Here is a 71,707-nt window from a genome sequence, read left to right as displayed (position 1 = left end):
AGAAGGGGTGAAATAGGTTAGAGAGATTAAGAGGTACAAATTTTCAGGTGTAAAATAAATAAGCTACAGGGATGTACTATGCAGCAGAAGGAATAGGGTCGGTAATATTGTAATAACTTTACAAGGGGACAGATGGCTAGACTTATGATGATCACTTCAAGATGAATGTAAATGTGAAATCACTGTGTAGCACATTTGAAACTAACATAATATTGTATATCAACTATGTTTAGTAAAAACCATTTTTCAGTATATCTGGGTTTATAGAAAGCGAGGGAAATCTCCAAACTCTCAATCACTCCCACACACGTCTGATGTATAAGTAACTTCCTGGTATAGCTAGGATTTGAGCTACACTGAGACCTGACTTTAGTCGTTTGCCTGAAAACAATGAGGGGTGAAGGAGACAATTTGGGAGGAGGACAATAATTATCTCATGAGACACTGAGTCAGATACAGTCTTTGTGTATTCTCTATGCAAGGGTAGATTGTCCTCTGTAAGGAGGGAGATACTACCTCTACACATGTGTACTTACAGAGAAATTTAGGTGGTCAAGGTTTTCAGGTTTGTCTGCCCATTATTTTCAGCTAGAAAATGTCCAATTTTGCGAATAGGTCTGGGACTTATTTTCAGCACGGTCTACAATAGATGAAGAGTTTCTAAAATGTTGCCATTAATATCTGTTAGGTTTCACAAAGTGTCTTGAGATATTTGGCTCCTCCGAGCCTATTACTTTCTTTGATAAATTCCTAGGGTGGTTAATCAGCACACTCTACATTTCTTACCTTCCTTCGCATACTGTTGAAATGTCGCAGGCACCTGATAATCCAGCACCTCACCATCCATCTTCATCTTTTCATAATCAGCCCCAGATGAGAGTCTTAGTAACTGTAATGCCACTACACACCAAGCACAAGTTATCTTAATTTAGCATTCCTAGAAAGCAGAGCCTGAGACAAAAGTTTAAGGGTAACCTAGGGGGCTGGATTGAGAGACAAGAAGACCCAGTCAGGGAAAGTAGGAGGGATAATACACAGATGAACTCTCAACTGGACAAAGATAAGTGTTGCTTAATATGGGACTGTCTGAGGGGCTACTGGAAATATTTCTTAGAAACATCCTTCTGAAGAAAGAAAGGGAGGTGTGTTTATTCACCCATTCCTCGCACATTGGTAAAATATTTGCCCCACAAACAATTAGTCTTCTCAACTCTAGGTTGTATGTGCATGAATTCTAAGCGAGTTCCATAGCAGAGCTGGATGGAACAGCAACAGAAAAGGGGAAAAACGCTAGAGAAGGAAGCTAGAAACGTGCTTCACAGGCCCAGCAGGAACCACCGTTATAATGGTTTAGCACCTGCACAGAGCCAGCCACCACTATTGTGGTGGAATAACAAAGATGAAGCCAGGGAAGAATCTGAAGAGTTTCTGATAATCTCTGTGACTCAGCAATTGTACTCTGTGGTATCCAGTCAGCAGAAATGCCTATGTGTGTGCCACACTATTTATCAGTTCAGTTCAGTCACTCAGTTGTGTCCGACTCTGTGACCCCATGAATTGCAGCACGCCAGGCCTCTCTGTCCATCACCAGCTCCCGGAGTTTACCCAAACCCATGTCCATCGAGTCAGTGATGCCATCCAACCATCTCATCCTCTGTCGTCCCCTTCTCCTCCTGCCCCCAATCCTACCCAGCATTAGGGTCTTTTCCAATGAGTCAACTCTTCGCATGAGGTGGCCAAAGTATTGGAATTTCAGCTTCAACATCAGTCCTTCCAATGAACATCCAGGACTGATCTCCTTTAGGATGGATTGATCGGATCTCCTTGCAGCCCAAGGGACTCTCAAGAGTCTTCTCCAACACCACAGTTCAAAAGCGTCAATTCTGCGGCGCTCAGCTTTCTTCACCGTCCAACTCTCACATCCATACATGACCACTGGAAAAACCATAGCCTTGACTAGACGGACTTTTGTTGGCAAAGTAATGTCTCTGCTTTTAAATATGCTATCTAGGTTGGCCATAACCTTCCTTCCAAGGAGTAAGCGTCTTTTAATTTCATGGCTACAATCACCATTAGCAGTGATTTTGGAGCCCCAAGAAATAAAGTCTGACACTGTTTCCACTGTTTCCCCATCTATTTGCCATGAAGTGATGGGACCAGATGCCATGATCTTAGTTTTCTGAACATTGAGCTTTAAGCCAACTTTTTCACTCTCCTCTTTCACTTTCATCAAGAGGCTCTTTAGTTCTTCTTCACTTTCTGCCATAAGGGTGGTGTCATCTGCATATCTGAGGTTATTGATATTTCTCCCGGCAATCTTGATTCTTAAGAAGAGGTGGCAAGAATACACAGAAGAACTGTACAAAAAAGATCTTCACCACCCAGATAATCACGATGGTGTGATCACTCACCTAGAGCCAGACATCCTGGAATGTGAAGTCAAGTGGGCCTTAGAAGGCATCACTACAAACAAAGCTAGTGGAGGTGATGGAATTCCAGTTGAGCTATTTCAAATCCTGAAAGATGATGCTAGGAAAGTGCTGCACTCGATATGCCAGCAAATTTGTAAAACTCAGCAGTGGCCACAGGACTGGAAAAGGTCAGTTTTCATTCCAATCCCAAGGAAAGGCAATGCCAAAGAATGCTCAAACTACCGCACAATTGCACTCATCTCACATGCTAGTAAAGTAATACTCAAAATTCTCCAAGCCAGGCTTCAGCAATACGTGAACTGTGAACTTCCAGATGTTCAAGCTGGTTTTAGAAAAGGCAGAGGAACCAGAGATCAAATTGCCAATATCAGCTGGATCATCGAAAAAGCAAGAGAGTTCCAGAAAAATATCTATTTCTGCTTTATTGACTATGCCAAAGCCTTTGGCTGTGTGGATCACAATCAACTGTGGAAAATTCTGAAAGAGATGGGAATACCAGACCATCTGACCTGTCTCTTGAGAAACCTGTATGCAGGTCAGGAAGCAACAGTTAGAACTGGACATGGAACAACAGACTGGTTCCAAATAGGAAAAGGAATATGTCAAGGCTGTATATTGTCACCCTGCTTATTTTACTTATATGCAGAGTACATCATGAGAAACGCTGGGCTGGAAGAAACACTATTTATAAAAGCCCCCAAATGGGTTCAGCAGTAAAACATGCACCTGCCGATGCAGGAGATATGGGTTGGGCAGATCCCCTGGAGAAGTAAGAACTACACACTCCGGTATTTTCGCCTGGGAAATCTCACAGACAGAAGAGCCTGGTGAGCTGCAGTCCATGGGGTTGCACAGAGTCAGATATGACTTAGTGACTGAACAACAACAAATGGTAACAACCCAAAGTCAGTGGGGAAAGTGCAGAGCGATAATGTTCAACACAATAAGGCAGATAGAAAATAATACACGTTGAATCAATTTAGTTAAAAATCTGAGTTTAATCTAAGGTCTTAGCAGTTGGTGGCATAGTGGCTTCTCTGGGGGACAGAGAGTGTGTCAAGGCTGCTGTTGGCACTGTCCCCTGCTCCCTGTTGGCGCCCTGCTGGATGCTGCAAGGGGCAGCTGCTGCAGCGCCCAGTCGTCCTGTTACCTCGCCGAATGAGAGCGTCTTAACTGGGAGCTACATCTGTTTCCCCAAAGCAGGCCTCAACTGAGAACGGTTGACACTGGGATGCAAAAGGCTAGTTCCTTCGCCTCAAGGTAGGACTAACTGTAGTTCAGTTTTTGCTCCAGAGTTCCTTGCCCGTGAGATCAAAGCAAGCTCTGTCTGAGACCGTGTTCTTCAGCCTTCTGTAGCTTTTTCCTGCTCTGAACTGTTTTTTTTCCACTCCTCCTGAGAGCACTCCTCCCCCACTGGAGGCACCTAGAATCCCTGTTTCAGGCTTTTATTCCAAGGAATGAGCTAAGAAAGAACTGAGGTGTGATAGGATTGTGTGAGGGATACATACTGTCTTGTGAGATGCCTCCTGCATCTTTGGTTAAGACATAAAAAACACTTATTGGTTTGACTCACTATTTGAAATTAATATAAGATCCTACTCATCAATGGCCAAATGATGAATCCTTTAAATTGGCACTATTTGAAAGGAAGATTTCTTTGCGAGTCCTCATCATAAACAGCTGTCATAACGGCACTTAGGGAGGATCAAATTGAAAGCAGGTGCCACCCCTGCAGCTAGAGATGGAAAGACATCCTTATTACCAGACACAGGACACGCAGGACTTCAAAGTCTGTATAAACAATCCTTGCGACTTCAGTTCACTGCTCCAAACCAAACTCTCCTTAGATTCTTCACTAATTTTGTCTTCACGATTCCTCACAAATTTATTGTTTCTTTATCTAAAGAAGCTGCCTGCTTGAGGTCTCATTTCTATGACACCTCCTTGTGCATGCATTAAGTTAAACTTCTTTTTCTTCTGTTAATCTGTCTCGTGTCAATTTTATTATTAGTGTTGCCACAAGGGCTTAAGAGGGGTAACGGAGACATTCCCCCTCCTTGACACAAGTCATGTTTTATTTCTTGAGCTGGGTGAGGGTTCCATGGGGTTGTTAACTTTGTGATAACACATTGATGGAGATATTTACATGTGCAGTTTTCTGCAATTATGCTATATTTTAATATGAGAGGGACTTGGTCAAAGGGAAGGTTATACTGCTGACCAAATTGTTGACTTAACTACCTGCCTCAGAATCATGAATATCTCAAAGTATTTCCAAGATTCTCTGCTATTTGGAAGTCTGTAAACATTCTGGAATTCCCCTATGCCTCAGCAGTAAAGAATCCACCTGAAGTGCAGAGATGCAGAAGGCGTGGGTTCAATCCCTGGGTTGGGAAGATCCCCTGAAGGAGAAAATGACAACCTACTCCAGAATTCTTGTCTGGAAAATCCCCGGGACAGAGAAGTCTGGTGGGTTACAGTCCATAGGGTTGCAAAGGGTGGGACACGATGGAAGGAGTGAGCATGTATACACTGAGCACCCTCTGAGGTGTGCCTGAAGCTCACAGAGCTCAGAGGCTACCTACAGAATGCCTATCTCCATTAACATCCTCCCAACTCAGGCATGATAAACTAGACAGTGTTCATCTGGGAGAACTAGGTTGTGCAGCTTTAACAATATCTAAAATCTTGGTAGCTTAGCACAGTGAACGTTTATTTCTTAAGCAAAATCTACTGAGGTTTTGGGTGACTGTTCAGAGCATTGGCCCAAGAATTCAGGCTTATTCCACCTTGTGGAAATTCTCTCAAACTGTGCTTCCACAGGGGCTTTCCCAGTGGCTTGGCAATAAAGAATCCTCTTGCAATGCAGGAGGTGCAGGAGACACAGGCTCGATGTCTGGGTTGGGAAGATCCCCTGGAGGAGGGCATGGCAACCCACTCCAGTATTCTTGCCTGGAGAATCCCCATGGACAGAGAGGAGCCTGGTGGGCTGCAGTCCATGGGGTCTCAAAGAGTCAGACTGAGCAAATGAGCATGCATGCTTCTGCAACCCCCACAGCGCTGGAGAAGTTTGCACCAGCATCCAGGGCTTCCATTTGGAAGTGATAGTGGTCACTTCTGGGCACAATCCGCTGGCCACGACTATCCAGATGCCACTTCCCACCCCTCTCTTCCACATCTGCAGGAAACTGAACTGTGGAAAATATAACCCTTCAGTGCACTCAGAAGGAGAGTAAAGGACAGGCCCTTAGAAAGCACTGCCATGCTGTCACTGAGCTTACCTAAAACCAGTTTTGGAATCCTTATAAGGGCATGGAAAATAGATTCTACCCCTTTCTGTATGATGTAAATTCCATGAGAATGGAGAATATCTGAACTTTTCATCTATTCTCATTTCACACATGAATATATTGCATAGTTGTCTAATTCTTATTTCAAATTCGAAAACCTCTGTGTGACTTTAAAATCAGAAATAATAATAAAACAAAGATAATAACAAGTTTAAGAAACAGTAGAGACAAGGATGGCTTTATTTCAAACATAAAACACTGTATAACAAAGTTGTCCCTTGCATATCAGGATGGTAGTAGTGGTTGCTCATACATTCTTAACTGTTTTTCTTCTGGTGAAGGCTCGTATCTCGTCTCTCGTCTCTTTCTCTCTTGAGAGAAGACATCACTGAAAGTGTTTCCCGCTATTGATGTCAGAGTCTTACATTTTGCGGAAGAGTTTCTCTTATTGTAAAACTGGCTCATATGAATCCATAAGCTATAAACCTGACCTTACTTAGGCCTCATTTGTGGAACTAAATTACAGCAGTGTGTATAAAAATTACATTCTAAATCATAAAAAACGTGCTGAATGAGGTATAAATAAGATTATACTTAATAACTTTATTTTATTTAAATATATGGCTCTTCAGGAAACACCTCCCCTAGACTTGTAAAACATATTTTTCTGTTTAACCTTATAAACATTGGTCAATTTTTTCTGCAATTGAACCAGCTATTAGATTTTAGGAGAGTCAAAATTCTCTTAGTTTTGGGATCAAATTTGTATTGCCTTGTTCCACGGAAGAAATAGAAAAATCCTAGAAGGAAAACAAAGGAGACATTATATTATACAAACAATTTCTAGGTTTAACCTGAATTATTAAAAAAATCCAAGTCATTTGTAAGAATAAATATTTTTGGTATTTTCTGTTCTAAATAACAATACTGATGCTATTCTGTGGCAACAAAATAGAGGAACATATAAACTCACTTACCATCTTTCTGGAAAACAGCATCAACTTTGTTGCCAATTCCAGGAAAGTCTTCTGCTATCATTTTGGGATAACCTGCATCCATGGATTGTTTATATTCATCATACCTGGTCAACAAATAATTGGAATGTCAGAACTACTTGTTAAAGATGTAGCCTTCTCAAAACCATTATAAGGAATTCATCACCAAGAACGTAATAAAAACTTTTTCATAAATTATGTATAAAATAGGAGGTGAGATAAGGTGCATAGGATGCTGGGTGGACTAGAAAATTTATAAGGTCCCTCTGAACTCTAACATCTAACTCTAACTTCTCCAGTAGGTGCCATTAATGTCAAATGCAGTGAAAGATAAGTTCCTGGTGGCTGCAGCAGTCCTATGAAGGTGAATGCCCTTCTCTTCACATTATCTTTCTCAATTCAGGCCCACGCTCTTCCTGGATATCTAGGACATATGATCACTGTTGGTCAATAGACTTTGTAACTAGACAAGCTACTGCCATTCACAGCAAAGGCAGCCAGCCAAGGCAGTATGAGACTCATGTCTTAAATGATTCAATCTAGTAACTTCTATGTAGAAAGAACAGGTATCCTCCCATTTGCCGCACCCAGTCTTCACCTCCAGCATTTGTTGGCAACAAAGAAGTATGTTTTCCCAGTATCTTCCTCAGAAACGGCAGCATCAATGCTCTTCACCGTTCTCGGAAAGCCAAAGGATCTGTAGATGTCCCTGGGGTATCCGTGGAGCACATCTTGCCCCTTAACAGCCCAGTACTTGTTACCTGCCAATCAAGAAACCAGGATGAAAACCCTTGCCAAGGGCACCAGTAGGCAGGAAGCAGATCTCCAGCTAAATGCTTCTTCTCATGTGCGAGGGCAGTGTCCCCGCTGCACATCAGAATCATTTAGGGAGATTTTTGGGTTTTTTCTAAATACTGATGCTGATATCCTACCCCAGACCAATTAAATTAGTATATTTAAGTTGTTTTTTTCTAGATGATTCTAATCTGTAGACAGCTTTGGGAATGACTGGTTTATGGAGCTGGGGGCCTCTTTCCAAAGCCAGAGGTTCAAATGACTAAAGAGTTCATCATGCCACCACAGGGATAGAAATCTTTTCTTCTCCAGGTTGTTCACAGGCTGCAGAAGTTCACCCCGAGGTATCCTAAAGGCCAGAGGGTTGTAATGACTCACAATCTGTAATGACTTGCCACCCTGGGTAGAAATCATTACATCTAACTAGAAGACGGTTCCAAATCCTTAAATTTGGACTGTGTCCAGATTCTGCACATTTATACTTAGTAAGTGAAGTGAAAGCTGCTCAGTCGGGTCTGACTCTTTGTGACCCCACGGACTATACAGTCCGTGGAATTCTCCAGGCCAGAACATGGGAGTGGGTAGCCTTTTCCTTCTCCAATACTTAGTAAACCGTAAGTCAAATAAAACTGGTCTTACATCTTGAAGCCAGCATTGTTCTTATTGCACAAGTATTCTTATTTATCTCTCGGGAAAAAGATTCTGCATGTTTATACACAGCAAACCCCAAGTCAAATAAAACTGGTCTTACATCCTGAAGCCAGCATTGTTCTTATTGCACAAGCATTCTTATTAATCCTTTGTGGGGGGGGGGGGACCAGTTTGAAACTTTGTGTATCTAAAATCCTGTTTATTTTAATTATAAAAGAGCTAGAAAGCCCATTCCAAAGTTTATTGCCCATCTGAATTGTTTTCAGTTCTTTGCCTTGAGAGTATTACTGGGTTGGGTGTCTTAATGTTTGTCTATACTCTGCCAAACATATATTTGCAGAAAAACTGGTATTTGGCATAGTGTTATCAAAGTAAGGAGCGGATCATTGGATTGGGATTTATTCTGATGGAATCAAAAAGTTTTCCTCATTCAATTCATGGTAATTAAGGACTTTTCACACTTTAAAGTACATATGAATTGCCCAGGAATCTTGGTAACATTCAAGAAGGTCTGGAGTAGGATCTGACGACATAGATGGACTTTGTGGACCTTATGCTAAGGGAGATTCTGTGATTCTCACAGGCCTGGGACAGTGTCCACGCAGCTGGTCTGCGAAGCCTACTCTGATGGCAAGGCTGCAGCGCCCCCATCTGGCTGTCGTGTGGCAGCTTCTCCTCTCAGGAAAGCAACTTGAAAACAAGCTCTAGGAAACCAAGCAACTCAAATGTTCCTCTCAATTTTATTCCTCGACACCCCAGGGAGGTGGAGAGGATTTAAAATACATAGTTTGCACAGAAAATCCTTTCATAAGTCCAGATTCACAAACAGGCCAGAAAATCTGTGTCTCAAATTTTTTCCCTTAGAAATGCACTCTGCGATTCTTAGCTAGGGTGATGGACTCCCACTGATACGGTAGACTGCTCATTTTGTCAAAGTCCATGGAAAGAATCTCATACATACATGTAATCTCATACATGAGCCCCAAAGCAGAGGAAATCTTAGCTGGTAAAAAGTGAAAGTGAAGCTTCTCAGTCGTGTCTGACTCTTTGTGACCTCGTGGACTGTGGCCCACCAGGCTCCTCTGTCCTTGGGATTCTCCAGGCAAGAATACTGGAGTGGGCTGCCATTCCCTTCTCCAGGGGATCTTCCCACCCAGGGATCGAACCTCGGTCTCCCGCATTGCAGGCAGACGCTTTACCCTCTGAGCCACCAGGCAAGCCCCAATTGGTAAAAACCGAAAGCTAATTGGACAGAGGAGCCTGGCAGACTACAATCCACGGGGTCGCAAAAAGAGTCAGATGTGACTTAGTGACTAAAAAACAACAAAAATTGGAAGTATTACCTTTGAAAAAGCGGACCTCATCCCTGTCGGCAACCTCATAAGCAGCATGAAGTCCATTTGGAAGACGCGGCCAGAAAACAGAAATGAAATTGAGCTCCACTGGGTAGAAGGGGTTTGTGCGCATGTAGAACCTAATTTGAAAAAAATAAAAGTAACAGGTTTTGATCAAATCCGTAGCAAATTCTGGTGTCATCCAGGCCCTCCTATGGCTGCGCTGGGGGCCTGTGGGTAAGTGTTTAACATGTGGCTTTCCAAAGTGGAGGTGGAGAGGAGTTCTGGTCTGCAGCCTTTGCTTTCTTTCTTGGTGGAAATACTCCAACCACTGCAGATTTCAAGCGATTTGAAATGGTACCTCACTGTATAGTATTTCCCCCATACAGGCACAAGCCATCTCAGTAATATAAATAAATAGAAAAATATAGCAAAATAATTGCAAAGGGATACAAAGGGATGGGGGCTTCCCTGGTGGCTCAGATGGTAAAGAATCTATCTGCAATGGAGGAGACCTGAGTTTGATCCCTAGGTTGGAAAGATCCCCTAGAGAAGGGAATGGCAACCCACTCCAGTATTCTTGCCTTGAGAATTCCATGGATAGAGGAGCCTGGCAGGCTAGGGCTACAGTTCATGGGGTCCCAGAGTTGGACATGACTGAGTGACTAACACACACACACACACACACACACACACACAAAGAGATGAGTTATGATTATTTTTAGTACCTTTGGTTGAAATGTAATTTTAAATTTATATAATTAAACTTTTAATAATGCTGTTTAACAACCAGCTTGCAAAATTCTCCAATGGCACTGGCTAGAACACAGCACTAACCTTCTGCATTTCGTACACACTCTACCGACTTCATGCCCTACGTCACAGAATCCTGTAAGAGATTACTTCCATCTCACAGATTAGAAATTGAGGTCAGGAGGGCAGAGGGAAGTGTCCAAGGCCATGCGACTGATAAAAGGCAAAGGGTAGTTTAAAACTTAGCCACTCCCTATGTGCTCCTTTGACCGGCAGTTCACAAAGTTGGTTCTGCAGTCCCACGTATGCTAAGTCACTTCAGTCATATCCTATTATTTGTTAATGACAAAACTGACTCTACAGTCCACAGGGACTTGGGTAAAGACAAAGCATAAACCGTCATGTGGATCCGCAGAAAAGTTTTCCTGATTCCAAGCCACAGGGCAGACTCTGGCCTTCTTGATCCAGTCCTGCCTCTGCCTGACTGTGAGACCTGGGGCAAGTCAGTCACCGTCACTGTTTCTAGCCTTCATGTCTCCGCGACTTGGTGACATCTAAATGACCTCAGGTCTTGCGGATCTTAGGCTCTGCCCTGTTCTTTGGGGTCGTCCCTCAAGTACTTGCTTTGATGAGCACGTCCTGCTGTACGGAGCGCTTTCCTTGAAAGCCATACATTTCCTAGCACTCCCCAGCATTGAGCCTCCCCCTGCATATATCTGTCCTTATCTCTTAAACTCGAGATAGTAAAGCACAGGCTGGGAAACAGTGGGAGCTGACTCCATGCCTTCTGGAGTAGCTGTGACTGTGACTCAGTAGAACAGCACTCCAAGAGGAGAGCGAGGAGAAGCCAGCCTCTTAAAGCTCCCCTACTTTCTAAGCGTGCTGGACTGCACGGTTCAGAAAAAGACTATTACTATTCTCCTGGTCCTTTGGGAATCAGAACTGTAACAGAGCAACCCTGCCCCTGCACCCAAGGGGAACTTAGACGTCTCGAGGTCTCATGCTGCCTAGGGAACTCTGGGACCCTCCTCTGAGGACGGAAACTCACTGTGACCATCCACTCCCCATCCCCGGCCGGGACCTCATGAGCTTTTGGGGGTTCTCCCTGCAATGGCCTCTACCCTTCTTTGTCCCCTCCCAGGGTTGGGGGCACAGAGACCTGTTATGACCACAGGCTTTGGAAAGGCTGTCTTTTCCAAGATGATACTTAAAAGGGGTCTACAAACCCTCATCAGCATGATAGTGCGGTGAAAAGGACTGATTTCTCCTAACAAAATACTGATGTACTTAACCATCCCAAAGAGGGAGAAAACGGGAAGAGGCCTGAACCAGAGGTCAGAAGACTGATTACTGCTCTGCTGCCAGTGAACTCAGTACCCTGGGGATCTCTTTCCTTCTCTCTGCTTTACTTTACCAATCTGTAAAATGGGATTATATTTACTGATTTGCTACTTCAGTGGTTAATTTTTCTGAGAATCAAGTGACAGAATACATGATGGGAAAATAGTTGTTAAAAATTCATTATATTGTGCAAGAGCAAGCTATTATTTACACTTAATTATAATTATAACTATAATTATGTGTATAAACAAATGTAATAAATAATGTGTGAAGCATAGCAGTGGCCCATATAGCCCCATAATAGTGAGTCCTATTATTATTACAAATACAAAATACACAGAAGAACTGATGTCTTACCGGTCTTTGAAGAACATCACTTCTCCCCGAATTGTAGTTACAGCATCAAAAGTTAGCTTGCTATCACACGCTTCTGGGGTTTTTGGGCCAGTTGGCTGAACGGGATTTTGGGAAGCTCCTAAAGGAACAAGAGATCTGAAGTTACTTCTGCCTGGCTTTGGAAAACTACATAACCAATGAAAGCGTCTTAAAAGGTACAGACAATGGATGTTTTAAGGACCCCTTGTCTGTACTGTTTTTCTTTATACCCACCATAGATGGCCTGGATCCCATCAATGTCATCCTTAGCTAGCTGAACATCACCACTGAAGATGTAATTGGGGTACATCAGAGCCCCAATGTCAGTAGAATGGGAAAGTCCAAGGGAATGGCCAAATTCATGAGCTGCCACGCGATACAAGTTATAATCTAAAAGGGACAATAAACCCATTTGCAATTATTTGAAACGTTTTCAGTTTTGAGACATTTAATTGAGAAGAAATCTACAACTGTACAAGGATTAATGTTCTTATTTTATCAGTAGCTTTTTGAAATACACAAATTTTTTTTCTGAAAGGTGAGAAGGATGCATTCATTAATAGTGAAGAGATTACATGCTCAGGCATGTCTGACTCTTTGCATCCCCATGGACTGTAGCTTGCTAGGCTCCTCTGTCCATGGGATTTCCCAGGCAAGAATACTGGAGTGGGTTGCCATTTCCTTCTCCAGGGATCTCCATGACCCAAGGATCAAACCCAAGTCTCCTGTATTTGGCAGGCGGGTTCTTTACCACTGAGCTATCTGGGAAGCCAGTGAAGAGATTGGTTAAAACTTGAATTCTATGATTACAATTAAAGAGCAAATTCAGCCAACCAAGGCTCTAGCATAGACTAGTCAATTTTGTCAGTGGTTATATGGCATATATTATTTCACTGAGAAGCAATATTCTTCTATAAACACATTTTTTATTCCTATTTATAGATTGATAGATGCTTAATGCTGGAAATTTTAGAAAATATATATAGTATCTTCTCTGTTAATTTCTAGATATCTTACTAACATTGTTACACTTTGGTGTGTTTCCAGTAAAAAAGATTCCGTGTAGATGCCCACAAGGAAAGCATTAAGATTTTCAACCCTTTCTCAACAGAAATTTCAGAGTAGCCCATTTGTAACCAGTAAGATGGTCTTACTAACCATCTTAGTAATTCTCTTACATTTTCTAAATGTATTGTTAATTTTCTAAGTGGTAGCACAAAAGTCCATATTTCTATTAACGCATTCTATCAGTTAAATCAAGCAATATTACAATGAACCGAGAAGGTGGGAGGAGGGGCAGTGTTGAGAGAGGCAAGACAAGCTGACTTACTTTGGAAATCGTTGGTCCACCTTTCATCATCATCAAAATGAGCGTCTCCTCCAATTCCTGCACCTGGTTGAAAAGCATGAGCAAGGTTTCCACCAGGTCCATCAAAGGGAGAATTGTCACGATGATCTGCAAGAAACAGAATTCATCAGATGTTTCTCTAGATTCTTAGTCTAACCCAGGAGAGTAAGCATTAACTTTGTTAAGAGGCCAACAAATTTGCAGCAAATGAGATCTTGTTTCCTTCTTAAATCCGTAAAATCAACACTCTTTTTTAAACAAGGAAACCTATCTGCAAAGCTGAAGTGATTCAAAGGCAAGAGGAAGTTAAGGTAAGAATACTTTCGTGCTACAAAAAGAGCTCACCTCCCCTGACAAAGGATATCATTATGTCCGCTTGACCCTCAGAGACCTTGGTGAAGGTCAAGGGTGTGACATTGCTCCAGAGTTGAAAGGCTTTCTCAATGGCTTGGTCCACATCTGCTCTTGACAGATCTGGGGTGTAATTTTCAATCCTTTAAGTGAAATAAAACACAGACACGTCAGAGTTCATTTCTCCGGCTCTGATGGGAAAGAGCGTTCCCACTGTGGCGCTCAGTCTGCTTACCTGTAAGTCAGGCTTGTGTTCTCCCAACGAGGATTTCCTGGGGTGAGAACAAACTCAGCCACGTCGGGCACCCCACATCTGGGCTGCTTCATCACTTCCAGGGTTTCAGCATCTGGTTTCCCGGTCACTCTCAGCCCAAAGAATTTTTGCATTTGCTTTAGCTTTTCAGTTACGAGGCCACCGTTTCTCTGCCTTTCAACTTTCTTCCCATCACTGTTCAGGTTGTAGTAGTTTTCCAGGTATTTCTGATGAAAGATAAAATTATTGAAACAGTGAATGGGAAATCCTCTAATTTTACTAAATACTGACTGTTTATCCTGTCATAGCTGATACAAAGAACTACTTTTAAAGGCTGCATTTAGGTTGCATGGTCCTTATTATCCTTATTGTTGGTGGAAACTCATTTTGGAGTAGAACTCTTCTTACCACTATTTACTATGAAGTCAGAATTACAATTTTATAGAGACATATTTGTATATTATTCCTTTAGTTCCCTATCACTTTTAAGTGGAAAATGAGTCTATGCACAGCTAGATATATTTGGGGGGAGAATACCCTTTCTGACAAAAATCTCTCTTTGTGGGAAATCCATCCTTAAATAAATTCTATTATACTAATACTGGGGGCTTCCCTCATAGCTCAGACAGTAAAGAATCCACCTGCAATGCAGGAATCTGCCCACAATGCAGGAGTCCCCCTGCAGTGCAGGAGACCTGGGTTCGATTCCTGGGTCAGGAATATCGCCTGGGGAAGAGAATGGCAACCCATGTCAGTATTCTCACTGGGGGAAGCCCATGGACAGAGGAGCTTGGTGGGCTCCAGTCCATGGGGTCACAAAGAGTTGGACACAACTTAGTCACTAAATCACCACCAGAACTGCATACGGATACTATCCTGTTGTATTGTGGAAAAACACAGATAAGGCTTTTGCGTCTTGGGCATGTGAAATTCAGCATTTACCTGCACCGTCTCCACATCTTGTTCTTGTGTTTCTGAAGTCGCTGCTGGGAAGCTGTGAGACCCCGCGCCCCAGAGTAGCAGCAGCAGCAGAGGCAGGCTGGCCATGCTGGTCTCTGTCTTCCTGCTCAGTTTAAGGAATCTGATAGCTCCTACCTCTCGGCTGCTCCAGTGTCTCAACTAGGAAGCTCCCTCTTTATATACAGGTTCTGGAACTTCCAGGAAGCCGGCGGCTGTCTGACTCACATTTCATAACATCCTTTGATTAGCTATGTGATTAATCATCACAAATGGTGACTCCAAGCAGAATATCTGGGGTCGTTTGGTGTTGCAATCTTCATTACTATCAAACAGGACGTGGGCAAAGGAGACATATCCACCATGTAAATAACTGTTTTCTCCAATTCATTTCTATCCTGTTTGAGAAAGACCTTTCTTTATACACAGATCACAGAGTACTGCACAGACTTAAAAATAAATAAATAAATAGCAGGCTTTGCTACTTGATTCTGCTGGTCATAAAGTGCTCTCGGTACACACACACCTTGCTTCCCAAGCAAAGGGCAAAACTCCTGACATGAATGTCCTTTCAGCACCTGTACAGACAGGCACTTATTTGTGGGTGGCTCTCCTGGGTTCCCTGGTGGCCCAGATGGTAAAGAGTGTGATGCAGGAGACCTGGATTCTATCTCTGGGTCAGGAAGATTCCTTGGAGAAGAGAATGACTACCCACTCCAGTACTCTTGCCTGGAGAATCTCATGTACAAAGGAACCTGGCAGGCTCCATGGCGTCACAGTCGGACATGAATAACACTCACTTTTTTTCCTGGATTCAGCAGGGTTTCTTTCCACCTTTGCTATACTGCCTTAAACACTATTTTCATAGCACCATAGTTTCCCTTAATCTTCATTCAGGCCCAGAATTTGAGAATCTGGGCTGAGAAGACCCCCATCCACAGGGCGGGTATGTGGTAACTCCCTACCCTGTGTAGACACTGCCCAGAAGCATCACAGGATGAGTAGAATCCTTCTCTGAAAACTGTCAGGTCCATCAGGTGAGCCAGAGACTAGCAGAAGATCAAGTGTGAGTCTGAGATCTTATTTTTAATCATCCTCATTCTCCCCAATGTGAGCATGTGCCTGCTCCTTGGGGACAGGAAGCAATTATTTCTTCTTTATGCATGCACTCATTCTAGTATTTATGTATTCATCCATTTCAAAGACCTTATTTAGCATCTTCTGTGCACCAATCATGGTGGGATGAGGGTAGTTAATAAAGAAACAGGACCTTCCCTAGAGGCCCAGTGGTTAGGAATCTGCCTTACAACGCAGGGACACAGGATCAGTCCTTGGCGGGGGAACCAAGATCCCACAAGCCTTGGAACAACTCAGCCCATGTGCCACGCTAGAGAGTCCCTAAAGGGAAAGGGTTCGTCATTCAGTCGTGTCTGACGCTATGGGACCATGGACTGTAGCCCACCAGCCTCCTCTGTCCTTGAGATTCTCCAGGCAAGAATGCTGGAGTGGGTTGCCATGCCCTTCTCCAGGGGATCTTCCTAAACTGCAACAAAAGATTTCATCTGCACGCCACAACTAAGACCTGATGCAAAAAAATAAAGAAGTAAATAAACATTTTTAAAAGAAACACATTTAAAAAAATAAAAACAAGCAAACATCTTATGGGACACCTTACCATGGCTTTAGGAGAAGTCTGTACACAGTTTCACAGATTAGCTTTACCAGAAATGCTGGGATAGGAGAGAACCTGGACATGGTCTAGCCCTAAGTTTTCTGATCTCCATTAATCTTTCTACCTCTGTCATGAGTTTTGCCAAATATTAGTGACACCTCTTATATTATTTTTGTACTTTTCTTTAAATTTACTCTAAAAGTTTTGCCTCAGTATAGTCTGTCATATCCATAAAAGCATAGCTTAATGGGTTGTTATTTCTGTGTGCAAATTAAAATAAATAACTGGCTATATAATGAAAAACGTATATGCATGATTCATGTTCCACAGAAGTGTCTTGGGGCCATAGTAATATCTGTTACACTCTTGGTGAGGCAACCTGGCCTGAATCTGCAGCTTCCTTTCCTCAGCGCCCCACCCCTCTTCTTTGAAAGAGGTTAAATACAGCGTAAAGTTGAGAAACACTAGCGCGTGTTCCCGTGGGCGCTTGATGGGGTCGCCCGCCTTCCCCACCGTGTCAGCTTTGTTTTCTCAGGACTTTTCTCACTGTACCAATTTGCTTTCCTTGTCATGCTAAGAAACACGTCTCATGCGTAAATCTTGCTTCAGTATTTGCTGAATCGATTTGAAAGGGCTTATTTCCTCTCTAATCCTTGAACCACAAGTTCCTCGGGCACGTGAAGGAACGTGTGAGTGAGCGGCGGTGAGAGGGAGTGGAAGGCGCTCTCGCGGAGATGAACCCTCCTCCTCACAGCGTGGTTTGGGGGGCGAGGGCCGGGGAGAACTGACAATGCAGGCGCTCCAGCACAGCCCGGGACATGCCGGAAGGGCTCTCCCTGTTGGAGGGTGAACCCAGACTGCGTGTCCAGTCAGCAGGCGGCAGGCACACACCTTGGCCGTCGGGGAGCCCGGTCAGTGTGACGTTGTCCCCGACTCTGCCGGAGCCTGGGGAACAGGGCTCAGTAGGTTGACTCAAGAGAGCAGCATTGTAACCATCTGGGACGGGGCAAGGAATGACAGAAACATCTCCCTGGAGAGTCTCATAAACTGTTCAATCTGGCAACAGTCTCCATCCTATGATCTAGAAGTTGTCAAACTTTGTAAACCACTTCAAACAAAATCAGGCTTCCCTGATCGCTCAGTTCGTAAAGAATCCGCCTGCAATGCCGGAGACCCCGGTTCGACCCCTGGGTTGGGAAGGCCCCCTGGAGAAGGGAAAGGCTACCCACTCCAGTATTCTGGCCTGGAGAATCCCACCGACTGTGTAGTCCATGGGGTTGCAAACTGTCGGACACGACTGAGAGACTTTCACTTCACTTAAACAAAATCTCTTTCTTAAAATTGGTTCACTTGGCTGAGTCGGGTCTTCATTGAGGCATGTGGGCTTCTCTCTACTGGTGGTGCGTGGCTTTAGTTGCCCGTGGCATCTGAGATCTCAGATCCCTGAAAGGAATCGAATCGGCATCCCTTGAGTTGCAAGGCACATTCTTAACCACTGGACCCCCAGAGAAGTCCCAAATGAAATCTTTTGGGGAAGACTAATTTGTGAACTGGATGTTAACGGAAGTGCTCTAATGAAAGGGAAAACGTGCCGGAAGTCCCACCTACTTCACTCCCACTTTGCCCCCATCCCCCCCTTGCTTTAGCAAAGCCGCCATTTTCTAGGAAACAATGAGTATCCAGCGCAGTGAAGCTCAAAAACCGTTGATCTAGTCCAGGACCCTGATTTTTCAATTGCAAACTAGAGGGCTGAGTAGTTGCCTACAGGCCTGAGGTCACACCTCTGCAGGAGGACAAGCATGAGGGGAAAGGGAAGACAGATCCTGGATTTACACCTTTTTCTCCTGGTCTGAGTCCAGAGTTCCTCACTTAAAAGCTCTTAAGTGTTTTGTTATAACTTCAGGCATATTGACATGGATTGGGAACTGGATACCTAAAATAACTTTTTCTTAAATTTCTTGTTAAACTAGCAACGAATTTTATGTAAGTTTTGCTTAAGCAACAAACCTCAAAGATTCACATGGTCTTGAATCTTGAAATTTCCAGTTAGTTATTTGTACCAGAACATGTAACTTCCGGGCTTGTGCTAGTGAGTTATCTATTTGTGAGTGAAAAATAAAACACAAAAATCTAGAACAAAGATCTGGTGATTAAATCCTACCAAAATCCTAGCAATGCTTGCACTCAGCATAGTTTCTAAGAAACTCAAAACATGTTAAAATTGTATTGCTCTTCACATCCAAGTGTTTTTTCTCTGGGAGCTGCTTCTTTCCCCATAATCCCTTTTTGCATATAAAAATTTGTGCAAATTATCCTGCTATCCTTTTTCCCCTGGGAGAATGACAGGCACAGAGGGCTTGCAGAGGTGTGGCCGTGTCAAATGAGTCCAGTTTCAAAACAGGCCAGTTGTTTCCACTCTGGCTGTTCTGCGGAAAGTCTCAAATGTGTTTGTAGTTTTCCATAGTAAAGTCAGTCTTGGAATTTCAATTGTACTTCACATTACTTATGCTTGGAAATTCAGCCTTTTTAATTTTATAATTCAAATTGAGTGTCAGTTGTTTTTGCTTTTCTTTTTTTGGTCCTCAAGTCTTGAAATGGCCTTTAGCCTGAAACCTTCAATATGTAATGCTGTTTTGTTTTGGGAGTAACATGAGAGAAAGATTTATCCCACCCTATATGTTCTCCCTTCATATTCCATCCTATATATTCTCCCCTCAAACGCTTGTAGTGGCCTTATGGATGACCGCTGTGTGCCAGACACTCAGACACTTTGCATCTCTGGTCCTTCAGTCCTCATGGTTACCCTCCAGGTAGAAATAATTGACACACCAGCCCTAAGTCACTTACTGACATGTGTCTGTGGAACTCCACTCCACATGGTGGACTACAGTCTATATGGTGCTGTTGTCAACCAACATGATACACACCCTCTGGATGTAGAAACTTTGCCTCCCTAACAGAGAGATAATGTTCTGAGATGCTGGGCTGTCTAATGTAATGTCACATCTGCAATAATGTCTCCATGCCACTACCCTGTCCCTCAGGGTTGAAACAACATTCCCCTTAATGCTACCACTCAATAACCCTTATTTCCTTTAACAAAATTAATAAAATTGCAGCTTATATTTACTATCTCAACTCAGTTCAGTTCAGTTCAGTCACTCAGTCGTGTCCAACTCTTTGCGACCCCATGAACTGCAGCACGCCAGACTTCCCTGTCCATCACCAACTCCCGGAGTTCACCCAAACTCATGTCCATTGAGTCGGTGATGCCATCCAGCCATCTCATCCTCTGCCGTCCCCTTCTCCTCCCACCTTCAATCTTTCCCATCATCAGGGTCTTTTCAAATGAGTCAGCTCTTCGCATCAGTTGGTCAAAGTACTGGAGTTTCAGCTTTAGCATCAGTCCTTCCAATGAATATTCAGAACTGATTTCCTTTAGAATGGACTGGTTGGATCTCCTTACAGTCCAAGGGACTCTCAAGAATCTTCTCCAAAACCACAGTTCAAAAGCACCAATTCTTCAGTGCTCAGCTTTCTTTATAGTCCAACTCTCACATCCATACATGACTACTGGAAAAACCATAGCCTTGACTAGACGTACCTTTGTTGGCAAAGTAATGTCTCTACTCTTTAATATGCTGTCTAGGTTGGTCATCGGAGAAGGCAATGGCACCCCACTCCAGTACTCTTGCCTGGAAAATCCCGTGGACAGAGGAGCCTGGTAGGCTGCAGTCCACGGGGTCGCTAAGAGTCGGACACGACTGAGCGACTTCACTCTCACTTTTCACTCTCATGCATTGGAGAAGGAAATGGCAACCCACTCCAGTGTTCTTGCCTGGAGAATCCCAGGGACGGCAGAGCCTGGTGGGCTGCCGTCTATGGGGTCGCACAGAGTCGGACACGACTGAAGCGACTTAGCAGCAGCAGCAGCAGCAGGTTGGTCATAACTTTTCTTCCAAGGAGCAAGTGTCTTTTAATTTCATGGCTGCAATCACCATCTGCAGTGATTTTGGAGCCCCCCAAAATAGTCAGCCATTGTTTCCGCATCTATTTCCCATGAAGTGATGGGACCAGATGCCATGATCTTAGTTTTCTGAATGTTGAGTTTTAAGCCGGCTTTTTCACTTTCCTACTTCACTTTCATCAAAAGGCTATTTAGTTACTCACTTTCTGCCATAAGGGTGGTGTCATCTGCATATCTGAGGTTATTGATGTTTCTCCTGGCAATCTTGATTCCAGCTTGTGCTTCATCCAGCCCAGCATTTCTCATGATGTACTCTGCATATAAGTTAAATAAGCAGGGTGACAATATACAGCCTTGACGGACTCCTTTTCCTATTTGGAACCAGTCTGTTGTTCCATGTCCAGTTCTAACTGTTGCTTCTTGACCTGCACACAGATTTCTCAAAAGGAAAGTCAGGTGTTCTGGTATTCCCATCTCTTTCAGAATTTTCCACAGTTTGTTGTGATCCACACAGTCAAAGGCTTTGGCATAGTCAATAAAGCAGAAATAGATGCTTTTCTGAAACTCTCTTGCTGTTTCTATGATCCAACAGATGCTGGCAATTTGATCTCTGGTTCCTCTGCCTTTTCTAAATCCAGCTTGAACATCTGGAAGTTCATGGTTCACGTGCTGTTGAAGCCTGGCCTGGAGAATTTTGAGCATTACTTTAGTAGCGTGTGAGATGAGTGCAATTGTGCAGTAGTGTGAATATTCTTTGGCATTGTCTTTGTTTGGGATTGGAATGAAAACTGACATTTTCCAGTCCTGTGGCCACTGCTGACTTTTCCAAATTTGCTGGCATATTGAGTGCAGTACTTTCACAGCATCATCTTTCAGGATTTGAAATGTTCATCTGGAATTCCATCACCTCCACTAGCCTTGTTTGTATTGATACCACGTAGTTCTTAGTTTGTTCGTAGTTCATACCTCAACTCAGTAGGTGTTTAAAAATGATTATCAAATGACCTAGTAAGTGAATAAAAGAATGAATAAATACTGCGTGTGTGTTCAGTTGCTCAGCTGTGTCTGACTCTTTACCACCTCATGAACTGTAGCCCGGTTAGGCTCCTCTGTCCCTGGGATTTCCCAGGCAAGAATATTCAAGTGGGTTGCTATTTCCTTCTCCAGGGGATCTTTCTGACCCAAGATCTGACCTGAGTGTCTTGCATCTCCACTGTGCCACTGGGGAAGCCCAAATAAATACTAAATGACACAAATAAAAGGGCTTGTTTTGTGTTAGGGTTTTTTTTTGGCTAAATTGTCTGCTAAAAGTCTCATATCCATGGTTGGATTTTTATTTATTCCACTCTCCTAAGGTTAAAATTATTTAAGACATCATAGGCAAAAGCCAGACATATCCATTGAATGGAGATTTTGAATAAACCACTGCACATTTAGTTTTGGTGACTTGCATGTCATGCTATAATTGTTTATTCACTGATTATTTTGAGCATTTTAGTTTGTTTTCCAGTAGTACTTCTCCATCTAAATATTTTGTTAGGCACTCTGGAAAATGCCTATCATGAGCATATCCTTGAGAGTAGCCTACAGATTTGTGCAGCTGTAGTTCTCCTCTGATGAAGCTCAAACCAAGGGCCCTGCAGGGAATCCGTGTTGCGTGTCCCATGGCTCAGCCCAGCCGCTGGGCACCGTTCTCTCCCAGCCCTCTGGCCTGTGACATCTGGGGCATGTGAGGGAGATGCGGACATCCCTAGGAGATTTTGATGAAGAGGCAATGCCCAGACTTGCTTGCTTGTTTGGGAGTCTCTGAGGAATGTATTCTGTTGCCTTCAGAACTTTTTTCCTTTTTCTTTTTTTTTTTTTGGAAGTACAGCGTTCACTAAACCCACTAGCCTTTATCCAGCTCTTTTTCATTTCTCTCAACTACGCAGGCACCACTATAATTCATTCCAGTGACAGCTGGTTTTCAGAGTCAGTCAACACTTACAAGCGCTGAGCAAAAGAAACAGCACTTAATGTTCAGTGAGCCCTCAGTAGCTTTAACATACACGACTCTTTTATCTTCACAATAATCCTGTGGAATAATTAGGACAGATACGATTATTTCTACCTCATAGATTAAGAAACTATGGCAACTTTCATGGCAAGTCTCTAGTTCAGGTTGTCCCATTAGCGAGTGATAGAGACAGATTCTTTGTGTTTTTGTGTTTTTTTTTTTTAAATTGAAGTATAGCTAATTTACAATGTTGTGTTAGTTTCTGGCATACAGCAAAGTGATTCAGTCGTGCATATATATGTGTGAATTCTTTTTCACAGTTTTTTCTAAGTTATTATAATGTATTGAATATAGTTCCCTGTGCTATACTGTTGGTCCTTGTTGTTTATCTATTTTATATTCAATAGTTTGTATCTGCTAATTCCAAGCTCCTGGTTTATCCTCCCTGACTCTTTCCCCTTTCATAACCATAAGTTTGTTCTCTATGTCTGTGGGTTTGTTTCTGGTTTTTCAAAAAGTTCATTTGTATCATATTTTACATTCCACATATAAATGATATCACATGGTATTTGTCTTTCTCTTTCAGACTTAACGTCACTCAGTACGATAATCTCCAGGTCTGTACGTGTTGCAAATAGCATTATTTTGTTCTTGTTACAGCTGAGTAATACTCCACTGTGTGTATATGCCGTGTTGTATGCGCTCATCTGCTGATGAACGTTTACGTGGCTGCCGTGTCTTGTTTTTTGTAATAATGTTGCTACGAACGTTTAGGTGCGTGTATCTTTTCAATTTAGTGTTTTCTCTGAATTTATCCCCAGGAGCAGGATTGCTAGATCATATGGCAATTCTATTTCTAGTTTTTTAAGGAGCCTCCGTACTGTTTTCCATAGAGGCTGCACTAGTTTACACTCCCACCGGCAGTGTAAGAAAGTTCCCTTTTCTGCATACCCTCTCCGGTGTTTAATATAGTGTATATTGTAGATGTTTTAATGATGGCTGTTCTGACCAGTGTGAGGTGATACCTCACTGTAGTTTTAATTTGCATTTCTCTAGGAATTAACACATTGAACATCTTTTCATGTGTCTATTGGCCATTTGTATGTCTTCTTTGGGAAATGTCTATTTACATCTGGCCATTTTTGATTGAGTTGTTTTTTGTTATTGAGTTGTATGAGCTGTTTGTGTAATTGCGAAATGAAGTCCTTGTCAATTGCATCATTTGCAAATATTTCTCCCAGTCCATAAGTTGTCTTTTCATTTGGTTTTATGCTTTCTTTTGCTGTGCAAAAGCTTACAAATTTGATTAGGTCTCACTTGTTTACTTTTGCTTTTATCAATTTTTCTACTGTCTTGGGAGACTGACATAAGAAAACATTGCTATGATTTTTGTCAGCAAATGTTTCACCTATGTTCTCTTCTAGGAATTTTATGTTGTCTTGTCTTAAAGACTTACGTCATTTTGAGTTTATTTTTGTGTATAATGTGAAGGAGTGTTTTAACGTCATTGATTTACATGTGGCTGTCCAACTTTCCTTAACACCACTTGCAGAAGAGACTGTCTTTTCTCCATTGGCTCCTTTGTTCAAGATGAATTGATCATACGTATGTGGGTTTATTTCTAGGCTCTCTATTCTGTTCCGTTGATCCATATGTCTGGTTTTGTGTCAGTACCACGCTTTTTTGATTACTATAGCTCTGTAATAATTACCTGAAGCCCGGGAGGGTAGTCTCCAGCTTTGCTCTTTTTCCTCAGGATTTCCTGGCAGTTCTGGAGATAGAATCTTGAAAGTAGGTCTTTGGTTACAAAACAAACTGATGCATTTCTTAAGCCACACAGACACCTTTATATACTTGACTTTGGGATACATTTTTCGGTTCTACAATTTTTTTGAAACAGCCAATGAGACATCACAGTCCATTTTTTGCTTAAGCTGACATCTCCACCCTTGTGAGTTCAGTCATTCTCTCTTCCACATGTGTGTTTCCTTTGGCACAGATCATCTTCCTCATCCTGTGAACAAGTCTGTCCTGAAACGGATCGATGACCATGGTGATACTATTATTTCAGCGCATTACGCCTCTCTTTACCATCAGTCTCATCACTAAGTTTAACCTTGACTTTAACCTCTGGCACTGTACTCTCAATGGTTACTAACTCCCACCACCAAGCCAAATGACTTTTTCTCAGTTCATTCTCACTGATCCTTTTTGATATTTGATGCTCAGTTTTGGAAATCTTTCTTTCTCTGGCTTGGGAGCTTCTGCACTTTGCTTTTTTTCCTTGTATTACTACTTTTCCGATTACTTCCTCTCCTTTGCTGGCATCTCTTCCTTTCCCTTCCTCCTGAGTCTAGTCATTCACCAAGATCCTACTCTGAGTTCTTATCTTTAATCTCTGGCCACTTTCCCCCCAACACTGTCTCATCTACTTCTATAACTTCACCCAACATCTTCACCCACCCTAAACTCTGGCCCTACTATTTTTCTTGAACTTCTATCTTAAGTTTCAACCACCACCAAGGCCTCCCCATTTGGACATATCTGGTGTCATTTTCTACTAACCAAGACTCCTAATCCTCACTTTCCTACCTCTTACATAGCACAGAGCTTCCTCAACCACAGACTCGGGTTCAAATACCTGCTTGGCCGACTAATAGCTAAATGATCTGTTATTCAATCTTTTTATATCTTTATTTTTTTCATCTTAAAAATAGAAATAATAACAGCACATCCTTAGATAGTATTTCCAAGGCTGAAATAAGGTAATCGATGTACAATAACTGGATTGTTATGGTATAATAACTGGAATATAGTGAGCATGCAATTGGTGTGTAATTAATTTTATGAATAAAAGCCTTCAGTGACTGATATAATCTACCAAAGCAAATACAAACCAGTTGTAGTACTGAAGACCTCCCATGTTTAAAAATGACTTCCAAGCTTCATTTCCCAGTCTTCCAAACAAATTACATTATTTCCCAAATGTACCTTGTACTTTGTTCCCCTACACTGTCATACACTTTATTCCCCTCTCTCTCTACTTAATATCATTCTATCTATTCTTCAAAGTCCAGTCTAAGTGTTATTTTATTCACAAAGTTTTCTCTTTCCTTCCTCTGTGAGATAGTTCTGCTCTGAAGTTCCACAGAACATTATACTTGCTTAAATCACGTTTCACGTTATCCTCACCTTGACTTCACTCTGGTGAAGTGCTGGTGTTTTACCTGTGTTTATGTCCCTGATCGTTTTCCAGGAATATTGCATTTGTACAAATTTGCTTGATATGGAACATCTTAGGTTAAATTCTGAAGAATAGGAAATGTGGCATGTTAACACTTTCTAAAGTGTTTCTTCTTTCAAAAGGCATTCTTTCAGTTGGCAAGCCTAAAAGGAATCAGAATCACTAAGAGGACTGAGTTACTTAAGCCCAAGGAATCATAGTGAACTCTCCAAAATTATCAGTATAATTATCATGTTGCTATTGTATACATGGACAAGTACACGTTAGTTAACTATTTCCCTGAACTTTGTATAAAAAATTGAATGCATATGGAAAACTTACTCCATTTACTTCAGTTCAGTTCAGTTCAGTCCCTTAGTCGTGTCCGACTCTTTGCGACCCCTTGCACTGCAGCATGCCAGGCCTCCCTGTCCATCACCAACTCTTGGAGTTTACTCAAACTCCATTACTTAATAGGTGTGATATACAAAGCATGATTTTAGTTATTTGAATGTTGAGTTTTAGCCCAGATTTTTCACTCTCGTCTTTCACTTTCGTCAACAGGCTCCTCAGTTCCTCTTCACTTTCTGCAATAAGGGTGGTGTCATCTGCATATCTGCTGCTGCTGCTGCTGCTAAGTCACTTCAGTCGTGTCCAACTCTATGCGACCCCATAGACAGTAGCCCAACAGGCTCCACCGTCCCTGGGATTCTCCAGACAAGAACACTGGAGTGGGTTGCCATTTCCTTCTCCAATGCATGAGAGTGAAAAGTGAAAATGAAGTCACTCAGTCATGTCCAACTCTTCGCGACCCCATGGACTACAGCCTGTTAGGCTCCTCCATCCATGGGATTTTCGAGGCAAGATTACTGGAATGGGTTGCCATTGCCTTCTCCGCTGCATATCTGAGGTTATTGGTATTTCTCCCAGCAATCTTGATTCCAGCTTGTATTTCATCCAGCCTGGCATTTTGCATGATACACTCTGCACATAAGTTAAATAAGCAGGGTGACAATATACAGCCTTGACATACTCCTTTCTCAATTGCAAACGGTCTGTTGTTCCATGTCTGGTTCTAACTGTTGCTTCTAGACCTGCATACAGATTACTCAGGAGGCAGATCAGGTGGTCTGGTATTCCCATCTCCTCAAGAATTTTCTACAGTTTTTTGTAATCCACACAGTCAAATGCCTTGGCATAGTCAATAAAGCAGAAGTAGATGTTTTTCTGGAACTCTCTTGCTTTTTCAATGATCCGACAGATGTTGGCAATTTGATCTCTGGTTCCTCTGCCTTTCCTAAATCCAGCTTGAACATCTGGAAGTTCTTGGTTCATGTACTGTTGACGTCTCACTTGGAGAATTTTGAGCATTACTTTGCTAGCATGGGAGATGAGTGCAATTATGCAATAGTTTGAACATTCTTTGGGATTGAAATGAAAACTGACCTTTTCCAGTCCTGTGGACACTGCTGAGCTTTCCAAATTTGCTGGCATATTGAGTGCAGCAATTTAGCAGCAGCATCTTTCAGGACTTGAAATAGCTCAACTGGAATTCCATCACCTCTACTAGCTTTGTTTGTAGTGATGCTTCCTAAGGCCCACTTGACTTCACACTCCAGGATGTATGGTTCTGGGTGAGTGATCACACCATTGTGGTTATCTGGGTCAGGAAGATCTTTTTTGTATAGTTCTTCTGTATATTTACTCCAGCTTTTCGTAATATCTTCTGCTTCTGTTAGGTCCATACTGTTTCTGTCCTTTATTGTGCCCATCTTTGCATGAAATGTTCCCTTGGTATCTCTAATTTTCTTGAAGAGAACTCTAGTCTTTCCCATTCTATTGTCTCCCTCTATTTCTTTGCACTGATCACTGAGGAAGGCTTTCTTATCTCTCCTTGCTATTCTTTGGAACTCTGAATTCAGATGGATGTATCTTTCCTTTTCTCCTTTGCCTTCAGCTTCTCTTCTCTTCTCAGCTATTTGTAAGGCCTCCTCAGACAACCATTTTGCCTTTTTGAGTTTCTTTCTCTTGGGGATGGTCTTGACCACTGCCTCCTGTACAGTGTCACAAACCTCCATCCATAGTTCTTCAGGCACTCTGTCTATCAGATCTAATCCCTTGAATCTGTTGCACTTCCACTATATAATCACAGGGGATTTGATTTAGGTCATACCTGAATGGTCTAGTGGTTTTCCCTACTTTATTCAGTTTAAGTCTGAATTTTGCAATAAAGAGTTTATGATCTGAGCCACAGTCCGCTCCCGTTCTTGTTTTTGCTGACTGTATAGAGCTTCTCCATCTTTGGCTGCAAAGAATCTAATCAATCTGATTTCAATATTGACCATCTGGAGATGTCCATGTGCAGAGTCGCCTCTTGTGTTGTTTCAGTGTTAGCTCTGGCCAGCGTGTTCTCTTGGAAGAACTCTTTTAGCCTTTGCCCTGCTTCACTTTGTACTCCAGAAAAAATAAGATTCAAAATACAAGTGTGTACTTTCCAGTCAATTTATCCAGAAATCTATTGATGCCTGAAACAAATTAAATCAGTCTCCTTTTGCTTCTCACGTAAGTGTGCCTCTTTTAGCTTCAGTACTTTTTAGTACCGGCAACAGATGTTGTCATGTTGGCATTAGGAAATTCTGTTGGCTTTGTTGGAGAGGTAAGTGGAGAGGGATTTAAGGGAGCTGTGTGGTTGGACAGTTGGCTGGAGTATCTTTAGTAAGCCCTCCTTGGAGAGTCTTCTGCTGGGCTCTGGGAGCTGACAGAAGTGAAGGGCTCTCAAGCCATTTGTACGCCAAAATTCACGTATGTGTTAGTTATGATTCTTTTTCTTTATTTCTCCCTTTGTTTTTTCCTTCCTTTTTTTCTTTCTCTCTTCCTTAATCTACTAAATAAATCACATACAGCTAGAATATTTTCTGGCACAGAAAATGCTAAGAAAGAGTTAGCTTTATTGTTTTTATTATTATTTGTCTTCTCCCAATTAAATTCAACATAAAGTATTTGTGTTTCTCTTTCTGACTTACTTCACCCTCTATAATAGGCTCCAGTTTCATCCACCTTTTTAGAACTGACTCAAATGCATCCCTTTTTCTAGCTGAGTAATATTCCATTGTGCATATGTTCCACAACTTCCTTATCCATTCATCTGCCCTTGGACATCTAGGTTGCTTCCATGTCCTAGCTATTGTAAATAGTGCTGCAATGAACATTCGGGTACTTGTATAAAGTAAAGTACAGAGATAGGCACAGCCATAGCCTGTCAATTCCAATCAGATTCTGTGGGATTCCTGGGCCTGGCACAACCCACTGGAGTGGGTTACCATTTCCTCCTCCAGAAGATCTTCCTGACCCAGGGATTGAACCCTCATCCGTTACGTCCCCTGCATTGGCAGGTGGGATCTTTACCACTAGCACCGCCTGGGAAGCCCCCATAGTACAATACATAATAAACAAATATACTTAACACAGTCCCTACAAAAGAATACGAACATATATTTCTATAGACAGCGTATGTCATAAGATAGTATATTGAGATGTAAAATTTCATTTTCTGTTCTATAGTTTCCCCTGGTCTTGCCAAGGATTCTGTGTTCCCTAATCTTAGATGTACCTTCAGGACTACAATCAAACATTCAAGTAGTATTGAGGGCAGTACCTCTTTCTAAACTTGGGAAAACCTAAGATCATTTGAGAAGGCTATGTCAGTTATCTTCAAATAAGAGGGAGAGGGAAAAGGTTTGAGGGAAGTGTAAGAGAAAGGAGCAATTTCTTTAAACTGGAAAATGGGACATTTGGGCAGTTCCCATCAGGAATAAAGATCCACACTCCATTTCCCACTCCTTGGAAGCTGCTGGGGTGGCCTGGAGGTGGACCTCTGGAGTCTGGATCCTTTAGAGCTGGAGACTTCCACGGTGTAGGTGAGCAGAAATTGAAACTCAGACATTATCTTCTCCAAGGCACCAGGAGGTGGCAGAGTGGAGATTTATGCCCAGAGCTGTCTAGAAGCCAATGCACGTTCTGTCAGAAATATCTGAGATTTATGCACAAAACAGTGATTTTCTAATTGTAGTGAGTGAGGATAGTTACCTTACCTGTGGGGAGGGAATTTTCTTTCAAGTACCTTGGAAAGGGTGTGGCAGGAAAAGCTCAGAATTTTGAATCAAATGACATAGGTTTGAATCACAGCTGAGCAATCTTTGATGTTGTCAACTACAAAAAGGAAATAATAATGCCTAGCCCATTTGTTTACAATATAATTGAACTGATATGTACCTTTTAAATTGAAGGATTACATATTAAAATTTTCACTTCCTGCCCTTTAAGACTGTCCCTGTGACCGGGTATTACATAACCATACAAGATAAATACTAGGGTTTCATAGACATGAAACTCATTTTCTGGATTCAGAAATAAATCCAGATTCATTTTCTGGATAACTATTTTTCCTGAAATAAAAAGGCCAAATTTTCCCTAGCATATTAACCAAAATTATATATGTACATAAAAATTTGATGCACTCTTACTGCTTGATACTCTAGACAGCTTGGTTGCAAATGTAGAGTTACTAGATGTACTCAGAAACAATATAGAACCAAAACAGCATTCAGGTTTTTGTGTAAGGAAGATTTGGATTCAAAACTCAATTAGAGTTTTGCAACAACTTAGACCTCTAAGCTTAGGCATGTTAACCTCTATGGTATTTCCTTTTCTCACATATAAAATGAAAATAGCAATATTAAGATATGCCACAGCGGTTTGGAGGATAGTGAACTCCTCAAACGCAGGACGTATCATGCTGTCATAATAGCTGCTCAATGAGTATTAATTCCTCTTAGACTAGAAAGACACTCCAAATCACTTACCTTAACCCTCTTACATTGAGATGAGAAAATCATGCCCCCAAATTTTATTTGCTTTAATTCATTGGAAGCAAAGCTATCAGAACTACTAGAACTATGAGTCTTGACAAAAATATATTCAATATGCTAAATATTGATAGCAAATAACTACCTATAACATAAATTAAATACAAGTCTTGAGGAAAGTCTTATTACGCAATGAGGGAATTTAACTTCCAGTTAAACCCACAATGTAAGCCAACGCAGTGAGTTACCTCCTTTGTTACTTTTGGAAACTTGCGCAGGAGCAGCTGTGTTATAAGGTGTCACATCATCATCACCTTCAGTGCCTTAAGCTGACTGTGATTCGAAGAGTAAATGTCAAGGTGGAAAATTTCTTAGTGGTATAAATCATGGCCAGGAAGTTCAAGTATCATAAATACTCACCTTTAATTTTGTCTTAGGAAAGTGAAACAGTTTCCTCTTGATCGTGCTGAGGAGTTCTTGCTGATAGAGATGATTATGCTAAGAATCAGCTGTTACTCTGTGGCCTGACACTTACTAGGACCAAACCCCAGAGTGGAATTTTCCCCCAAAGCATCTTTTTTTTTTTCTAATGAGCATCGGATTAAGGGCTTCCCTGGTGGCTCAGACAGTAAAGAATCTGCCTGGAGAGCCAGGTTCAATCCCTGGGTTGGGAAGATCCCTTGGAGAAGGAAATGGCAACCCATCCCAGTATTCTTGCCTGGAGAAGTCCATGGGCAGAGCAGCCTAGAAGGCTAGAGTCCATGGGGTCGCCAAGAGTCGGACACAACTGAGCAACTAACACTTTCACTTTCAAGGATTAAATGACTTAAGTGGATTTTCAAGTACCTCTCTTTCAGTAAAAGCTGGGAAGGCCAGGGTTTTTTAATCTCTCTATATTCTTTGCTTCTTTGCATCAGGTGGCCAAAATATTGGAGTTTCAGCTTCAGCTTCAGTCCTTCCATGAATATTCAGGACTGATTTCCTTTAGGATGGACTGGTTTGATCTCCTTGCAGTCCAAGGGACTCTCAAGGGTCTTCTCCAACACCACAGTTGGAATACTTTGGCGACTGATGAGAAGAGACAACTCACTGGAAGAGATCTTGATGCTGGAAAGGATTGAGGGTAAAAGGAAAAGAGGGCAGCAGAAGATGACATGGTTAAATAGCATCACTGACTCAATGGACATGAACTTAAGCAAACTCCTGGAAATGGTGGAGGACAGAGGAGCCTGGCATGCTACAGTCCATGGGGTTGCAAAGAGTCAGACACGACTTAGCAACTGAAAAGCAACAACATTCTTCGCTTCTCTCTGAAGCACTTTTAATCAACTTCAGATATGCTTAAGAAATTTTATTTGTGTGCAAGAGGTAATGCTCATTAACTGAGTAAGTTAGTAGTTTAATTTATTGTTTATAGCCTGACTATTTCTGAAATAGACTTATTGCTGAATTATTCACTGACTGAGTTAATTCATATGCTTTGGGGTGTGCTTTCTCAGTTGTCACATTTATTAAATAACATGTAATGGATTTTTTTTTAATTTAATGTTCTTAATTATATAATTGGGCTTCCCTGGTGGCTCAGCTGTTGAATACTTAATATTCATCTCTCTATAATTTAGTTCAGAAAAAAAAAAATCTTCTTCTCTTTAGTCCCCAGCCATGACATGTTCCCTCATATCATCACCCTTCCACATGGTCCTGATCCTGATCCTTCCTCTTCACACTTGACCTGACAGGGTCCTGCTGGCTCTTCACATCCAGAAGTAAGCATTGCTTTTCAAGAGCAAGTCAGTTGAGAGAACAGTATGTGTGTTTTCCTCGGGAACCATCTGATTGAAACTGAATTCAAATGAAGTTAATTTTAAAGACTCAGAGGAATCATATAGAATCCAACGGCAAGAAGTGGTTTGAAGGGATGTGTTGGGCAGGGAGTTGCATCCCTTCAGCTCCTCCACCAAATTTCTCAACAGTCTCCACCCCAGTTCCCATCACTGAGAACCCTGCCATTACTGTTAGGACTCAGTAGGGCAGAGCAAGGAACGGATACAGTTCAGCCAAGTGGATGATTAATTTCCAGACACATTTTCATAATCTGAATATGAATTCAGACTATAAGGGCTTCTGGCAACAGCTATTTCCTTTTTTTAAAATTTTCAGTAAGGAAACCTGGACTGTAATATATCTCTTTCCTTGTAGAATTTAGATGACAAGGAGTAACCAACAGCTTCAGACACCTTACTTTTCATCCTAAACCCCCTAAAACTTTGCTGTCAGGGAGGCCCTGGCTTGAGCTTTCAGGAGACAGTTCAACACAGATAGCAGTTGAACCGCCTGCTTTTTCTCCTCTTTTCATAAACTGCTGGCTGCGCCTCGACATGGCATTTTCCTCTGCCCTGCTGGGACCCCACAGCAAATCTCACATATGCTTTGAAAGCCTGTGGCTTGCCAATCCACTCCCAACTTATGTCTAAGCCAGGAATCACTTCATTGGAGGATGATTGCAGTGGACTTATAATAAGGAACTGGAAGAATCTCGTGGACTGCAATCTCAGGACGGCCTTCCTGAGAAATGGGACAGACACAGGCTCTGCCTCCATCCGCCTCTCAGTCTCTCTCTCTCCCTTGTGCTCTCAGCTCTGGCCTGCAGGCTCACTGCCCTTTTCTCTTTCTGTAGACCAGCTTTGCTTCAGGGAGGGTGCTCCCCCATGAGAATATTCTGTGCAGGACTTTGACACACCATGGTCCTGATTCGGGTTCCCACCCTAGGTGATCTTATAGATTCTGTCCACAGTATGGTCTGCCTGGGGATTATGGGTTGTGTCTAACTCTGGGAGAGAGCACCTCATAGGCTCTGTCTTATTCCTGCATCCTTCCTTAATCCAATCCGATTTTTGCACGACTGTGGGACTTCTGGTACAAGCATGGCTGCTTAGCCCAGCCACACCTACCCGGCCCTTAGGAGGACACGTCCAGAGAAGGGAAATGAACTAGGCAGACATCCACAATATGCCAGACAGAGGGTACAGCAAACAGAAGGACTGAACGTAAAGGCTGGAGGGGACAGAGAGCTTGGCGTGTAGAGGAAACCTCAAGTGGTTCAATGGCTGGAGTGTAGCATTAGGGTGGGCCATAATGGGAGCTGTCATACAGACGCAAACAGGGCTGAAATATGAAGGACTTTGATGCCATGCTAAGGAGTTGAAGGAGATAAGAAGCCAAGGTCTCTCACCTTCAGATCTTGACACATCTTATGGCTTTTGTCTGGTGGGGATATCATCCTTCCTTCCCTTCATTCACTAAGTGCTTGACCTGTGGGTTTCAGCTTAAATGTATCTCCTCTGAAATTCTTCCCTGATGTCCCCAAACTGGGTTAGTGGCTGTGTGTGTCCCCAGCCCTTTGGGCTCGGCCTGAGCAGTGCTTTGTTTACTGATTGCCCATTCACTGTTCTGTCTCTTCCATTAGAATAAGAACAGGAATCTTATCTCAGTGTATCTTCATTCCTGGCACAGGGCCTGGCAATCTCAGACATGCAGTCTGTTTAAGGAATGAATTCATCAGGGCATGAATGGGATAGAGATAAGCCAAACCACGGAAGCACCCATTTCCTGCTTGAAGGTTAAGCTTGGTTTTGCTTCTCAGGTAGACTAACTGGCACTTTCTTGGTCCCTAGACCAGGAAGAATGATGGCTCTCCTACAGGTTCTCTGGACTCAGCCCTGGGACTCTGGGTGAAAATTCTATCCAGACGCCTCCTTGTTCGCTATCCACTTCCTACATGACCAATCTATATTCCTTTCCTTGTGTGATTCCGTATTTCATCACCTTAATCCTTTGCCCTCTCCACTCGCTCCTCCCTGATCTCCTCCCTTGACCTGCTGAAACACCCCTCCTCACTCATCATCTGCTCATCCTTGGATCATCCAGGAGGATTCACACATTCTTGCCCCAAACTGTCCATAGCAACAGCATATCCTACCTTCCTCTTTCTGTCAGATACATTTATATAAAAATAGTGATTTACACCTGGACTCTCACAAGTCGAAAAAAAGAGTCCATCTGAAATGGTAGATTATGATAAACTTGCTATCCCGCTTCGTTTCATTAACGACTCTGATGCTTCAAGTCAGTACTATGGAAGAGTGGTGGAATATAAATTTATTGTGTATGCGTTCTTTAACTCAATATTGGAGTGCCCAGTGCTTTTTTTTTTTTTTTTTGAGGTGACTTCTCTTCTATATTCTTCCTCCATTGTTAAGCTCATCCAATGACAAGACTTGAAAACCATCTATGTGGGACTTCCCTGGTGGTCCACTGGTTAAGAATCTGCCTGCCAGTGCAGGGATGCAGGCTCGATCACTGGCCTGGGAAGATTCCACGAGCCGCAGGGCGACGAAGCCCATGTGCCACAAGCATTTAAGCCCACACGCTCGAGAGTCCACGCGCCATAACAAGAGATGCCACCACAGTGGGAAGCCCATGCACCACAGCTGGGGGCAGCCCTCACCTGCCCCAGCTAGGGAAAGCCCGTGTGCAGCAGCAAAGGCCTAGCACCGCCAAAATATTAATTGATTTTTTAATTAAAAATTTCAATTTAAAAATAAGTTGTAGTTTAAAAATAAAACAAAGAAATTTTAATAAAAAATGGAACCATCTATGTGCTGATGACTCCCAAATTTACATTTCCAATCCAGAGCTTTTGCTTCAACTCCAGACTCATAAATCCAGCGTCACTGTATGGATGTAAGATAGACATCGCAAACACACAACAAGCCCCAAACTAAACTTAGATCTTCCCACCACAGCCCGCTCATGCCTCAAATGAGGGCGGCTCAACAGCGCTGTCCTAAAAGCCTCCAGGTCCTCCAAACTCTTCTCTTTTTCCTACACTTTACAGCCTCACACTTTCACATCCTAAATCCTGCTGATTCTATTTGCAAATACATTTCTCAAATAACTTTTCCCCACTACCACTGTTAACCCCTGGTTGGAGGCACCATCCTCGCTTGATTAAAATAGTACAATTGCCTCCTAACAGGTCTCTGTGCTTCTACCTATGTTCCCCTACAGTCTGTTAATAATCTAACAGTATCCAGAGACTCTTCTGACCTATTCTCTCCTGTGGTTCTTCCATTTCACCCAAAAACCAAAGGTTTAAACCGACCCGTATGCCCCCGCAGGACTTGCTCTGTCATCTCTCCGCCTTTCTCTTCTAGTCCTCCCACCCCTCGCTCTGGCTTCACTGCCATCAGCAACCGCCTTGCGCTTCCTTGAACATTGAGCACGGGGACCTCGGGCCTCTGCATTCAGCTGTTCTCTCTGTCTGGAGTGCTCTTCCTCCCAGCTCACCTGGCCGACTCTCTTGCCTCCTTCATCTTTGTTCAGACATCACTTTCTCAGGGGGGCTCTGTACTGTAGCGTTTATAGTGCAGCTTCACCGCCCCAGCCCTTTTCACTTGAAATCCTTACCTCGTTCTCCTTTTTTCTTTTTTCCAAAGCACGTATCTCCTTCTAACATACGATGTAATGTATTTATAGTTCTTAATTGTAGTTTCTTGTCTGCCTCTCTTGTGAATGTAAGTTTTAAGAAGACAAAATCGTCATCTGTTTTGTTCATTGATTTGTCCAAATTTATCCAAGCTTTTAGCACTGTGCTAAGCATACAGTGAGTACTTAGTAACTGTTGTCCAAAGAGTGAATAAATAAGGAAAGGAAGAAATGAATGTCTCCTATCCTGCCTGCCCTTTATGTTTATTTCCATATCAGTGGTATCATCCCCAAATTGTGAGCTCCAAAAGGGTTGGAAGCACTTCTGTCCGTTCTTAGCAGAATTTTGACCTAGATTTCTGCCAACTGTAGTCTTGCGGTTGTGACTCTCCTCCCAAGTTTTCACTTGCTCATGAGGATGTAATTTGAATCTGATTAATCAGAAAAACTGACGTGGATTGAAAGCCCTGAGAAAAAGACTTTTTCATTTGCTACAAAGTCAAATGGTAACATGACAGGACTTCATGGAAAATGAAACTCAAAACAAGTTCATGTGAAGAAACGTTTAAAAATGAAATTGTCATTTTCAGAATGTGTCAGGGAAATCAATTTGATGTTCTGTAACAGATCTATATAAAATATTTTCTTGCCTTTGAAAATGCATCTGTGGTCTCATGTGTCACGTGTTGTCCCAGGAGTGTGAAAGTCCTTTACAATGCTCTTTTATGCATCACCCATGCCCTTTCCTCTAGTATCAGATTTTGCAGTGATTTTTTAAAATCACTAATCTACAATTAGGATTAATCTATGACTCTCTTAAGGTAGCCAAATGCCTCATCAGCTAATTAGTGATGTGCATGAATGGATGAGCAAGATTCCCACTGTCCCTTTCTACTATCCAGCAGAATCCTAATTGATGAGTCATTCAATATTCTTGAATTATGAATGAACTATTTATTAAAAACAAGCCATATTCCTGTACACTTAGATGCACATAAAATGTTCTATTACCTGAGTTAATATTCCTTATTTAAATGGAAAAATATATAAAGCAGCACTTGTAGAAATTACTCGAGTTACAAACCTTTGACTTTTGAAAGTCTGTATTACACACCCATGCCTAGGTCACTCCAACCTCCCCTTTTGATTCAGCCAGCTATAAAGAGCCAGTTCTTTTCTTTATCTCTTTTCCAGCTATTGACTTATTACCTCTATCAGTCTTTCCTCTGCTCCATCTCTTTTGTTTTTCATCACATGTATAGTCAGTTCATATCAATACAAAGAGTAGGGAGCAGCAGAGCGGCTCATACATAAGTTTGGTGTCAGACAAAATGAATTACATCTCTGGTTCAGCCATTTATTATCAGCATGACCTTGAGGATATGGCTTATCCTCTCTGAGCAGCAATCCTTAGATTTGTAAAACTGATGTAATAATCTCTACCTCCCAAATAAGAGTTAAGTGAGGTGATATATGTAAAGTATTTGTTTCTGCATTAAAACAGGACAAATAATATATGTCAGACTTTCAGTTGGACTAGCTAATATCTGAGAGCAGCTTTATTTTTTGCATGCCAATCAAATAATCGGAATAATAATAAAATATTTAAAATCACCTACTGATACACTGAATACTGAAAATAGTATACTGATGCCTACAATTTTATTTGATTTATTTGCTATTATTTATTTACTATTTTCCCCAATGCTACAATGAATATCCTTGAATACACTTGCATATCTGATGAAAAGCTTAACCTTCAAAGTCTGAGCAGAGATGGAGGGATAGGGAAACTATTGTTTAGATTCTCCACCACGTGGGCCATTTGGATACTCATGCAACCACAAATTACACATTACTGAATTATCATTTAATGTAATAGTTTTATTTACTTTAAATGTATTTTTATTATTTTATATTTAAATTTTATTTCTTTGATGCATGCATTTATTTAATCACTAATTTAGTGACCAATAGGAAACTGAATAAATAAATCACATATTTATCTCACAGAATGTAGTCATGAAAAAGTGAAGCAAATTCTGCATGTACTGATGTGGAATGGTTGCCAGGCTATAGTAAGTGAAAATAGCAAATGGCAGAGCACTGTGAGTTTATATGCTACCATTTTAACTTAGGGCTTCTCTGGAGGCTCAAACGGTAAAGAAACTGCCTGCAATATAGGAGACCTGGGTTGGGACGATCCCCTGCAGAAGGGAATTGCTACCCAATACAGTATTCTTGCCTGGAGAAGCCCATGGGCAGAGGAGCCTGGCAGACTCTGGTCCATGGGTTAGCAAAGAGTCGGATACAACTGGGCAGCTAACACACACACACACACACACACACACACACACACTTTAACTTATAAAGATAATATTATTGCTTGTATATGTATAAAATCATTCTGAAAGGATTCTTAAAATTCAAGTTTGTTACTTCCGAAAAAAAGAACTAGATAGTGATGATAAACATGCGAGGAAAATTAATTTTTCATTGCATGTTTTTTACCTTTCAGACTCATGCGGTGGTTGCATAATATCTATCAAAAAATAAACCAAATAAATTTTGTTAATTTTTAAAATAAAGACATATTCAATCCTTGGCAAAATATTGTTATTTATTAAGATTACATCATAAAAATCTTTCATTTGGTATCTCTTGCACTATAAGACTAATCAAATGCTGAAAAACCCCACATATTTATATCTTCTCTCTTTTTTAAAAAGAAAATTTAGGTATAATTGACATACAGCATTGTATAAGTTTTAGGTGTACAACATAATGATTTGGTATGTGAATACAATGCAAAATGTTTACCACAGTAAGTTTAGTTAACATTTATCACCAAACATAATCACTATATCTTCTTTTTTGAGTTCTAAGCTCATTTATTTCATGGTATTACTTGGGAATCTCTCAGACATTTCAAAAATTAGCAAAACTGAGCAATTCTTCCTAACTATTGCCCTTTTCTCACAAAACTGATTCTTTCCAGTTCTTTCCTCATCAACCTGTAGGCTCAACGAAGCTATTTGAGAGTTATTCTGGCCACTTCTATCTGTTAAATAAACTTCATATCTAAGCCATCATAGAGTTCTGCTGCCAATCATATATATGTTCATATGCCCATCTGATTTGCCCCTGTGACCGCTTTAGTCCAAACCATCTTCTCAGCTAGTTTTCATGTCTTCCTTCAAAACCTTCTCCAATGCCATTCTTGCAAAACTTCTAAAACCACCCAGCTCAAAGGAGTTCCCTCCTGTTATTCTATCAAAGAAGCCTAATTTTTCTTTTATATCTCTTACTAAAATTACAGATGCATATCTATGCTCGTCACTCTTTGCATATAGTCTTTCTTGCTGGATTATAATCTCAATGAGGCAGGGACAGTGTCCATTTTCTCAGGCTCCCATGCCCACAACCTAGCACAATACCAGAAACATGGAATACTATTAATAAATTATTCTCAAATGAATTAATAAGTTATATCATGAATGAGCTCTTACTGTGTAGCCAATACTGTGCTACACATATTCCTTAGGAGTGGCAAACTGGTTTTAGGATAAGCATTTGTCCATGGGGGTTTACGGGGGCATGGACGGATACAAAATGAGTACAGGAGGGTATTTTCGTGTGTGAATAGAGGCGATCTGAGCACAATTATTTACTTGGGCAGGGAAAGGAACTCCATTGATGGACTATATAAGTAAAAGGAGAAGATAAAGAACAGGTTTATTTTCCCACCAGAAAAAAATGAGGTGTGTAAATAGGTGATTTGCTTTAATTGTAGGTTTCTGCTTCACAACTTTTTTCAGAGCCTGCCCTGTACGGTGACCACTCCCCTAGATCTTTATAGCCTCCCTTTGGTAGGGCACCTGGGGAGGGGAAACGGCAGATTGTTTCCAGTTCTGGTTGAGCCCATTTTGAGGTCCCAGCCATGGAGACCCTGATCCTGTACTTCCACTCCACTGATCAGTCCACAACACGCCCAAGATCATGAGGAAAGTGCATTCATTGAAACAAACAACACGATGAAGTAACTGACAGATTCTCTTTATTAAATAATAAGCAAATAGTCTATATACAGTCGCTTGCCTGTTGCAGTGTGCTAACCTTGTTCCCATGGGAGGCTAATGCACGTGAGCAGAGTACAAATGCACAGCCCATTTGAATGCCCTGTGATATGTGAGGCTAGTGGTCAAGACACACAGCTCACACTCTCGTTCTCCATCACTGCACACACAGGAGAACACGAACCATTTCATTTCACAGAGACTTAGGTGAAGAATTATCAGCTTAACTTAAAATGCCCATGTTATGCCTTCTAAACATCTCTCCTAACAATTCAACCAGCTGTTACTCTTCAACACATGTGTCACTTTCTTTGCATTTGGGTCAAATTCAAACTGCGAAGATCCATGGAAGAAATAGTAAAACCCTGCAAATGCAGACAGGGGAAATAATGAGATATTTTTCTTCAAGTAAATAAATTTGGCAACATACAAAACTCAGAATAACAGATACCTAAAAGTAGAAAGTGTTTATAGAGATTAACTATGTGCCAGGAACTATGTTAAGCATTTTGCATGACTTTTATTTTCATTTCTTTCTGTAAAAGCCCTATGAGGCACATATATCTAACTCCATTTTACAGATGAGGAAGCTGAGATTCAGACAAATTTAGATGCCTGCCCAAGGTCACTCAACAAGGAAAGGATGGGAACAGCACCCCACTCCAGCTCTGTCTGACGGCAGAACCAGGCTCTGGGCTATTAGGTTATTCCGCTTGGAACCAGATAAAATTCTCTCCATCTTCAGAAACCGTGCATCCTTACACTTTTCCTTCTGAATACTCCTCTTCCCCTTTCCTGACGAAGAAGCCTGATCCTCTGGCCTCAGAGACTCTCAGGGACTCTTTCAGAACCAGACAATCCTTTATGAACTTTACGACCTGCTGCTCAGGTTGTGTTCCAATAAGATCATCCATCCCTCCACCCATCTATCCCTGAGGGGGAAAAAGTCCTTCTTTTTCAACTTTGGGCTCATGGAAAGTTAAATATTGGCAACTGACTGACTACTCAAGAAAGACAGAGAAACTCTCCGTGGGAATTAGCGGTGGGATGGAGAAGCCAGCTGGCTAGTGTTGAACTTGGCCACACCACTTGAGGGGGTTTTATACAGCCTTTTATACGAAGTAGTCATACAATTGATATGAAATTTGTAAGCTGAAATTTAGGGTTGGGAGGAGGAATCTGGTTAAAGAAAACTGTTATTAAATACTTCAACTTTCGTCTTTCTTCTGGTACTATAGAATGTTTCAAGTGCCCCTCTGCCAGCAAAAGGAGTATCCTCTTACCAAATACTTCAAAAACAGCATCCACCTCTGGTTCAACCCCTGGAAAATCTTCCACTATTTGCTTGGGAAAGCCTGGCTCCATGGATTGTCTCTTCTCATCAAATCTGCACCACGTAAAAGAAACAAAGCTCAGCATTGACCAGAGGCCGTGTTATCAAAATCGGTAAATCATGTTAGGTTTAATGTGGAATTCTAATCAACTTTCCAACATTTGCAAATAAATGTCAGACATGTTTAGTGCTACAGAAATGTGTGACTTTAATGGTACTGCAAACTTGGCTCTTAAAATTGTATCTCTACCAGAAAGAGAGGCAACATCTTGATCTAGCAGATGCTGTTTGCTACCATATGTCTTTGGTCTGGACAGAAAGAATGTTAATCATCCTTCCGTCAAAAAGATGTGAACACAAAGTGAATTCAATCATTCATTTCAAATATAAACTTCAAGTTTTCTATCATATTTGGTTCATATATGTTGTCACTGGGGTTTCTCAGATGGCTCAGCAGTGAAGAATCCTCCTACCAATGCAGGAGACACAAAGTTCGACCCCTGGATCAGGAAGATCCCTTGGAGGAGGAAATGGCAACCCACTCCAGTATTCTTGCCTGGAGAATCATGGACAGAGGGGCCTGGCGGATTACAGTCCATGTGGTTGCAAAGGGTTGAGCATGACGAGGGACTGAGCTCACACACAGGGACTCCCCCACTGCTGTCTAGAGCCCCACGTTCCTCCTGTGGGGGACGAAGGTCTAAGAGGAAGGCAGGCGACTTCCTAGGGAAAGAAGATAATTTCCCTAACTAGGATCATACAGAGTTATTACAAGCAAATATTACCTCCAGTATTTGTCTTCTACAAAGAAGTACGTTTTCTTCTTTTCCTTATCAGAAAAGGCTGCGTCTATTTTCCTTACTGTTGAAGGAAGGCCCAGGGTATGGATGCCTCTTGGGTAACCTGCTTGTATCTCATTTCCTCTAATGGCCCAGAACCGATTTCCTGTTTTTATGGGGAAAAAACCACAATCATATTGAATCTATAATAAAAAAGTCTTTGGTTTTGGAAATATGTCTTAGCATCTTTGATTTCATAGTAGAAAAAGAAGCCAGAATTTTAGATTTACCAGCCCCAAATAGACATTAAACAAAAACTTGTAGGTTCAATGAATGAACACAGAGGGAATGAACACAGTTGTAAATTCCAAATGAAGGAATTTACATCTGGGCTATTTCTATTCTTATGTTCATTTCATCATCTATAAAATATAAATAAAATAATGCCAGTCTCAATTACAGCTTTGTTACTTTTAACCAATAAAGCAGACAAAATTTGTTGTAGAAAAAAATTATTCATCAATTTTCCAGTGAGAAGCTTTATTTCAGCAAGTTAAAGAAATTGTTACATAAGAATTACCTTTAAAAATGAAAACCATGTCTTTGCTAGTAACTTCATACGCCGCATCTATGCCTGAAGGAAGAGATGGCCAGAATGAAGAGATCAAGTGAAATTGAGGTTCGAGCGTCCTGAAGGATTTGCGCCAAAAATGTCTGAAATGCATGTAAAAAGAAATGAAAACTGAGAAAAGTCTTTCACCTTTTAGCGTGTTTTCCTCACGCTCCTTCCTCACCCATTTTCCTCCCTCACCCATTTTCCTCCACTCCCTCATCTTCTGGATCAATGACAGACAGAAATCAGGCATGTTGCCATTAAGGAAAAATCTTTCCTTTTTTTCCCCAAAAGACTGCACTGGATCTGTTGGCATAGGATTCCAGAATAATGTCTCTGTGAAAGGGAAGTTATCCTATAATGCAAATTAATCAACTGACTGTAAGCTTTAAACACCTACAATTCATGCAAAACAGTAATATATATTACATCATCATTTATATTTTCAAAAAGAAAGGCAGATGTGTATGTACATATATGTACATGTAAGTATATTTTTATACATACATGGAATAATTCTGGAAGGATATTTAAGCATTCATCACTATGGATGGAGATAGGGAGAACTGAGAAACTGAATCAGTGATGTGATGATGACTTCTTTTAACTTTTTTTCCACTTGTGCAGTTTTATCATGTGCATATGTATCCAGCAGTGAGTAAATTAATTGATTAAATGTAATTGTGTCCTGGTATCATTTTTAAAGGAAGTAAAGATAAAATTCAGATTCTAAAGTTTTACTTGTGACTTTTCAAAAGTAACCATTACTTAATAATATTTGGGAATGACAATTACAGGATAAAAATCAAACCATCCTAAGTGTTTGAAAATGAGCTTGACAGTTTTAGGAAAATGTGGAAAGTGGAGCATCAGAATAATTTCAAGTCTCAGAGCAAAATTGTTTTGTTTTAAATGTCTAAAAATCTCTATCAAGTTTCTATTTGTTTTCCTCTCTAAGCATTGTATTGATACATCAAAAGAATAGATAGGAATATAAAGTTTTCTGGACTGACCTGCCTTTAAAGAACAGGATTTCTCCCCTCAGTGTGCTGATCGCATCGAAGGACAAGGCAGGATCACACGCGGCTGGGGTCCCAGGCTCGGGAGGCACAGACTCCGTGGGCACCGCCTGGTCATTAGGGGAAACCGAAGGAGACCCTAAAGGGGACAGAGGTGAGGATGCAAACATCAGCAGGAAATGATGCTTCTGGCACTGTATATGCTTTCCACACGCTCTCAAAGCGCCTCGAGTTAAATTACAAATGCTTTATGCAGCATTTGGAAGCTTTCCTGAAGACCATCATTGCAAAACTACCACTTCTAATTTTTCCAGCACCACTCACCGTACAGGAACTGAATGCCGTCGACATCATCTTGAGAAAGGCGGAACCGAGCGAGATCTGTGAGGGGGTCGTAGACTGGGTACATCAGAGCTTCACGGTTGGTTGAGTGTTGGAGACCCAGGGAGTGGCCAAGTTCATGGGCAGCAACAAGGAATAAATTGATCCCTATTTAAGAAATCATAGATAACAGTTACTTATTCCTTAAATACACATACATTAGACAGGTTAGCTGTGTATTATGTTCATTTGGTCAGCTATTATACTCCTTTATTTCCTGGAAGCACACCGTACCTTTGTTGCCCCCCTCCACCTTCTTTTTCGGTTAGTTGATCAATTGACTGATTACACTTAATGGAAAGTCTAGTGTTTTTCAAGGCTCATTCTTGAAATCAATCTTTGAGACAAAGTATCCAGCCATATCCAACTACTCTCATCTCCAGCCTGCCTTTGCTGGTTCTTGTCCCATTGGGAAATCTGTTACACTCCATTTCTTCAATATTCTTAGTTATTAAGATTTCTCCAAGTTAAAACAAAAACCAACACCAAAATTGAGAGATGTGTCACTAACCTGATGTATCCTTTGTCCATTGTTCATCATCATCAAAGTGAGCATCTCCATAAAACCCTGATCCAGGTGGATAGGCGTGAGCCAAAACTTTTCCAGGTCCATCAAAAGGCAAAAAGTCCCCATGTTCTAAGAGAGAGAAAAAAAGTATTGGAAAGATCAGTAATTAGGCTCTCTTTGGAATCTTTTCTAATGAAACAGCATGAGATAAAATTTTGTTGGCTTTTCCCCCCTTGTTTCTGTTGTGTTTTTGTGTTTTTACCTCTAACTGCAAATATGATCATTATGTCAGCTTCTCCGTCATAGATCCTGGAGAATGTAAGTGGAGTCACCTCCTCCCAGACCGTCAGAGCTTTTTCAATGGCAGAATCAACAGCATCTCTGGGTAAATCCTTTGTGTAATTCACAATTCTGTATGAAAAAAAAAATAAAGACACTATTTCTCCTGTGATAGTAATTTATCAAATCTCAATAGTATGTCACCATCCCTTTGGACCCACTACCTGTAGGTGAGGTGAGTTTTCCTCCACTTGGGTGTACCCGGAAATGTCCTGAAGGAACCGACATCAGGAATCCCACATCGGGGCTTGCGTATCACCTCCAGAGTGTTCGAGTCCAGCTTTCCTGTCACCTCCAACCCCAGAAACTTCTGCATCTCTTGAATCTTTTTGACTACTGGACTGCTGTCCTTTCTTCTAACAAACTGTTTCGTATCCTTTGCAAGGTTGTAGTAGTTTTCTAGATATTGCTAATGGAAAGTAAGTATAGTTTTAGGTCATTCTTCTGATTTTTAGTGGTTTGCAGTGAATTTGTGCAGTTGCTCGCTTAATCTGTTTGAAATAGTCTTCTAGCTTACTGAAATAAAAGTCAAATTCATATTTAATTCTTCAATTACAGGCTGTTCTTCACTTTTGCTTTATCTTTGTAACAGAATAATCTCTGCATCTTATTTTCCTACCAGAGCAAAGAAAATTGCAATGAATTGGAAAATCAAGGTAAGTATCTAGGGAACTTAAAGGAGATAAACAAAACAATCAAACTTCCTTGTGTGTATTTGTATATTTCAGCTACGTTTATTCCATTTTCCACTTTATGCTTCTCACAAGGAGCTGGCTTAAGAAAAACACTTAGAAAAATCTCTGTGTCTAACCATGACAGCAGCAATAAAAATATCCAGCTAACCTTATATTGGATTAAAATACCTACAGAAGTTTCAAAATAAGACACATTTCATACACTTTCCACTTGTTATTCATGTATCTTAAACAATGCTGCTACTAAGGTGGTTTTGATCTTAGGAAAATACCTAACATCTCTGGCTTTTTTTCCTTCCAATGTAAAAAGGGAAGCCCAGATGAGTGATACTGAGACGCTTTCTATGCAACACTATATAACTCTGCCTTTGAACTTCGTACATGGTAAGTTCCAACAATTTTGGGTGAGCTTTATAAATAGAAAGCAGAGAGAGCTTCCCCACTGGGCCATCAGGAAATGTGAGGACCGTCTCCCCTAATTACCTGAACAAGGTCCATGCTGTCTTCCTTGTCCCTTGCAGCTCTGTCCAATGGATAGGCTGAGCATACTGCCACACAGAGCAAGAGCAGAATCGGAAGATTTCCCATTTTCACTGACTTTTCTCAGCTCGATGTTGTCTTAATGGCTTGCTCTCTGCCTATCTTCCACTAGGTCCACCGTCTAGAGTCCGATTTTTATAAGGTGACAGTGTTTGTTTAGATAGCCCGCAGCTTGACTCATGATTGCTTTCTTCCAAACGGCAACAGGACCATTTCCAAAAATTCTGAATCCAAAGTAGGATGATACAAACTACTTTACTAATTTCTCCCAACGTTTCCAATTTTGCAAGTCAAAAGAGTGATTAATCTTCAGGAAATGCTTCCTGTCTTGGTAAGAAGAAAACTGGGGCATTTTTTTTTTTTTAAGTCTGGAGAAAAATGACTGGAATTTACTAGGCAGTTTACATTTGTGGGTTTGAAAGAAGTAAGTTGACCTGGTAAAAAGAATTCTGTAGAACTTTTAAATGTAGTTTTAAGAAAAATGTATTTAAAATCAAATGTGATAAGAGGTAAGTAAATGCAAAGCTAAACATATATAGCCACAGTCTATACTGTTAAATTCTGTAAAAACAAAAAAAATACACTCTAGAATAAAATTGAAAGTGAAATTCACTTTTTGAGACTTTGATCTGAAATACCAAAATCTGATTCAAACTTTGATTTAAAAGCAGGCAGTTAGTCCAGGTGGGACTCTGTCTGATAACTTTTCACTTTTGTCTTCCTATTTATCATGCTTCTCCATGACTAATCAGACAGGATAGCACACGATCCTTGCTACCTCCAGCTGATATAATTATTCTTCTAGCTATTCACTTGTTTCTCAAGTGTCACAGTTTTAAATGTTTCAGAATAAACAAATTAAGATTATAGCTTTGAAGATAACATTTAAAGGAGAAATATAGGGGAAAGTGACCAAATTAGCTGGGAAGGATGAAAGAAGGGAAAAAAAAAGAGTATAATCTACTAGAGGAGATGATCTCTGCATAACTAATTTTATAAGAAGTAAAGAAATTGTACAGGAATTATGAAGAAGGAAAGATATTTTCTTGAGAGAAAGCCTAGGATAAAGCCACAAATAAATGAAGACTGAAATAGTTTGGATGTAGAGGAAAATCCAGGAACAGGATAAACAGCCATACAGACTCAAGAAAGTTTAGCATCTCTAGAAAAAATGGCAAAGGGTTAACTTTTTATTGAAGTAAAAAGTGTGTGAACGTGAGTAGTGAGAAGTGAAAAATGAAGTTGTGGGAAGATAGATTGGAGCTTCTTTGTGGAATGCCATTAGTGACTAAGATGTTTGTTTATTTAGTTTATTTTAGATGTTTACTTGATTTTGTTGGTGATGGAAATCCATATTTCTACAAAATACTTTCAATTAAATTTTTTATATTTCGATAAAATTTTGATCTATAGAAAAGTTAAAATACATAAAAATGTAGAGGAAATTAAATTATTTATGGTCAAGCTACTAGGAGAAAAAATACTATTAGCACTTCACAGTACTTCTGATTTTTAATAGTTGTGTATTCTGTTTTATATCATGCTCATTTGTGGACAATTTATAAAATTTTATCTATTTTTCTATGAATTTGAATGTCATCAGCCAAAAAGAAGTACTAATAAGGCGAAATATTTCTTCTTCACCTTGTAAAAATAAAACATGTTGCTTATAGGTTTTTTAAAGTATACATTTTCCGTAGTTGAAATCAGATCATATATATTATTTTTCATGTCTAATTTCCATAGAAACATTCAAACATATTGGTTGAAAGGTGAACTAGAGCAGAAAAGGAAGTTGGGAACAGATAATACCTGCAAGTGGGGTGACTATCTTTTTCATTTATAAAAGCCTAATGACTCAGATCACTCAACAAGAGTAGTAAATGTGTTGAAATCTGTCCTTGAAATTCCTTGGAAATGGCAATGACTTTTATATGGCTCCAGGCAACTTGATTTTAGAGAAGGAAGGGCAGCATTTTGCAATATGCTTGGTGTAACAATTTAATTGTGCACACAAAAAATAAAAGTTTTAGAAGTACTCCAATAGGACATGTATTTAATCTGATTAGTAGGATACAAAATATTGCTTGTGAAGCACTTTTTCTCATATGATGATTAGAGTAGAAGCAGAAGGGAAACAGGTGTGAAAGGCAGCGTGGACCAAGCATAACCCCGTCCTGCCAAACCCAGCTGACAAGTCACCTTTCAGCTAGAAAACTGGAAACAAACTGAGAAACGATAACCCTGTTAAACATTTTAGAGCTGGACCTATGCATTCTGAAATTGTCCGTTTTGGATCACTTGGCAATTGTATGTCTTTACGTAATCTTCCAAGGTGGTTCAGGAGAAATTTAATAATTCTAGCAAGTCTGAGCATCTCTTTTGTTAACTTGTCCTATGGCAGTTGTCTTGGATGGGTATGAAAATCTAAGGTCACAATTTCTTTTCTCTCATCCAAAATCAACATGCATCCCATAGAGATGTGCTTTCAGTGTTTTCTAGTTTATTGAAAAATAAATGTTCTGGTCCCTGATCAGACATTTGAGGGGAAAAAAAAAATTTTTGCAGTTCTTTAAAATGACTGTAAGTTCCTGAAGTTTTATAAGACAAACATAGATAAGCCTCCAAATCTTTTTTCCAATATAGCTTCTCTGTCCCTATAAATAGTGGAAAAGTATATTCTAAAACAATTTTGTATATTCTAAAGCAATTTTGTTTTCAATGTTATAACTTTTCCCCTTTCATTTTATGTGCCATACATAGTACGTGTTCATTGCAGCACTATTTACAGTAGCCAGGACATGGAAACAACCCAATTGTCCGATGGCAGATGAACAGAGAAAGATGTGGCACATACATACAATGGAATATTACTTAGCCATAAAAAGGAATGAAATTGAGTCATTTGCAGAGATATGGATGGACCTAGTCTGTCCATCCATATCTCTGCAAAGGAGCCTGGTAGGCTATAGTCCATGGGGTCGCTAAGAGTCGGACACGACTGAGCAACTTCACTTTCACTTTTCCCTTTCATGCACTGGAGAAGGAAATGGCAACCTACTCCAGTATTCCTGCCTGGAGAATCCCAGGGAAGGTGGAGCCTGGTGAACTGCCGTCTATGGGGTTGCATAGAGTCGGACACGACTGAGGTGACTTAGCAGCAGCAGCAGCAGCAGTCTGTCATACAGATTAATGTAAGTCAGAAAGAGAAAAGTAAATATTGCATATTAATGTATATATGTGGAATCTAGAAAGATGGCACAGATGAACCTATGTCCAGGGCAGGAATAGAGACATAGACCTAGAAAATGGACATGTGGGCATGGGGGGATGGGGAGGGTGGGGCAAACTGGGAGATTAGGATTGACATATATACATTACCACGTGTGAAATAGATAGCTAGTGGGAACCTGCTGCAAAACACAGGAAGCTCAGCCCAGTACTCTGTGATGTGATAGGGTGGTAGCTGGGAGGTCTCAGAGGGAGGGAATATATGTAAACATATAGTTGATTCACTTCACTGTACAGCAGAAAGTAACGCAACATTGCAAAGCAATTATGAAGTGAGGTGATAGTTGCTCAGTCATGTCCAACTCTTTGAGAGCCCCCTGCCAGCCTCCTCTGTCCATGGGATTCTCCAGGCAAGAATACCGGGGTGGGTAGCCATTCCCTTCTCCAGGGGATCCTCCTGATACAGGGATCGAACCTGGGTCTCCTGCATTGAAGGCAGATTCTTTACCATCTGAGTCACCAGGGAAGTCCCAAAGCAATTATACTCCAATAAAAATAAATAAATAAAAATTCATTGTGGAGGGGAAAGAGAAAGTTTTGGAAAGACTACTTCATTGACTACTAGTCAGTGTCTCCTTCTTCTTTTTTTTTAATGTATTTTATATCTATACACGTATGCTGTGCTGTGCTCAGTTGCTTCAGGCGTGTCCAACTCTTTGTGACCCATGGACTGTAGCCCATCAGGCTCCTCTGTCCATGGGATTCTCCAGGCAAGAATCCTGGAGTGAGCTGCATTTTCTTCTCCAGGGGATCCTCTTGACCCAGGGATGGAACTCAGTCTCCTGCATTGCAGGCAGAAACTTTACCATCTGAGCCACCAGGGAAGCCCCAAAACAGTTATACTCCAATAAAATAAATAAATAACAAGTTCATTGTGGAGAGGAAAGACAAAGCTTGGAAACATTACTTCACTGGCTACTAGTCAGTGTCTTCAATTTTTAAAAAAAGTATTATATATACATATATACATATAATTTTCAAATTACATGTATTTTGTGTTTTACATTTAGATGTCTGATTTATTTTGAGTTAATTTTTCTGACGAGTGTAAGACGGTCTCAATTCATTTTTTTCCATGTGTGTGTCCAGGTGTCTCAGCACCATTAGGTGAAGATACTATCCTAGCTCCAGTGTGTTTCCTTCATCTTTTGCCACAGATCTATTGATCACACTTACGTGGATCTATATTTGGGCTCTCTACTCTTTTCCGTTGGTCTATTCTTGTGCCCATACCACACTGATTTGATTGCTGTCACACATTGCTCTCCTTCAACACTATATTGGCTATTCTGGATCTCCTGCCCCTCCATACAAACTTTACTATTAGTTTGTTGAAGGTGAAAGTCACTCAGTCGTGTCCGACTCTTTGTGACCCCATGGACTATACAGTCCATGGAATTCTCCAGGCCAGAATACTGGAGTGGGTAGCCTTCCCCTTCTCCGGGGGATCTTCCCAACCCAGGGATCGAACCCAGCTCTGCAGCATTGCAGGCAGATTCTCAACCAGCTGAGCCACAAGAGAAGCCCTCAAAATACTAGAGAGGGTAGCCTATCCCTTCTCCAGGGGATCTTCCCGACCCAGGAATCGAACAGGGGTCTCCTGCACTGCAGGCAGATTCCTTACCAGCTGAGCTATGTGGGAAGCCCTCAGTTCATTGGGATCCACAAAACAACGTGCTGGCATTTTGGCTGAGGCCAGTTGTCCTCTTGGACTGAAACTTTTCCCGGGTAATATTCCTACCAGATGAGTGACACCACTGCCTCCAGGAGATTCATCTGGTAGCACTGATGAGCTGGGTTAGCAGGAGAAGAAGGTAAAGGTGACTGGCTTATCAGGGCTGTTATAATCTAAGGGAGCTGAAAGGAGAACCAGGAGGACTTCAGATACAAGGAAAAAGATGATATAGACAGAAAAGGGACAGGAAGGATAAAAAAAAATAATAGTAATAAGAAGAAGACATCAGTTCCATTCAGTCGCTCAGTCGTGTCTGACTCTTTGCGACCACATGAACTGCAGCATACCAGGCCTCCCTGTCCATCACCAACTCCCGGAGCTTACTCAAACTCATGTGCATTGAGTCAGTGATGCCATCCAACCATCTCATCCTCTGTTGTTCCCTTCTCCTCCTGCCCTCAATCTTTCCCAGCATCAGGGTCTTTTCAAATGAGTCAGTTCTTTGCATCAGGTGGCCAAAGTATTGGAGTTTCAGCTTCAACATCAGTCCTTCCAATGAACACTCAGGACTGGTTTCCTTTAGGATGGACTGGTTGGATCTCCTTGCAGTCCAAGGGACTCTCAAGAGTCTTCTCCAGCACCACAGTTCAAAAGCATCAATTCTTCGGCACTCAGCTTTCTTTATAGTCCAACTCTCACATCCATACAGGACTACTGGAAATACCATAGTTTTGACTAGACGGACCTTTGTTGACAAAGTAATGTCTCTGCTTTTTAATATGCTTTATACATTGGTCATAACTTTTCTTCCAAGGAGCAAGCATCGTTTAATTTCATGGCTGCAATCACCATCTGCAGTGACTTTGGAGCCCATGAAAATAAAATCTCTCACTGTTTCTATTGTTTCCCCATCTATTTGCCATGAAGTGATGGGACCAGATGCCATGATCTTAGTTTTTTGAATGTTGAGTTTTAAGCCAACTTTTTCACTCTCCTCTTTCACTTTCATTAAGAGGCTCTTTAGTTCTTCTTCGCTTTCTTCCATAAGGGTGGTGTCATCTGCATATCTGAGGTTACTGATATTTCCCTCAGCAATCTTGATTCCAACTTGTGCTTCATCCAGCCTGGCATTTTATATGATGTACTCTGCATATAAGTTAAATAAGCAGGGTAACAACATACAGCCTTGATGTACTCCTTTCTTTCCCAATTTGGAACCAGTCCATTGTTCCATGTCCAGTTCTAACTGTTGCTTCATGCCCTGCATACAGAATTCTCAGGAGGCAGGTAAGATAGTCTTGTATTCCCATCTCTTGAAGTATTTTCCATCTCTCAAAGAAGGCATGGCATGCCATTAATCTTGTAAAATGGGAAGAACTGAGATTAACTAGTCTGTAGTTAAGGGCTTCCCTGGTGGCTCAGATGGTAAAGAATCTGCCTGTAAGGCAGGAGACTCGGGTTAAATCCCTGGATTGAGGAGATCCCCTGGAGAGGAAAATGGCAACTCACTCCAGTACTCTTGCTTGTAGAATTCCATGGATGGAGGAGTCTGGCAGGCTACAGTCCATGGGGTTGCAAAGAGTCGGACATAACTGAATGACTATCACTTTCACTCTTCACAGATAAGATTGATTCACAGTTCCTTTCTTTGTGACTTGACAGGTCTCTGCCTAGTATGGAAAAAAGCAAAGACTAATTGAGACCAAGCAACGGCTATTTATTCAGAGCTTGCTATAGAAGAAAGTCAGCTTCTGAAATTCATGTTTTGGCAGAGACTCAAAGCAGACAGACACATGGAAAACATTATGCTGGGGTAAGGGAAGTTTTCACATGTATCCTGATTGGAAGCTGTTGATATGAGGACACTGTAGCTGAGCTAACTAGAAGTAGGCATCCTCTGCTATTGGTTAGGAGGTACATATTTGAATTTTTCTGATTGATCTTAGTTGGAAACAAGACAAAGATGAGAGAGGCTGTCAGTTTTTCAGCAAATGTTGGACATTTTGGGTTGTCACAATAGCTACCTTTTAGCCTCCTAGATTGTCACTAGAGATATCAACCTAGCTTCCTGCACTTACAAGCTGCTTTCCTGGGTTGTTTGTTGAATATAAAGGGATTGGTTTCCTGGGCAGATTGCTACAGATAATGGGTCAAAGTTCTGTTTTTATGTATAGTTTAATCATTGTCTTTTGTCTGTTCAGTCTCTCACTGAAAAAGTTGTCTGTACTCTGTGCCTTATGCACTTGTGTAAAAGAAGAAAGTTTGGATTATTTACACTTGGCTGAATTACTTTTTCTTTTGTTATCCATACATTTTTTACTTAAGTTCTGGAATTTAAGTGTTATATTCTGGGGCTTAGGTCAAGTATCTGTAACCAATAATATTCATTGCCCTGACAAATCCATGTAATGATCCTAGGCAGTGCTTTGCCATGGCTGAGACACCTCATCTTCTTATGAGTCATGATTTGTAAATGGTGACACATTTTTGGATGGGTCACATTATGTAAGAAGGACAGAATGAAATTGCATTGTGGTAATAGCTAAAGTAGAGTTGGCAATGTACCAAAGCATGGCTAACTCACATAAACGTACAGAGCTAGTGTTAGGGTGCCAGCTTACTCTCCATTAAAATTATACCATTAGAAGAAAGGAATAAAGGTTCTGAACTTTCATTATTTTATATGCTTTTAGGTAATTAAAGCCTATTACTTTTCTTGGAGTGTGTAATACAGTCTTCACTTTTTAACAAAGGTATGGTCTTGTTCCTTTGATTGGAAGATTTTCCTCTGTCCTCTCATTTTGCCTAATTTTTCGCGTTGTGTTTGTATTAGGTATGTCAGTTGCATTTCCAGATCTTGGAAAAGTGGCATCATGGGGCTCAGCAACATGCTCCCCTCTGGTTACCAAAGCTACGTGCTGTAGAAGATCCCCCTTCTCCTGTGGTTGGGCCAGCTACGGTGGGCACACTGGCACGGCTGGCACAGATGGCTGCTAGGTCTTGTCTCGTGCAGCGAGTGTGGGCCCTGCTGGAAGGTGGGGGCAGGTCTCTTTGGGGCTAGCTGCACAGGCGGGGTCTGCGGGCCTCCGGGCTGGTGTCAGCTCACTGGTAGGGAGGGGTCGAAGAGAACATTTTTGCTGCTATTTTAAGAATGAAGAAAAAAGGGCAGAGAGAAAGTAAACAATTTGTTTGATGTCACAGAGCCAATAAGTGCATGTTACAATTCTGAGAATTGTTTCACCCAAACTGAAGCTCCTTCTGCTTTGCCACTTTGATTCTATGGACTGATAATCTTTCAACTAAGAAGGAGCATGATCGGATACTATTTGGCTCAATAATTAGGGGCAAGAAAAAATAGTTAATAAATTATTAACAGCAATAAGAATCTTACTCCCAGCTTCTGTACTTTTTTTGGAGCAGTCAAGTTGACAATAAAATATCTTGAGGGAGATGTGAATATAAATGAAGTTTGAGGTTTTGAGAAGTTTTTCCACTTTTTCTCTAAATTCATGACCTGGAACAAAATGTTCCCATTTTATAATTCCATAAAATATTATTTTCAAAGAAAGGAAAGATTGTGAAATGTGTTTTGAGCCACAAAGGTATTGAATTGTGTGTTTATGGTCAGAACTTTAGAGATGGTTTTTTTGATGACCACTTACGAATTCATGGCTTGCAAGATTTTTGATGGTAATTTTCTCGAATTGGAATATTGACCAGCCTTGGTGAGTAAGAAGACTTAGGATTTTGGAATCTCAGTAAAATATATTCACTGCTCGCAGACATTTGTCCTAACTGGGCAGCACAAGTGAAAGCTAATTGACAGGAAAGACTGGACTTAGAAAGAGGAGAGGGAAGCCAGAAGGTCAGAAATTCATAAGAGGCACCTTCAAATTGAAGACCACCAGACATATACTGGGACAAGAGACATATTCAGGTTTCAGTTTCCAAGGATATGCACATTTGAGAAAGAAAAATTTTGGAAAGGGTTAAGTCCAGGCTAAGATGATGTTAAAAACAAAGGCAATGCAGAGATTGAATTTAGTTTGAAGACACTACAAACTCTTGTCTCTATTTGTTTTATAGGTTTGATTAAACAACATTTGCATCATTTCTGCTACCTAATGTGTATGTGAATTTAAACAAATGTTTTAACTTTTCTGAACTTCATTTTTTCATCTGTGAGATCAGGATACTGATACATAGCTTGTACTGTGGGTATAAAGATTCAGTTCAGTTCAGTTGCTCAGTTGTGTACAACTCTTTCCAACCCCACAGACTGTAGCGCGCCAGGCCTCCCTGTCCATCACCAACTCCCGGAGCTTACTCAAACTCATGTCTATCAACTCGGTGATGCCATCTAACCATCTCATCCTCTGTCGTCCCCTTTTCTTCCTGCCTTCAATTTTTCCCAGCATCAGGGTATTTTCCAGTGAGTCAGTTCTTCCTATCAGGTGGCCAAAGTTTTGGAGTTTCAGCTTCAGTATTAGTCCTTCCAATGAATACTCAGGACTGATTTCCTTTAGAATTGGCTGGTTGGATCTCCTTGCAGTCCAAGGGACTCTCAAGAGTCTTCTCCAGCACCACAGTTCAAAAGCATCAATTCTTCAGCGCTCAGCTTTCTTTATAGTCCAACTCTCACATTCATACATGACTACTGGAAAAACCACAGCTTTGACTAGATGGACCTTTGTTGACAAAGTAATATCTCTGCTTTTTAACATGCTGTCTAGGTTTGCCATAGCTTTTTTCCCAAGGGGCAAGCATCTTTTAATTTCATGGCTGCAGTCACCATCTGCAGTGATTTTGGAGCCCCCCAAAATAAAAGTCTTTCACTGCTTCCATTGTTTCCCCATCTATTTGCCATGAAGTGATGGGACCGGATGCTATGATCTTAGTTTTCTGAATGTTGAGTTTTTAGCCAACTTTTTCACTCTGCTCTTTCACTTTCATCAAGAGGCTCTTTAGTTCTTCTCTTTCTTCTGTAACAGTGGTATCATCTGCATATCTGAGGTTATTGATATTTCTCCCAGCAATCTTGATTCTAACTTGTGCTTCATCCAACCCAGTGTTTCTCATGATGTACTCTGCGTAGAAGTTAAAGAAGCAGGGTGACAATATACAGCTTTGACGTACTCTTTTCTTTCCTGATTTGTAGTCAGTCTGTTGTTCCAAGTCCAGTTCTAACTGTTGCTTCTTGATCTACATATAGATTTCTCAGGAGGCAGATAAGGTGGTCTGGTATTCCCATCTCCTTAAGAGTTTTCCATAGTTTGTTATGATCCACACAGTCAAAGGCTTTGGCGTAGTCAATAAAGCAGAAGTAAATGTTTTTCTGAACTCTCTTGCTTTTTCAATGATCCAATGGATGCTGGCAATTTGATCTCTGGTTCCTCTGCCTTTTCTAAATCCAGCTTGAATATTTGGAAGTTCACAGTTTACATTCTGTTGAAGAGTAGCTTGGAGAATTTGGGGCATTACTTTGCTAGGGTGTGAAATGAGTGCAATTTTACAGTGGTTTGAACATTCTTTGGCCTTTCCCTTCTTTGGGATAGAATGAAAAGAGATCCTTTCCAGTCCTGTGGCTACTGCTGAGTTTTTCAAATGTGCTGGCATATTGATTGCAGCACTTCAATAGCATCTTTTTTCTAGGATTTGAAATAGCTCAGCTGGAATTCCATCACCTCCTCTAGCTTTGTTCATAGTGATGCTTCCTAAGGCCCACATGACTTCACACTCCAAGGTATCTGGCTCTAGGTGAGTGATCACACCATCGTGATTATCTGGGTCGTGAAGATCTTTTTTATACAGTTCTTCTGTGTATTCTTGCCACCTCTTCTTAATATCTTCTGCTTCTGTTAGGTCCATACCATTTCTGTCTTTTATTGAGTCCATCTTTGGAAGAAATGTTCCCTTAGTATCTCTAATTTTCTTGAAGAGATCTCTAGTCTTTCTCATTCTATTGTTTTCCTCTATTTCTTTGCAGTGATCAGTGAAGAAGGCTTTCTTATCTCTCCTTGCTATTATTTGGAACTCTGCATTCAAATGGGTATATCTTTCCTTTTCTCCTTTGTCTTTAGCTTCTCTTCTTTTCTCAGCTATTTGTAAGACCTCCTCCTGAACTGAAATAGGCTTGACCATTTCTTAGATCTTGAGTATATCAATCAGCAATGGTGTGAAAATACATAGAAAACTACAAGCATTCCACAAACCCATAAGTTGTTAGTGAGAATTTTAATATACATGCAATCCAGAGAGAGAGAATGTGCGTTAAGGCAGTGGAGAAACCCGACGTGAGCTGTGATGAAATGTTTGCTGAAATGGGAAGTTCCCATTTCATTCCTTCTTCTCTCCAGACTTGTGATCATACACTGTAGGTGCTCCTTGGGGTTGTTTGTAGTCTGTAGAATGCTATCTAGATTTGAGATCAAGGATTCAGGTGGCTTTAGGCAAGTAACCAAAACAAATAAAACTTTTTCCTGTTTCTGGTTGCCTTATCTCTTTTTCACCCCTTTGTGCAATAATAGACATTTTATTTAATAGTGAAAGTGAAAAGAAAGAAAGTGAAAGTGAAGTCACTCAGTCATGTCCAACTCTTTGCTACCCTGTGGATTGTAGCCTACCAGGCTCCTCCACCAATGGGATTTTCCAGGCAAGAATCCTGGAGTGGGTTCCCATTTCCTTCTCCAGTGTATCTTACCAACCCAGAGATCGAATCCAGGTCTCCCACTTTGTAGGCAGATGCTTTACTGTCTGAGCCACAAATAATAATAAACTATTATTTAATAGTAAGTCCAAAATTATTTTCAAAACACATATTCTGTTTTTCAAGAAAAAAAATTCTTAAAAACCAAATACTTTCTTTCAAGTTTTTATTTGAGCAATACATATACTATAAAAATTAACAGAAAAATCAGCACAGACAATTGAATAAAATTATATTATCACCATAATTATATGATTTATTTATATATTACTTTCATTAATTGTCATTTAAAAAGTTCTAAGTATAGTCTGCTTTGGTTGTTGCTGTTCAGTCACCAAGTTTTGTCCAACTCTTGGCGGCACCATGGACGGCGGCACACCAGGCTTCCCCGTCGCTCAGCATCTCCCAGAGCTTGCCCAACACATGTCCACTGAATCGCTGATGCCATCCAACTATCTCATCCTCTATTGCCCTCTTCTCCTTCTGCCATTACCCCCAAACAATTAAAATAATACCCTTGCTGAAACATACAGTGGTTACAGAGACTAATCATTTCTTGACTTAGTTAAGCCAAAGAAATAATTAAAATTGGTCAGTTCAAGGATATTAGGAACCAAGATATTCTTTTGGCTTTTGAAGGTGTCTCTTCAAACTCAGTAGTAGAGTTCAATAAAAATTGACAATGAGCATTTTCAAAATCAGAGAATCTTATATATATATATGACTTGCCTACATAGTCATTTATCTATGGTCTGTAGATTTCACCTTATGATAACATATCTCCATATCATGGTACTGGGCACATAGCAAGTATGTAATAAATACTTTTTAAACTAAAATGAACTGACAAACACCATTAATTACTAACAACCTAGCTCAGTACTGCTTTTCAGGCTTTCAATGACACGTTGGGCTAGGACATGATATTTCAGTACTTTAGATCCTTGGAAGAAATAGTAGTGTCCTAAAAATGAAAAAAAAAGAATGAAATATTTTAATTCTCTGATTGCATTCTTTAAAAAAAAACAAACAAACAAACCTAGATTAGACAAGGTCAGATTCAAGATTATAAAGTTGGATTCCTCGGTTAGATATCCTGCCCCCAGATATGTAGATATCTTTTACTAGTCTTTTCACCATAAATATTTTCATTATCTTTGATGAGAAGGTTGTTCGGTCTTTAAGACTGACTCTTAAAAATGCAAATGTTTTTGGAAATCCACACTCCAGGTGGAGAATTCAGAGTGGAAGAGAGGAGAGTGGACTCAGATAGGGTACACAGAAGCGTTGATGGGGAAAGTAAGTAAAACATGGGGATAGGAATACAACCCAAAATATCTTGACCCAAAGATATCTTGCTTAGCCTGACCTTGTTGGAAGACATTCATAAACACAAATTCAAATAAATTCAAGCTTCTTTCATCCCACCCTAAGATTCAGTCCATGAGAACCTATAAAGGGTGGGAGGGACTGAAAGGAAGTTAAAGAACTCACAACATAAAAATGTATGAAAGACTCCTGCTTGCCTTGACTGCTATCTGCTCGCTTACATATATTGTGCAGCTTGACGTGATGGAAATCCCAGAGACTCAGACATATAAAAGTGGCAAGAATTATCTGCTCCCTGTCTGATAGACCACCCTAGTATAAATCCATCATTGATGCCACCTCACTCTTTCTTCTGGCCTACCTATTCTGAGCCAAGAAAATTGTAGATTTTCTCTCTGTAGCCCTTTGGAGAACTGCAGAGTTCTTTCTCTTCCAATTTGGAGCCCTTTTCTCTGATCTTGAAGACTCTGTAATCCAGTATTTTAATAAGGGGTTTCCACTATTTTCATGGTTTTCTAACCCACTTACTGTTGTCATAGAAGACTGCATCAATTTTCGGGCCAATTCCTGGGAAGTATGTAGTAATCAACTTGGGATAACCAGGGTCCATGAATTGTCTCCTCTCGTCATACCTGAGCAAAGAAATAACCAGCAGAAACTACATCAAAATATGGATTTCATGACATTAAGCTTGATATTTCATGGTTATGAATCACAAAACCTGCCTTACTCTCTTCTGGAAGAGTTTAAACTGTACCCATAGGAAAACCAAGGACCTAAACCGTTCACAGACTTACTCCAAATTTCTATAGAAAGAACCCTAAGCTTCTTCCAGAACTCCAAGAACCCTACGCTTCTTGACTTCCAATCAAGCACTCTCCCCACTCTGCCAGAATGCTTCCACCAGTGCTAGAGCCTGACTCTCTGATTTCCAGTTAGTGACCTTGAACAATCTGCTGTCACGCATAGCATGGTTCCCTCATTCTGTCTTCTTGGGGTCCAACAGTTCTAGAAAGGAATCTGAAAATGCATACGCCCTGCAAACTGACTACAAATGGTAAGTCTCAAACATCTAAACCACTCTTTTTCAATTCATTCCTGCTGTGATTAGTAACATGACATTTTGTTTAAAGTGCTCCTTTTGAAACATGTCATTATCTCTTATCATAAACCAACAGTATAGAGAAAAGAATTAGGTTGAAAACAATTGTTCCAGTGCTATATTATATTGATCCTTCTTCCAGGAAAATCAAGGACCTTTTTAAATTTAGATAGAAAAGCTGTCTTCTGAAAAATCCCATTCCCTGACTGTTTCACAAATCCTAGGGGTCAAATTATCAACCATTAAAGCTCACCTCCAAAACTTGTTACCTACAAAGAAGTAGGTCTTATAGAAAAGTGGGTTAAAAACAGCTGCATCAATTTTTTTCACCGAGGAGGGGAAGCCCAAAGAATGTATGCTCTTGGGATAGTTTAACTGTGGTTTCAAATTGTTCATTAACCAGTACTTGTCATCTGTAAAGACAAAGAGAATTGGTACATTGGAATCATACAGAAAGAGTATAGAAATACTGACTCAGCACAAGCAACATCATTCTTATTTCATAGATTCAAAATACATTACTCCTGTTCTTAAACATGGTTTACCTTCTATGGCTCTATATTTTTTTTCCCAAAGTATTATCATCTTATATTTTACAAAATTTTGTGATAAGCTTTACACATTACCTAAGTATGTTTACCCTATTTGGGGCTATATTTCAGAGCTCCCATTAATTAAAATCTGGAGTGCTTTTTAAAAAGTTCTTTAAGTGTAGTACTATTTCCTTAATTTGTTCTCTTCCTTAGAAGTAGACTCAATAGCAAAACTAAACATTGGAATTACCTTTAAAAAGAAAAACGTGGCTTCTGTCTGCAATTTCATAAGCAGCTTGAACGTGAGATGGTAGGTTTGGACCTAAAGAAGAAATTAAACTAATGCTGCTTTTTGGACTCTCAGCAAGCTTCCACCAGAAGAACCTGACAAAGAAACATTTAACACATTAAAAAACCACTGTAGACTGAAGAACTGTGAAAAGGGAAGGACCTGGGAAAGAACTTCACTTTTCTTTCCAGTAGCTTCACATTCTATTCCACGGGCATTTGTGTAGGAGAACCACATGCAGAGGATTTTAATCAACTCCAATACTAGCAATGATCTGAACAGGCAAACTGGCATATGGAAATACATGGAGCTTGGAACCAAGGTATCTAGTTTCTCGTCTCACCTCAACCCAGGCACCAGTTTTGTAACCTAGAGGAAGTCAACTGAACCTCAAGTATCTCAGTTTCATAATCTCCCTAATGGGGAATATTTGTTCTATCTATCAAATACTAGTTTTCTCCACTGCCCCACCCATCCAATATCTGGTTCAATATATGTTCTAAGACAAAAACCATACGTCATCCTGGAATTCTCTTTTTTATAATCAAGAATCAAGTCTGGTACTCTGTCACAGCTTTAAGTCCAGATTTGATCATCTTAATTTAAATCTATCAGTATGATTAAAATAGTCTGACATCCTTGCTACCTATCTTATCTGTCCCCAACCCAGATTCTTGCCACAAATCCATTTTTTTTACCGCTCAGTTTTCTAGTTAAAACAAATGTAATCATACTGCTCTCCTGCTTCAAAATCTTTAAGATCTCTCCATTGCCTTCAGAATCAAGTCCAAGTTCCTACTCACAGATTTTATCTAGTTCATTTTTTAAATCATTTTTCACCATTCTCTCTCTCACACACACACAAAACTAAGGGATCAACCTTTAATATTTGTTAGATATGAAAATGATCTTACTTGTCTTTAAAGAAAAAAATTTTATCTCCCACAGTAGTAACAGCATCAAAACTCATATTGGGGTCACAAGCATCTGGGTTTGTACTGCCAGGATTTGATGGAACATGGTGTTTTTCTGGACGTCCTGAAAATACATTTCAAGAAGCATTGGGGGAAAAAAAATGCCTTTTAGTTTTTAAGATGAAGAAACACTCTTTAAAACATTCAATGTTCTTGATGAAAAATACTTAAAAAGCAATTTATGTTTTCTATAACATCCACAGGAAGTGTACAAGTAATATTTTTCCCCTGCCATGTGGTTGCAACATTGTGGAGAATAAAAATCTGATCACTCTGTTCTCCTGTTCTGATTAGATTATTTCTCTATGTGCCTTTTTCAAAAGACAATGGTATGCTGGAAAGGAAGAACAGATTTCAGACCAGAAAACTCAGGTTTTGCCTCTGACTCAGGCATAACAAACTTGTACTCATCCATAAAATGAAGATAATATCTGTGTTGCCTACCTCACAGAATTTTCATGGGGTTCAAAGAGAAGATAAATGTTAATGTTTATCCAAATGCAGATAGTATGAGATTATTCATAAGAATGAGTATCTTTATTTGGCAAAATGGTGAAGAAATTCAACTCACCATAGAGAGACTGAATGCCATGTATGTCATCAGCAGAGAGGCGAAATATCTTGTAGTCAATATCTCTGTAGCTGGGAAACATTATGGCACTTGTATTGCTGGAATGGCCAAGACCCAAGGAATGGCCAATCTCATGAACAGCGACTAGGAACAAGTTTGGGCCTAGGAGAGAACCAGTGAAATCTATTGGCATCTAGCACAATGACATGACATCTGACACAGTGAAAAGGGAAACTTCTAGAAATACCTCATTTTCCCCCTTCATGAGCAAGCTTTTTCAGCCCTGGCCCTGTCGACATTATAGGACAGATCCCTCTTTGCTGTCAGGGTTGTCCTGTGCATTATGGATCTTTATAAATCTCTTGTTTTACCGTTGAATTCAAGTAGCACCACTCCCTCTAGTTTTGACAACCAAAAAAAAATGTTTCCACATATTTTCTTTTCCCTTCTTTTTATTGGGATATAAAGTGAAAGTGAAGTTGCTCAGTCATGTCTGACTCTTTGCGACCCCATGGACTGTAGTCCACCAGGCTCCTCCATCCATGGGATCCTCCAGGCCAGCGTACTGGAGAGGGTTGCCATTTCCTTCTCCAGGGGATCTTCCCCACCCAGGGATCGAACCCAGGTCTCCCGCACTGCAGGCAGACTCTCTACCATTTGAGCCACCAGGGAAATAGTTGCTTTAAAATGTTGTGTTGGTTTCTGCAGTACAATGAAGTGAACCAGCTGTATGCATACTATATCCCGTCCCTCTGAGACCTCCTTCCCACCCCCTCATCCCAGCCTTCTTGGTCACCACAGAGCACCAAGCTGAGCTGCCTGTTCTATACAGCAGGTTCCCACTAGCTATCTACTTTACACGTGGTAGTGTATGCCTCTGGTTAAGGACCACTGCATTCTCAGACAAATGAAATGTGTTCCATTGTCGAAACTTCCGGAATAACTCACAGCTGTCTTCATTACTCCTAAATAATTCTCAGCTCACATGACGTTGTTCTGCTTTTCCCTTAATAGGCTTCACTGGATATAGAAAAGTCTTTGGTAACCTTCCTTTACAAAACTCAAATCTAAATCCATATTAAGTTCCAGGGACAGTACTGTGAGTCACTGAGAAAAACACCACGTTATGTCTAATCCTTATACAACCAAAAGGAAGTCATCTTGTTCTTTATTTTCAGATGAGGATACAGTATCAGCAAGATCAAATGACAAAGTAAGTGCCTGAGCCAAGATTCACATCAAATTTCTGGGCTCCAAAAATTTCTTGAATCGCCCTTTTCCTAAACATGATTCCAAATGAAATCAAAGAGACTACATTTACACTTTAGACATATTTACACTACCATATTATAGTTGTAACTGTAATTTTTTTTTCCCTCTATGTCCCAGAGGCTGTACCTTTGTAGGTAAGAGACAAGGGTATGCCCTTGCTCTCAGATTTCCTGATTCTCAGAAGATTTGAAAATTCCTGCTTTTTTTTTTAATCTTCATTACAGTCTAATGCCTTCATTTTGTTCTTTCTTTCTCTATGGCAAAAGGAAGCTCAGAACTGACTTCCCAGGGTCACACACCATTTAGCTACAGAGCCTGATCTTGAAATACTCTCTAGAACCCAAGATGAGCAAAGGGTTCACACCTCTCTGAGGGAATCTCTAGGAATACGGATCCTCCAAGCATTCCCTGTAACACACGGGTCCAGTAACTAATTCAGAGATGCTTTCACTTCTACTAAACAACGAGAAAGAAGAAACAAAGACTAATTCTCTCCACTCTGCATAAGACTAGGAAGAGTAACAAAACCTTTTACAATTTGGCCTAAATCTGAATTTATCTTATTCTCAATTCCTCTGCTACTTTGTACAAAAGATCACTATTGGTTCTCATCTCGAAATAATGCATTTTGTTTGGGTTCTGTTCCTTTTAGATTGTGTATTTCTCAATGGCAAGACTGTGCCCTTTTCATTTCTGAATCTAAGCACACTTATCACCTAATACCCTAATAGAAACTCAGTAAAGACTACGGGAATTGTTCATTTAATTTACTGTGTCAAAAAGAAAAAGAATTTACTGTGTCAAAATTAGTCGAGAATAAGGATTTTAAATTAGAATTTTCATAAATAATTTAGTCTTTTGAAAGCTTAGAATTAAGCAAATTAAAATAAGGGAACATGGACAAATAGAACGTATACATTGTGCTAAGATAAGACGTACGAAATAAATAGTCTGGTCCCAGCTTTTTCATAAGGTAGCCTCTAACCTTTTCTTTTCTCTATCTGTAAAGGTCTGTACTAAATAATTTTCCTAAGTTTCTTTAGAATTTTAAAAATTCTCCAGGCTAATCAGCATGTTTCTTCTGTCAGATGAAAAGATTACAAACCCCAAATACTTTTGGATAAAATTTGAACAAATTTAACATTTCTACTGAGGATTTGAGGCTCAGCAAGGACCTAATCATTTGTTTTTTGACAATAAAAAAAAAAGTTCAGTTCTCAATCAAAGGTTTCATAAGCCTTAGGCCATGTGTTAAACTAAGACAAATAGCCTTTCTGGTCTATAAAAATATTGCTATCAATGCAAGCAATATCAGCTGGGGGTGGAGATGATGGTGCTGAGTAGAGCATATTCTTGATGAATTTCTCTTTATTTCCTTTCCACATATAGTCAGTCATATAGTCTACAATTTCCAGTAGAAATATTAGGAAGGCTTCTGATGTGATGCCTTGAATTTTCCAGTGGATAGTGACTTCTCCAAATAACAGGGGATGCTCTTTACCCTCATCCCCCAACTGTCTGGGATGGATGATGAGTTTTATCCCCTCTGTAAGTACACACATGGTATTAAATGATCAATGGGGCATTTTGAAATTTTTATACCAGAACCACAAAAGACTACCTGACCACATAACCTTGTGTTTCTTTACAGAGATCTCTAAATTCTCTATAACATAACTTCATCTTTCTATGCCACTATGAATTTAGGAAATTGTCGGCATATAATGAATCATGCAAATAATCACCCTGTTCTAGAATTGTTGGCATACACAGCATTAGTATCTGTATTTGCTAGAGTTTATGGATTGCACTGCCAAAAACTGATCCCCTAAACAATGGCTTTTTTCTTTCCATACTATGGTTCTTAAGGTTCCTGAGTGTATACTAATAAACTAGTATATCTTCACAGATTCTTGGAAATGAACTTTAAAATAATCTAGTCCAATATACTCCAATTATAGAGGGTGAAGTGGAAACTGTTACAATTTTATTCAGTGTCAAAATTTTAATCAGAAAAAGCTTTCCTGTCCTTATAATCCTTTCTCAGAATGTGGCCTTTCAAAAACAGGATATAACTTAGAATTTGTTAGGGTTTTCTAATTTTAGGGGGCTTAGGGAGCCTACCTTTGCGTGCTTTAGTCCAGGTTTCAGCCTCATCAAAATGTGCATCACCTCCAAGACCAGGTCCAGGTGCAAAAGCATGGGCTAGGATTCCCCATGGGCCATCAAAAGGATAGGCATCTCTATGTTCTTATTTTAAAAAAAAAGAAAAAGAAAATTAGTCTATCTACACATGTTATGTGTGTGTGTGTGTGAGTGTATGCTCAGTCATGTCTGACTCTTTGTGGCCCCATGGACTGTAGCCCCCCAGGCTCCTCTGTCTATGGAATTTTCCAGGCAAGAATGCTGGAGAAGGCTGCCATTTCCTACTCCAGGGGATCTTCTTGACCCAGGGATTGAACTCGCATTTCTTGCATGTCCTGCATTGGCAAGAATATTCTTTACTACTGTGCCACCTGGGTCACGCCAAATGAGACAGATGACGTTAAGTCCAAGTTCTCTACCTCGAAGTGCAAATTGTATCATGATGTCAGCCTTGTTTTCTTGAATCTTTCTGAATTGCAGGGGGGTCACATCACTCCATACTTGAAAAGCTTTCTGGAAGGCATCGTCAACATCCTCAGGCTTCAAGTCAGGGGTGTAATTGTTGATTCTTTACCAGCAGAACAAAAGAGGAAAATACATGGAAACCATGTGTTAATTTTGTTTTATTAAAATACTTCATTTCTGCTAGCATCATTCAAGAATGAATTGTTCCATAAATCAGTAGTCCAGATGAGAAAAACTTGCTTCATCTACAGAAATATTTATCCTTGGGCACCTTACTCCTTAAACAGAATCTAACTTGATTTCTACTCATTTATGATTTACAGGTCCCCATTATGAAGGATTTACATTTGTAGAGGCTTATGCCTTTTACCCCTGCTCCCAGACTTCTTCATTTATCCATTTAAATAGTCTGTAAAATTTTCTCTTGCCTCTTTTTAGATACAGCTTCATTCTTCTTTTATTTATGGCTTTCCTACTCTGTTCTGGACTTGCAAGCCCAACAATTCCATTGAGGGAACAGTTTTCCCTTGTGGAGACACTATTTTAACATAGGGATAGTGTTAAAAATTGAGGGATGCTTCCTATCTACTTCCAGATTTAGAGCTATATCTAAGTGGCTCAAGTTTCTAGAACACAGACCTAAGGGAAAGTAGAAAAATACTTGGCTATGATGTTACCTGTAGGTGATAAGACGTTTCCTCCAGACTGGCCGCCCTGGAAATAGTTCGAAATTTTTAACATCTGGCACTCCACATCGAGGTCTGTGCATCATGTCCAGAGTAGATGTATCCAGTTGCCCAGTGACTTTTAACCCAAAGAATTGCTGCATTTCCTGAATTTTATTCTCCATGACGTTCCTATTGACTTTCATTTTTGTCACTGGAGTTGTGTCCAACTCGAGGCCATAAAACTTTGCCAAATATCTCTGGGAAAAAATACATTTATTGATACATCATTTTATGTGGAAAGATTTCTGTGGGAGCTCTGTATTTATAATTCAGCTGCACACTGAGGCCTTTTTAAGGCAAGGGTTTGGCCATTTTGGAGAGTTACTCAGTTTTCCTGAATCTCTCACATATATGGATGTTATGAAACTTCTGTTTGATTTTCTCTTGTTAATCTGTCTCATGTCAATTTAATTTTTACATCAGCCAGAAGAATCTAGGCACTTTTTTCTTACATTCCTCTTCAGCAATAAATAAATAAGAATAAGACAACAACAAAACAGTGCTAAAATGCAATAGCTCCCTAAAACAGTTTTCAACTACTACTTTCAGAATAAAACAGGTCAGTGAAATAAATCTTAAAGACAAAAATCAGGCTAGATAAATTCTGTAGTGCCAATTCTTACTTGAGCGAAGGCCACATCATTTTCTCCAGGGCTTGAATTGTTAGTCAGTGGAGCAGTTCCAGAAGCAGCGACCTGCAGAGCTAGTATCAACAGAAGAAACTTCATTCTATACTTCTTCTGAACAGCTTAACCTGATTTATCCTGTTCCTTTCCAGTACAAGTTCCTTAAATGTGTCTCTTTATATAGCCCTTAGGCCAGGCTCTGTGAATACGAAATTCATTGTGTGACTCACAGTTGATATCATCCTTTGATTTATCTCAAAAATAGATATGACCTTATTCTAGGACCAACAATGGGTCAATTCATATCTAACCCATCCATGGGTCAATTGACATTAGAGTCATTCCTCACTCAGACAATTCAGAGTACATTTCTTCAAAATAAATAAGCTCCAACTTCCATCCACCTTATAAAATAAGCCATTATATGAGCAATAATAAGTACCTAAAATATTAAAATAACTTAAAAGTACATTTTTAGGGAGTTTTGAACTTTCAATGTAATACTTTCCTCATATTCTTTAGAGGTGAAATAATCTTTTTTCAAAAAAAAAACAACCTAAATTTAAGAAGTTAAATAAATAAAATTCTTTTGCTAGAATAGAATACTCTGTAAGCTGAATCTAGTTCCCTAGAGAACTGGTGTAGAGATTCCATGTTTAGAAAGGAAAAGTTTATAACATCGTGATGTTTTGATGTTTGTTCTCTGTATCACAGACTTAGATCCTGCTTCTATAACTTGAGATCTTCAGGCTTCTAATCCCAGCTCCATAACTGAGGAAAGAGACTCCAGGGGCAAATTTCCTCACATGTTTCACGTTGGTAGCATGAAGATCAACACTTCAACTTTGGGAGGGAGCAAAAGTTTGCCTCTGGAATCTGTCTATCTCCCCACCAACTCAGCCCCCTCCCTTCATGACTTAATTGTCCTGTTAACACAGAATCTGCCTCTCAGTTAATAGGGAATGTCTGAAGACTGAAAGCATTTAAGACTCAAGGAATGAATTCCAAAGGTAGAAGTGCAAGTGATGGGGTTGCCTCCTGATTTTGTATGGAGAGTTTGGGGGAGTGGAGAGTGCACTGAGAAATGGAATATTTCCTGCCTTAATGGTAGACAAGGGTGTCACAGTCATCAGTGATTGCAGCCCTCCTTTGTGAGCTGGTGAGCTCCAAGGTCACTCAGGAAGGGAAGAATACCTGTTATCTAGTAGCCATCAGACTGCAGCCACTCCCTACGGTGAGCCCCAAGGGGCTCAGGATGTGAGAACTCAGGACCCTGGCCCAGGACAGCTGAGATATCTATGAAAGGAATGATTTTAGTGAACTCAGACTCTTGCATCTTTCCATACATAGACAAGCACTAAGTTCCTCAGCTTGGTATATCTGATTTTCTTTAATTAGCAATAATCTTTTGATGTTCAGATTACCTGCCCTTTGTTGCAAACCTTCTATGCAATCTGGCTCCTTCCCTTACCTCCTGGACCAGTTCTCTCAGGATCACTTGAGATGCTGTCTCCCAGGCTTGAATTCCTAAAAATTCCCGCCAAATGAAACATAACTCTCAACTTTCAGGTTGTGACTATTTTTTAAGTTGACAGCACAAAACTGTGTGCTATGATTCAGTCACTGCTCTGACCCACCTTCAAGGCCTAGGGAAGTGCTAGCTGCTCCCTAGGATTTCCCTGAGGCTATGGCTCCAGGTGAATGATGTCCTTCTTAAGCCGGAAGGAAAGGGGGTCTTCTACATTGTACCTGGTATTTACTTTCAAACTCTGCCTTTTTCAAGCTCTGTGATTTAATCTCTGGGACTTCCTGGTTGTTTTTTTTTCTTTTTTGGTTATGCCATGTGGCTTGGGGGATCCTAATTCCCCAATTAGGGATCAAACTCAGCGCCCAGCAGTATAAGGGAAGATTTCTAACCACTGTGCCACCAGGGAATTCCCTCAGGTATTTCATTTGAAAATGAAGATGATAACTTGTGCTTCCTTATGCCTTTGTGATGATTAAATGAGATGATGTTTAATAAATACAACACATACTGCAGGCACTCATTAATATTCATTCTTTTCCTCTTGGACTCAAAGGACACCATTCATTGTAAGTTTGCAGCCAAATGTAGCTCTAGGATTCATGAAGAGGAAGATAACACAGAAGAATTGTAAGATAATCTTTTCTGATATTGATTTTAACTAGAGAATTACAAGAGGAGCCTGACTGTTTGGCTGTAAATCAAGAAAAATGGGATTTATTAGAAAACATGGGAGCATTTGTTTCTCCACCAGCAGAACATTATCCAGTGTGGGCAGGGGCAGTCAGTGTGTCTATGATTGTCCTTCTAGTGCCCAAACCAACCTGGAAGTTAGTAGGTGCTCAATAAACATGTGTGAATGAATCTAGTTGGAGAACAGTGTCTAAAGATATGAGTATTAAATTTCCTTCTTGGAAGCAATCATTACATAAGAGGATATGCTCCTAAACTTCTCTGAAAGCATAAACTGGTCTTTTCCACAACAGGAAGGAATCCAGTTCTGGGAAGACTTTTGAGAAGTCAAGAAATGTAGGATGTAAGATGCATGGTTAAAGTTACCCAAGATACAAAGGAAGTGAAAGAATGGTCTTATTAAAAAGGTTGCTAAAAACAGAAACTCACACCCCAGTTTTAATGGTTTCTGGATCTTTGCTCATCAAATGTCACAAATGGGTAATCTGGACCCCTTGGGCAACCAGAGAACATTGCCGATGGTGGTTGTTAACTGAGAGTCTAGGGTCAAGTTGATCTGCTTTAGAATCTTGGCTCCATCATTTTATGACCTTGTGCAACCACTTCCATTTCTTTAAGATCTAACTTCTTCGTTTGTAAAATTGGAACAATAATATTATCTATCTCAAGAGTTGTTGTAAGAATTACTTTAAATTATAGGGGAATTTTTTTAGCTTAATGCCAGACACAGAAGATTCAGTCATTTGACTACATCCTTCTTTTACTGTACTCTCATGTAAGACATTTAAAAGGGACTGGTAATGAAAAGGAGATCAACTACATACCCTGACTAATCTTCTGTTGTATTTAGAAGGAGCTACAATAAGATTGTCCCAGGTGGCACAGTGGTAAAGAATCTGCCTGCCAATGCAGGAGATGCAGGAGACTCAAATTTGATCTCTGGGTCTGGAAGATCCCCTGGAGGAGGAAATGGCAACCCACTCCGGTATTCTTGCCGGAAAATTCCACAGACAAACAGATCATGGGGTACAAAGAGCTGGACACAACTGAGCACGCACACATACACACTTAAGATTATGATCCAGGCACAGGCTGAAAGCTGAGCGCACCAACAGAGACATGGCTTCCAGAGGACACTGAGTGAAGAGATAATCAAGGAGTCATCGGCAGTGCTTCATGGGAAAAAGAACATATCCATGAAAATGCAGAAAGTAGCCAAGGTCAGAGCTCCTCGCAAGGGATGACTTGCAATATGAGCTGCACAAAGCTTCCAGAAGTATCCAGAGCTCTATTACATTGTTTCCTTCTTGACATACGCCAGGACATTTTAAGGTACATTCCTGATTCAGTCACCCTCAGCTAGTGGTTGTCATCCCTGAGGATACAGAGGCAAATCAAAGCATGGTCGTCAGCAA

At 40.5% G+C, this 71,707-nt stretch overlaps 3 protein-coding genes across 3 annotated transcripts; all 3 read right to left on the bottom strand.

Moving 5' to 3' along the window:
- Positions 1-5,932: 5,932 nt before the first annotated feature.
- LOC145525458 (interstitial collagenase) lies at positions 5,933-15,200 on the bottom strand. The gene is made up of 10 exons (XM_081538319.1): positions 14,861-15,200; positions 13,901-14,145; positions 13,660-13,808; positions 13,297-13,422; positions 12,201-12,356; positions 11,949-12,066; positions 9,507-9,637; positions 7,316-7,478; positions 6,700-6,803; positions 5,933-6,522 (listed from the first exon to the last, which is right to left on the bottom strand). The coding sequence occupies exons 1-10, from the start codon at positions 14,963-14,965 to the stop codon at positions 6,413-6,415; spliced, it is 1,407 nt and encodes a 468-aa protein (XP_081394445.1). The 5' UTR covers positions 14,966-15,200; the 3' UTR covers positions 5,933-6,412.
- Positions 15,201-40,169: 24,969 nt separating this feature from the next.
- On the bottom strand, positions 40,170-46,471 carry LOC145527967 (stromelysin-1-like). Its single transcript, XM_081546521.1, has 10 exons — positions 46,312-46,471; positions 45,298-45,542; positions 45,057-45,205; positions 44,798-44,923; positions 44,230-44,394; positions 43,900-44,044; positions 42,854-42,987; positions 42,280-42,439; positions 41,445-41,548; positions 40,170-40,526 (listed from the first exon to the last, which is right to left on the bottom strand). The coding sequence occupies exons 1-10, from the start codon at positions 46,414-46,416 to the stop codon at positions 40,426-40,428; spliced, it is 1,434 nt and encodes a 477-aa protein (XP_081402647.1). The 5' UTR covers positions 46,417-46,471; the 3' UTR covers positions 40,170-40,425.
- A 12,432-nt stretch (positions 46,472-58,903) lies between these two features.
- On the bottom strand, positions 58,904-68,176 carry MMP12 (matrix metallopeptidase 12). Its single transcript, XM_081546522.1, has 10 exons — positions 68,072-68,176; positions 67,398-67,645; positions 66,675-66,823; positions 66,235-66,360; positions 62,839-63,000; positions 62,208-62,331; positions 61,255-61,388; positions 60,725-60,884; positions 59,898-60,001; positions 58,904-59,004 (listed from the first exon to the last, which is right to left on the bottom strand). The coding sequence occupies exons 1-10, from the start codon at positions 68,174-68,176 to the stop codon at positions 58,904-58,906; spliced, it is 1,413 nt and encodes a 470-aa protein (XP_081402648.1).
- Between the last annotated feature and the right edge of the window lie 3,531 nt (positions 68,177-71,707).

The sequence above is a fragment of the Giraffa tippelskirchi genome, chromosome 11 (genome assembly GCF_054371585.1).
Source record: "Giraffa tippelskirchi isolate mGirTip1 chromosome 11, T2T-mGirTip1v1.2.pri, whole genome shotgun sequence".
Classification (NCBI taxonomy): domain Eukaryota; kingdom Metazoa; phylum Chordata; class Mammalia; order Artiodactyla; family Giraffidae; genus Giraffa; species Giraffa tippelskirchi.
Note: the sequence above shows the minus strand (reverse complement) of the source record. Positions and strands in the feature narration are given on the sequence as shown.

Coding starts and splice junctions, on each gene's coding strand:
- LOC145525458 (XM_081538319.1), bottom strand. CDS start 14,965: ATGGCCAGCCTGCCTCTGCTGCTGCTGCTACTCTGGGGCGCGGGGTCT. Junction 9,638..11,948: donor GTGATGTTCTTCAAAGACCG/GTAAGACATCAG, acceptor TTTTCAAATTAG/GTTCTACATGCGCACAAACC. Junction 6,804..7,315: donor GTTGCCAACAAATGCTGGAG/GTGAAGACTGGG, acceptor TTTGTTGACCAG/GTATGATGAATATAAACAAT.
- LOC145527967 (XM_081546521.1), bottom strand. CDS start 46,416: ATGGGAAATCTTCCGATTCTGCTCTTGCTCTGTGTGGCAGTATGCTCA. Junction 45,206..45,297: donor AAAACTCACCTCACCTACAG/GTAGTGGGTCCA, acceptor TTTTTCATACAG/AATTGTGAATTACACAAAGG. Junction 44,045..44,229: donor CGGCATTCAGTTCCTGTACG/GTGAGTGGTGCT, acceptor TGTCCCCTTTAG/GGTCTCCTTCGGTTTCCCCT.
- MMP12 (XM_081546522.1), bottom strand. CDS start 68,176: ATGAAGTTTCTTCTGTTGATACTAGCTCTGCAGGTCGCTGCTTCTGGA. Junction 67,646..68,071: donor ATGATGTGGCCTTCGCTCAA/GTAAGAATTGGC, acceptor ATTTTTTCCCAG/AGATATTTGGCAAAGTTTTA. Junction 62,332..62,838: donor TGGCATTCAGTCTCTCTATG/GTGAGTTGAATT, acceptor ATGTATTTTCAG/GACGTCCAGAAAAACACCAT.